Genomic DNA, 72089 nt, shown 5'->3' on the forward strand with positions numbered 1-72089 from the left:
AGCAGATCTATAGTTCAACACAATGTGAGCTTCCGGATCGACTATTTTCACCAATAATTACAATAATGAAGGAATGTTTTAGAACATAAAAGACAAACAAGGATGGAATGCTAAAACGGCTTGCCATACTAGTATAGCAAAGAGTATTTAATGCTAAAACGGCTTGCCATAGCGTCAGATACTTTTTAAGTTTTAATTGGCATGCACAATAAGCGGAAATGTCGTGCATTTTAAACGTCTGACGGACCACCCACTAACATTTTCGTCTATTCTCGTCTCGCCAACGAAAACTCACACACGTCTCGTCATGTTTTAGTCACCAACGAGCCATTTTTATCTCGTCATCGTCTCGTTATCGTCATGAAAAAAAGTGGCGTCAACAAAATGATTTCGTCATCGTCATCGTTGACGAAAACAACACTGTTTTTAAGTTGATTTACTCGCCCTCAAGCCATCCAAGGTGCATATGACTTTCTTCTTTCAGACGAATACAATTGGAGTTATATTAAAAAATGTCCTGGCTCTTCCAAGCTTTATAATGGCATTTTGAAATCTAATAAAGTGCATCCATCCATCATAAAAAGTGTTCCACATGGCTCCGGCCTTCTAAAGTGAATAGATGTTTGTGTAGGAAAAATATCCATATTTGAAACTTCATAAACCATAATCTCTAGCTTTTGCTAACTGCTATACGTGTGTTCACAAAAGAGAGTGGCATTTCAGCGGATGATGTAGGACGTAGGCATAGCATAAGCTCTGGTTTAAAAAAAAAAAAAGTACCTACTGGCCTTTTCCATATAAAGTTTGATCAAATTTGTAGTGACTAGAGTGCCATAAACCTCAAAACGGCAGTAAAAGTTATCATTTAAATAGCTTTTAAGTGCTTTTATAAAATCAAAAGCTTCACATTTCTGCTTTTAATCATGGGATGAGTTAAAAATATTTTTTAACTATATTTATATTATAACTTTATTTATATTATTTTAATCAGTGTTATGCCACAAATGCTTCACTTTTTTATTAAATTAATACTTTATTTAACAGTAACACATTAAATTAATCAAAAGTGACTGTAAAGACATGTATAATGTTAGAATCCTGGCAAAAGTGTGTCACAGTTTTCACAAAAAAATATTAAACATTGATAATAAGAAGAAATGTTTCTTCATCAGCAAATCAGAATATTATAATGATTTCTGAAGGCTCACTGATGACACTGAAGACTGGATTAATGATGCTGAAAATTCAGCTTCGCATCAGAAATAAATTACATTTTAAAATGTATTAAAACAAAACAAATTATAATATTTAATATATTATATATTACATTTTAATATGACTGTTTTTTTTTTTTTTTGTTCACATTAATGCACCTGTGAGCATAAAATGTTTTTCCAAAAAAAAAAAAAAAAAAAAATCTCTTTAACACCCAACTTTTCCACAGGACTAGGTTAGTTCACCCAAAAATGAAAATTAGCCCATGATTTACTCACCCTCAAGGCATCCTAGGGTGTATATGACTTTCTTCTTTCAGACGAATCCAATCAGACTTACATTAAAAATTATCCTGGCTCTTACAAGCTTTAGAATGGCAGTGAGCTGTTGTTTCTGTTCAACAGTCCAAAAGAAGTCCTAGAAAGTATATCTATCCATAATAAAAAGTGCTCCACACAGCTCCAGGGGGTGAGTAAAGGCCTTCTGTAACGAATGCCAGTGCACTTTTATGAGAAAAAAATCCATATTTAAACCGTAGTAATCACTTTTCTCTGTCGTACACGGAAGCCATAGGACTGAGAAGTGATGAACGCAGAAGCACAGAAGAAAGAGCAAAACAACGGTCACGAATTAGAAATACAAAAGGAGGATTTGTAAAGAAAAATGAAAGAGGATTTCGATATAAGGCCTAGAGGAGACTGGTTTTCCTTTGCTAAATTAAGGAAACTTTGCTTCCTTTTCTCCTGTAAACAAACGTTGGTTTTCGTGCGATCAGCGGCGATGTTCTGTCATGGCTTGTATGTATAACAGTTCGTGCAAACTAAAGAAAAGTGATTATTACGTTTTAAATATGGGTGTTTTTCTTACAAAAACGCATCGATTTGCTACAGGGGGCCTTTATTCACCCCCCGGAGTACTTTTTATTATGGATGGATGCACTTTTATTGACTTGTTGAACAGAAACACCCATTCACTTCCATTATAAAGCTTGGAAGAGCCAGGATAATTTTTAATGTAACTCCTTTTGGATTCGTCTGAAACAAGAAAGTCATATACACCTAGGATGCCTTGAGGGTGAGTAAATCATGGGCTAATTTTAATTTTTGCATGAGCTAACCCTTTAACAAACAATCAGATGTTAGGCAATAATGTTAATGCTTAGAGCTTGAACAGTTTCAGCCTATCATTTCACTCTCTTTTAGGGGTAGTTTAAAGTTACGGGAGGAGATTAGAACTTAAGCAAAATGTTAGACAGGAATGTTGTTCCAGCACCAACAAAAGTTGTTGATCCAGGACCATGTCCTATTTGGCAAAACCATAGTCACTGTGTGAAGACACTGTTTGATGTGATTCATTCGCCAGCCATTCGAAATGAGATTAAAGGCTCTGCAAATTGTCCCGTGAAACATTATCTCTCATTATCTCTCTCTCCAACTTATTTTTCTTCCTTTTTTCCCAGCATGACTGAACTGGAGAAAGACATTAACAGTCTGCGCACTGGCCTAAAAAGCGTGGAGACGGTAAGCGACGTCTTCTCATTTTGTCTACAATTACAACAAGCTCTACAGCTCATGAGGTCACCCAGCGTAGCAAATGCTTCTATTTATACAATAGTATCATTGGCTAAAGCATTATTTATGCTTACAACACTTGAAACTAGAAAGAACTTTGAGATTTGAAGTTTGAAGGCCTTGATTGGTTTCTAAGGTGGTTAGATTTTAGATGTATCAGCAAATTATATTCCTATTATTTAAATCAGTTTCTCTCTCCACAGGAGCTAGAGTATCAAAAGGGTCAGCCTCAGATCAACGGTGATAAGTTTGTGTCCGTTGTGAGCCAGTTCATCACTGTGGCTGGTTTCAGTTTCTCAGAAGTGGAAGACTCTCTTCAGGACGCCAAGGATTTGGTAAGTACGAAAGCGCACCACAGTTCACCAAGCCTGAAGAGCTAATAGATGTTAAAGGTTTATGAGAGGTTTGAACATAGCGAGGCCTGTCACTCTATCTGTTCACTAAAATATGAGAGCTCACATAAAGTTGCTCCGCTGCAGCTTTGAAGTCGCTGTTAAGTGTCTGAAATGGCAGATTTTTTTTTCCTAGCTCCATGCTGGCACTTGTAACTCAGACTTGTAGAAGTTAAATCACTGCTTTCGCTGGAGTTTATTGGGCTTCTGTCCATCTTTGTGAACCGCTACAAACATGGGCCATAATCTTTAACTGCAGTAGGGTGAAGATCAGTTTCAAAGGCAGGTTCTTCCAGTCTGATCCTGGTCATGAAGCTGCACATGGGATGGATTTGATGCTGCCGCAGTGGTTGAATATTATGTTGGGATCTAGCTGTTTTTTTAAAGGGTTGGCAAAGGTACCAATGAAGGTTTGATCTTAGTAAGATATTGAGGATTTGTGGTTTCCACCATATCTGGATACCTGTCTTATACACTACTGTTCAAAGGTTTGGGGTCAGTACATTTTTTATTAAGGAAATTAATACTTTTATTCAACAAGAATGCATTGAATTGATTAAAAGTGAGATTAAAGACATTTAAAATGTTACAAAAGTTTTATATTTCAAATAAATTCTGTTTTTTAAACTCTGTATTCATCAAAGCAGCTTGCATCGCAGTTCCCACAAAAATATTAAGAGGAAATTTCTTTGAAAGAAATAATTTGAATGTTTTCTGAAGCATTATGTGTTACTGAAGACTGGAGCAATGGCTGTTGAAAATTCAGCTTTTCATTACAGGAATAAATTACATTTGGAAATAAATTAAAATAGAAAAGTTATTTAAAATGGTAATTATTTCATAATATTGTTTTTACTGTATTTGTGAACAAATAAATGCAACATGAACATACTTTGTTCAAAACATGAAAAAAAGAAACCTTACTGACTCCAAGCTTTTAAATGGGTAGTGTATATGACAAGATTTTTTATTAAGGAAATTAATACTTTTATTCAACAAGGATGCATTAATTTGATTAAAAAGTGATATTAAAGACATTTATAATGTTACAAAAGTTGTATATTTCAAATAAATTCTGTTCTTTTGAACTCTGTATTCATCAAAGAATCTTTTATCGCAGTTTCCACATAAATATTAAGAAGAAGAACATAATAATAATAATAATAATAAATGTTTCTTGAGCAGCAAATCAGTATATGAAAAGGATTTCTGAAGCATTATGTGACACTGAAGACTGGATCAATGGCTGAAGAAAATTCAGTTTTGCATCACAGGAATAAATTATATTTTGAAATAAATTAAAATAGAAAACAGTTATTTAAAATTGTAATTATTTCATAATATTGTTTTTACTGTATTTGTGAACAAATAAATGCAACATAAACATACTTTGTTAAAAAAAAAACATGAAAAAAAGAAAGCTTACTGACTCCAAGCCTTTAAAAGGGTAGTGTATATGACAAGATGATCACTAGTTCATTCCAGCAGACTGGGGTATATTCTGACATTCAAAACATTTTTTTTAAATTTCTCACCAAGTTCAAGTATCAAAGAAATCCCTCATTAAATAATGATTACATGACATAAAGAACTGCCTTCCAAAATGTCCTTTTTTTTCATTCCACACAGTTTGATAAGTCTGTGAAGCACTTTGGTGAGGACGCCACACGCATGCAGCCCGATGAGTTCTTCGGCATCTTTGATCAGTTCCTACAGGGCTTCAGTGAAGCTAAACAGGACAATGAGAACATGCGACGACGCAAGGAGGAGGAAGAGCGCAGGGCCCGCATGGAAGCGCAGGTAATGTGTCAACAAGCACGCAGTGTGTCCATCTCAAACACATCCAAACATATCACTCTGCAAGATCCACTCTTAACTCCAAAACTTTTTTCCATATAGTGGACTTCAATTGTGCTCAACAGATTGAAGGTTAAAAATGCTGTTTCAGTGCCACTTCAAAGGGCTCTACACTATCCCAGCTGAGGCATAAGGGCCTTATCTAGCAAAACGATCAGTTATTTTCAGAAAAGAATTACAGTTTATATACTTTTTAACCTCAAATGCTCATCTTGTCTAGCTCTACAATGCGCATGTGTACTCTGTGCACTCTGGTTCAATAGTTAGGGTATGTTGAAAAACTCCAGCTTATTTTCTCCTCCAACTTCAAAATCGTCACACATTGTAAACACTGGGTCGGTACTTCTGACAAAGTAAACGCGTTTAAAGGCTGTATCAGCGATTTCAAGCCTGAAACATATAGTGTCACATTCAGCTTACCTTTCTTCACGATCCGCTCGCTGCCTGCCCCATAAATTGGCTGTAAAAAAAAACGTGTCTCTGTGGTCAGTCTAGGGTCTGAGATATGCCAAAAAAACAATCGGTGCTAGTGTTCCAACCAATCACCGTCAGGGGGTTGGTTTTGTGGACTTTCGCTCTGCCTCCCTCACATCCCTGCACCAGTACGAAAGTCCACAACACCAAACCCCCTGACGGTGATTGGTTGGAACTCTTCAGACCCTAGGCTGACCACAGAGACGCGTTTTTTTTTTTTTTTACAGCCAATTTATGGGGCAGGCAGCGAGCGGATCGTGAAGATAGGTCAGCTGAATGTGACACTTTATGTTTCAGGCTTGAAATCGCTGATACAGCCTTTAAGTAGACGCTCAAAGAAGGTCAGATGCCCTTTACAAAAAAAGGAAAAACAGCTGTCTTGAACCCGTGTGCAGAGTATGAGCGCACAAGACGAGCATTTGTGGTTAAAAAGTGTATATATGGTTTTTTTTTTTTTTTTAAATGACCAATCGTTTTGCTAGGTAAGACCCTTATTCTTCAGCTGGGATTATTTGGAGCCCTTTGAAGCTGCATTGAAACTGCAGTAATCCTTTAATTCCTCTACCTCATGTCATTCCAAACTTGTAAGACATTTGTTTATCTTCAGAACACAAATGAAGATATTTTGGATGAAATCTGAGAGCTTTCTGAGTCTGCATAGACAGCAAAGCAACTGACACGTTCAAGGCCCAGAAAGGTAGTAAAGACATCGATAATATAGTCCATGTGGCATCAGTAGCTCAATTGTAATGTTATGAAGCTACAAGAGAATACTTCTTGTGCACAAACAAAAAAAACAAAAAAAACTTTATTCATATTCTTGTAGCTTCATAAAATTACGGTTGAACCACTGTAGTCACATGGACTATTTTAGCAATATCCTTACTACTTTTCTCGGCCTTGAACATGTCAGTTGCGTTGCTGTCTATGCAGGCTTCGAAAGATCTCGGATTTCATAATATCTTAATTTGTGTTCGGAAAATTAATTAAGGTCTTACAGGTTTGGAATGACATGAGGTTGAGTAATTAATGACAGTATTTTCATTTTTGTGTAAACTATCCCTTTAAGATAAAAGTAAAACAGCCCTGATTAACTGAAAATATGTCTGTCAACAGCTCAAGGAACAGCGTGAGAAGGAAAGAAAAGCCCGGAAGGCCAAAGAGAACTGCGAGGAGGATGGAGAATTCGACGACCTGGTGTCCGCACTCCGATCCGGGGAGGTGTTCGACAAAGACCTGTCGAAAATGAAACACAACCGTAAACGTCCGGTCAAGCAGAGCGCCGAGAGCAGCAGAGAGAGGCCCATCACCAAACTCAACTTCTGAGGAAGCTGCGCGAGTGAGTGCTGCCTCCTGCTGGTAGAGCTGAGACATTACACTCGCGTGCAAAAGCTCTACCTCTGTTTAGAACTGGAGAGGATATCCAGGCCTCGTTTGTGCCGACTGCCAAAATACTTTATAAATCTTTTCTAAACATGTAAATCAGCTGTGACAGTGTTTGTGTTGAAGGTGACAGGAGTTTGTATGGTGCTTGTGCACCATAATTCACAGAAAGGGCTACAAACTGGTGCCGAAACACCAATTTTCGGTTTCGCTTGCCTGACAACCATAAATCCCATTTATTTCTGTCTACTCAGATACTGTGTATGTTTTATGTTGAGTTATATTGGGTGCACACTGTGCACTATCAAGAAAACAGGCCTTGTTTTGCAATACATGGTGTGGTAAACACTAAAAGTCAGTGTTTTGGAAGCAAAAGTGATTTTTGTTCAATTGTGGGATGGAAATAATAACCAGTGATGCTTGTATATCACTGGACGATGTGATTGGTTTGTTTGTAATGAGTATTTCCTTTGGCTACACTTGCAACTTAAGCACAAGCGATTGTTTGTTATAAACTGTCCATTCCACACCTTAAATCCAGAAAACAACCTCTTGTAAATGTTATTAAAATCAAAGTGTTTATTATAAAGATGCTACAGATGCCATGTCTTAAATGTACTGACAGGAATTCTATGCCGAGGTCAAACTTTGATTGCGAATATATTTTAGAGGATGACAGAAGGATGCAATATCCTATTTTTGCAGTTACCAAAAACCTGCATCATAAGCAAACCAAACTGTCTGCCGTGCATGTATATTCTTGTAATTTCTTTTTGTGTGTGTTTAAGGTTGTATATATGTACATATACCCATTGTTAACTCTTCTGACCAAGGCTTTTTCTAAGTCCTTGACACTACTATTTTGTGCTAATAATTTTTCCTGTTGATCAGATGCCATTAAATCTTTTTCACTAATAGTTCTTTGTAATATTGTATTACTTTGTAGTAGTTTCTTTTGTTGGTGGGATGTTTTGTTTTCTTTATTTAAGAATTCATTTGGATGTGAGATAAGTAATCAATAAATAAACCCTGAGGGTCATTGCATTGGTGTTTGACTGCTTTGTCTTCAGTTGCTTAAATTATCATCAGAGGCGGACAGTAGTGAGGTATTTTTACTTAAAGGAGTAGATCACTTTCAGAACAAAAATGTACAGATAATGTACTCACCCCCTTGTCAGCCAAGATGTTCATGTCTTTCTTTCTTCGGTCGTAAGGAAATGATGTATTTTGAGGAAAACATTTCAGGATTTCTCTCCATATAATGGACTTCTATGGTGCCCCCGAGTTTGAACTTCCAAAATGCAGCTTAAATGCAGCTTCAAAGGGCTGTAAATGATCCCACAATGTCAAATAGTGATTTGTGAATAGTAATCAAACAAAGTCAAAAGTGGATAAAACATATTCAAACTTTATTTCAGGCAAACTGCTTTCAAAGACAATGTATGGCAATGTTTATTTCGTAATAGCGTGCCTCGAATATGTTCCTTTGAATTGTAAAAAAATGAATCATTTGAGTTGAAAATGACAATACATCCCTTCTATACACCGTATTTTTTCCCGTAAGAGTGGGCGCGGCCATTTGTAAATTTTATATGTCTGGCTTCCGGTCTCATCCTCATCCAGCTATTTTTAGCTGTCACTGATTCTTGAAAATTTGGCAAAAACATGTCCCAACAAGAAAAGTGCTCATTCTGTTGGAAATGAAGAACATTTTCATAAATCAAAAGAATCAAGATTATAATCAGAGGGTCAGTTGCACATATGTAAGGTTCTTTTATAGTTTTCTTTTAATTTTGTATTAATTTAATTATCAAATCTGGCCCATTGCCTACAAAATCACTTGTCCTCAGATAGGAGATAATCATTTCAACTTGATTAAAAAAGCAAAAAGTAATCATTTAATTGAATAACAATTTTACTATATGAAAGAGTACATTGTAATATGTATCACAAATTACAAACACTGCGTTTGAATAATATTTACAATTATTTTTGGTTGCACAAAATGTGTCCCACATATGCGTCACCACCGTCAGATATTTATAAAAAAGCAATAAAATCAGGCAACTACAAGGTCAACTGCATTCCTGAGGACCACATTATCAAATCTTCAGCTGTACTGTATGCTTCAAGATCAGCCAAGCTCCTGTAAATTTGCTATTTTCTCTTAAAATTGTTCATATTTTTGGACACTGCTACTGTGGCAACCATAACATGTCAACACCGTCTCTTTTGTATAAATAATATTAGATTTGATTATGACATAAATGTATACTTTTTAAAAACAAGTCTGAAGTAGCTAGCAACAGAGTGAAAACAAGATGGCTAATGTGAACAACTAATGCATATCATGGGAAATAGTAGGTTTTTGTCACCACCGTCAGATGTCACCACCGTCAGGTTTTCTGTCTGACGATGTTGAAATATTTGAAAAATGTTTTATCAGAGTGCTCAGGATTGTTATTTGTTGGACCAAATAGTTAAATAAAGTTGTTAAACAAGAAGCCGTTGACTTGAGTGGTATACATTTTGGAATTTTATGTTGTAATGAGGCCACTGTCACCACCGTCAGATTAGTGTCACCACCGTCAGAGGGAGTTTTAATTTTTTTTAAATAAATATGCATAGGGGCCTACAATATATTTTGTCAGTGCTGCTGAGTTAATAAAGTAATAGTCTCTTTTAATACAAAAATACATTTGTTAAATAAAAAACATTTTTTGTTTGATTTAAGCAAAAAGTAAATGTTGTAAAACACTAAAAAGTAAAACGCCTATTTTATGAAAAAAATACAAAATGGGGAGGTGACACCAGTACATTGCTGAAAAGCTAAGACCTTGGTCTATAATAATATACATTCAGATGGTGTAATTAAACACTTTTTTTTTTTGGAAAATTAAAACCTGTTTTATCCAAATTCTCAAGAATCACTGCTGTACAAAACTAGTTTTTGCTTAAAATTGCTGTCTTACCATAATGTGTTATCTTAAACAGACTGGTTTGTAGTGCAAAGAGTTTTACCGTTTACAGCAGTTGTTATTCGTCTTCATTTAGGCTATATTCAAATTTACAAAATGGCCGCGCCCGCTCTTACGACTAAAATACGGTATAATAGCGGATAATGAACCGGAAGTTTCGTCCATAAGCTTACTTCGATCCACGTTGAAGAATAAGGTGGGTTACTGAAACCAACAAGGTAAGCTTGTATAAATAGTAAAACAAAAATAATATGACTATGCCTGCTTATACTGTCTTTATAATACATCTGTTTCAAGGAACGTTTTTCACGTATAAAAGACCCTGTGCTTTTGTTAGATTGGATTATCAACACAATATACCTTTTTAGATCTCTAAGGCTGGTCTTACATTGATATAAATACTGATGTGTGCAGAAAAAGTCTCAAAACATTTTCATAAAATATAAAAGACTAAAAAGCACTATCTAGAAACACGAATGACGGTTTAACCCTCACATCAAACAAATAAATGGCAGTCTGATGCTACAGTCATGTAAATTCATCATTTGATCAATTCTTGTCTTCAACGTAATTAAACACTGATATTAATGTTTCTGTATTGTGTAAACCAGGCTACATTCAACACTTAAGGCAGTTCATTGGTTGTAATTGTTTTTCAGAGAAAATATTCCGTTTTGTTTTTCTCTCAAAAATACGATCAATTATTTGACAGAATGTATGACAGATTAATAAAAGGAAATTATATCCCTCTCGTGTTTTCCCTTTGTAAATTTGGTGTGATTTTGAAGACTTATTATAGCTTAACAGGTGGTTCAAGTGTGAAGGGTGTAAACCTAAAAGCAAAGACATTCCACAATGAAAAGAAAACGTTATAGCCCTATTTCTTAAACGACCACATGTCATTATGACCGATTGTTCAATTAAATAGTTATAAAATCCTCTCACCTCTTGTAAGTTTCACTGTTAATATTCCAGGTCAGTGTTAACACCTCGGAGCAGAGGATGAACAGCATGAATATGGTTTTAGGATATGAGAGAGATTTCTGTAAACCCTTCGGTTCATTCACAGTGTTGTAAAGCATTTGCATTAGGCTCAAGAGTGACTTTCATCTTGGCACTTTGCACACACAGACACACGCGAGTCTACACACACTTTATGTGCTGATTCGTTACATTAATAAACTCATGCTTGGAGAGTTTGGTTTTAAATATAGATCGATGGTAATCAAAAGAATAAATGTAAAAGAACACTTTATAATGACTTATAAATTATTAATAGCGAATATAATGAATCCTTAATGCATGTACATTCAAACTTTGATAGGCCTATTTTTGATATTTAAAGCTGAAGAATGTAAGATTTTTACATTTTAACACTGCCGCTATGAAAACAGAAAAAAAAAATCCTGACTCAGCCAATGGCGTGAGTTGTGGGCGGGGTTTATGTTTCTTCGTAAAGCATGGCTTTTACACTTTGCTAGGTGGCGCTTGTGACATAGAAATTGGCATACGAACTTCAGCTTTATAAATACAGACAAAATAATGCTGTTTTAAACATAATGTTAATAGTTAATGTACAATCAAATATTTGGAACTGGCATGAAACTTTGATTGGTATTTCAGCTTATTTGAATGCACATGATATACTGAAATCTAAAGGGAGGTTCTACAGGTGAATCTTTACTTGCAGCCAATTGAAACTGCTGTAACATGGTTTACCCCGAATTAAATAATTGTTATAGAAAAAGTAAAAAATTATAACAAAAGACCCTACAAAAAATATCAACTGTTTATTTATGTGATTATCAACTTAATACTTGGTGATTGTCAGCTCATTTTGTCAAAAGCTTAATTTAAAAAAAAAAAAAATTATAAATACTTTTCATGTAAATAAACTTTTGTTTTTGCTCTTTTAAAATAAAATGGCCAGAGGAAAGAAAGATAAAAACAGTAAATATTACCAGCATAAATATCACTTAAAAAACAAAAAAAAAAAGATATTAAAGGTCTCTAATAAAATAGGCTATATGTGACCCTGGACCACAAAACCAGTTTCAAATAGCACGATTTGTAGCAATAGCCAAAAATACATTGGGTGAAATTATTGATTTTTTCTTTTATGCCAATAAATATCATTAGGATATTAAGTAGCCTAAATATTGTGTTCCATTAAGCTATTTTGTAAATTTCCTACCACAAATACATCAAAACTTAATTTTGGATTAGTGATATGCATTGCTAAGAACTTCATTTGGACTTTAAAGGCGATTTTCTCAATATTTAGAAAAGATTTTTTTTGCACCCTCATATTTCAGATATTCAAATAGTTGTTTCTCGACCAAATATTGTCCTATCATAACAAACCATACATCAGTGGAAAGCTTATTTATTCAGCAACGACTGGTTTTGTAGTGCAGGGTCACATAATGTGATATGAGCAAAATATCAAGAAGAAGCCTCTGATATGCAAACAATGGGAATGTCATCTAAAATCATAAAAAATAAATATATATTATGTCAAAATGAGTTGGGCATATGTTGCATGCTTTTGAAAGTAAAGGTAAAAAAGCCAAGTAATTTTGGGTGTCACAGTACACCTGTAGAACCTCCCGTCGTCATCATAAAGTGTAACCGCATTACAAACTGGTGTCAGCAGTCTCAACTTTGGGCACCGCCGGTTCAGTGATCGTATCCGGATGCGCATCTCTACAGAAGAACACCGCCGGGTTTTTACAGGCCCACATGGCCACATCTCCGCCGTTGGCCGGGCTGGAGGAAGACAGACGGCTGTTTGCGCCGTGCCGGCTCACGTACCGGTCCCGAATCCGGTCCGCCCGGTTCCGGACCGCGTCCCTGCGCTGCGTCTGTGTGGACAGGTACGCGGCGATGTTTCTAGTCCTGTATCCCTCCTCTCTGCTCCGACCCAGCAGCATGGATATATTCGGGTTCCTTATGGCATAAATCAACGGGTTGATGGCACCGTTAGCCCACGCCATCCAGATGGCCACGGTATCCATAGCAGGATTGAAAGAGTAGTTCCCGAGCGCGGTGATGATGCCCATCAGGCAGTAGGGTCCCCAGCAGAGGATGCTGAACACGATCATGATGAGCACGGTGGTGGCGGTGCGCATCTCGCTGTAGAAGCGTAACAGGTGCGCGTAAGTGGTCACCGGCCGCACCCTGATCTCTGACAGCCGGACGGTTTTGCAGATGTTGTAGTGACAGAAGCACATGAGGGCGAAGGGAAGCAGGTAGCACACGACTATTAAAGATACACTGTATGTAGTGCCCATCCTGGAGGTGCCAGAGTGGAACACGTACATGCAATGGTAAAACCCCTGTTTGTGCACCACCAAGCGCCCGGAGGTCTCCATAAGCAGGTACCAAGGAAACGAGAAGACCACCGCGGAGAACCAAACGGCCACTAAGAGCTGAATAGCTCTTCTCCGGCCGATTTTGGCTTGCGGCTGCCTGACGATGGCATAATAGCGGTCGAATGAGATGAGAGTCATGGTCAAGGTGGAGATGATGCCGAAGCAGGTGTTGAAGAAGCCGTTGGCGATGCAGAACGGCTCCCCGAACATCCACTTGCCATCCTTGCTAAAGAGCATCATGAAGGAGAAGGGTAAACAAAGAACAGCCGTGAGGAAATCCGACAGGGAGAGAGACATGATGAACGCGTTAGTGACTGTTCTCAGCTGTCTGTGTTTGATTATAACCACCACGACCGCTGAATTACCCAGACTGGACAGTAAGAAGATGGCCAGGAGTAGCAGCGCCTGCGCGGCCACCGCGATGCCCTGGAGAACCGAGTTCCCCTCCGAACTCCTCACCGGGGTGTTGCCGTGCATCTCGCCCCCGGCTGTATAGTTGCTGGCCTGAGTGCTCAGGCTGTTTACAACGGGTTTGATGGTCACAATCTCTAAAATGAAGCCCGAGCCCGACATGTTGTCCACGGTCGCATTGCTGATGCCGGGGAGATCCATTGGACACGGTTAGGGCGCATCCACGGGGTGCAAGAGAATTCATCCCTTGTCAGTATCTCCCGTGTCCGTATCACAGTAAAAACGAGTATGCGCTACGATGTCACAGATGCTCCCTATGTAGTCCTTTGATGCCATACACTATGCTTGGAGTAAAGAATGTTCCCCGTGCCCTCCCCTGTTACAGATGATTGAGCTGACAAAGCTGCTTGGTTACTGTTTATACGAGACGAAACGTTGTAATTCCTGTAGAGGGCGCTGGGAGGCCCACAAAGCCAATTCACCATTGAGACGCGTTTAGAATTCAGGAGGGTTTGTGCTTTGCTAGTGATAGTTTTGTGCTAATGTGTCTAATCTTTTTAAGTCTTATACTTTGGTAAATCAATATTGAAAATGAAAATGGAAATCGGCCACAGCTACGTTTATAAACTTTAGAATTTAACATGCCTAATCGAGTGCACACCAGCGACTGTGATTGGTCCAATCTGACAAGCGCTGAGAAAAGTAACAGGTCACTGCTGATAAGCAGCGTTTGCGTTAGTTCATACCTGAATGAGTCAAATTTTCTTAGCTGAATCAAAAAGTCAGTTCAGATGAATTGGGAAAAGCTTACTAGCATGCTACTCTATGACTACAGTTTCTGCCTTATAAACATACACTAAAAGTCTCTTCTGCTCACTAAGCCTGCATTTATTTGATTCAAAGTACAGCAAAAACAATACAATTTTGAAGTATTTTTACTATTTAAAATAAATGTTTTCTATTTGAATATATTTTAAAGTGTAATTTATTAATGGGATCAAAGCTGAATTTTTAGCATCATTACTCAGTGTCACATTATCCTTTTGAAATTATTCAAATGTACTGGTTTGCTGTTCAAGAAACATTTATTATTATTATTATTATTATCATTTTTATTAATAATATTTAAAACAGTTGAGTAGGCCTACATTTTTTTCAGGATTCTTTGATGAATCGAAAGATCCAAAGATCAACATTTATCTGAAATAAAAAGCTTTTGTAACATTATACACAGTACCATTCAAAAGCTTGGAGTCAGTATAATTTAGAAATTGATCAAAAGATGATGATAAAGACATTTATAATGTTACAAAAGATTTCCATTTCAGATAAATGTTGTTCTTCTGAACTTTCTATTCATCAAAGATTTCCCCCCCCCCCCCTCAAAGCAGCAAATCAGAATATTAGAATGATTTCTAAAAGGTGGCTGGAGTAATGAATAAATATATTCAAATATGTATTCAAATAGAAAACAGTTAAATATTTTAAAATTGTACTGCTTTTGCTGTTCTTTGGATGAAATAAATACAGGCTTGGTGAGCAGAAGAGACTTCTTTAAAAAAAACATTACGAATCTAACTGCTCAAAAACTGACTGGTAGCGTATGAACTATTTCTATTGATTGATCCACCCTAAACAGCTGTGAAGAGCAACATGTATCGCGTGACACAGCTGTCTGCTTCACTAGCGACCTAGAAAAATCTTCACACTTTAATTCTAACATGGTGAACCTTTGATAGCCAGTGAATTAAAAATGTGTTTCATTGTTTGTCAGCCCCTTGCATCTGACCAAAGTCCCGCCCATTTTTAGATCCCGTTTTATTGTAAACCGCCGCTCTAGGTGCTTATTTTATTTCTACAATACAGATGCAGGCCCCTGCACCTCCCCGTGACGTTGGAAGCCGTTGCCATGACACCGGACCCGATTTTTTCCAGCTGAATTACGCACTTTCTTATGAAGATTGGTTTCATTTATTGTGCTTTGTGCGCACACAGCCGCTGATGCAGACCTGCAAACGTTGCCATTAACGCACAATGCATGTTTTAGTTTATGCGATCTATCTATCTATCTATCTATCTATCTATCTATCTATCTATCTATCTATCTATCTATCTATCTATCTATCTATCTATCTATCTATCTATCTATCTATCTATCTATCTATCTATCTATCTATCTATCTATCTATCTATCTATCTATCTATCTAAGGCAGTGTGCCTTGGTGATTCAATGATATGCTGGTGCACTGAATGATTGTCATATTTTCGGTATTTACATACCAGAGACTGTAAATCTGACCACCGAGTGGCGCTGTGACACGATTCACTTTTAGTAACACGAAGATCACACATCACACGAAGAAGACGGAGGCGTTTACTCTTCCGGTGTCTGTTAAGTCGTTTTGATCGTTCATCTTAAAATCAACTAATCTAATACACTGCGATTGATTGATTGTAATGCTGCTTATGATATGGGTATGTTAAAACGACCAAGATTAAATACAGTCGTCTATTGACAATATTTCAGCTATAATTGATTTCTTGCTGTTGATAGAGTCGCTAGTTTACTGCCATGACGACAGAATTAAAGTGTTTTTAACTTAAATAAAATGATTGTATTATGTTTAATGATGTTTTTCTGGGTGTAACACAGCTGTAGCAATGAGCTCCACTTGTCCTGGGCTGTACTGTGGAAAGACCAACATAAATGACTCGTTTGGAGGAGAATGTGGGGTAAGTGTCTTATTTTACATTATTAGGTCCTAATAAACAAACACACAGATTGTTTAACAGCATAATTATAATGTGTACTAATTCAAGATGTCTTATGTATAACACCACGATTGTGTACATATGACCCTGGACCACAAAACGGTCATAAGGGTCAATTTTTTAAAATTGAGATTTATACACCATCTGAAAGCTGAATAAATAAGATTTCCATTGATGTATGGTTTGTTAGGACAGTAATTGGTAGAGATACAACTATTTGAAAATCTAGAATCTTGAGAAAATCACCTTTAAAGTTGTCCAAATTAAGTTAAAAAATAAAGGTGATATTGATATATTTACCGTAGGAAATTTACAAAATATCGTAATGGAACATGATCTTTACTTAATATCCTAATAATTTTTGGCATAAAAGAAAAATGGATAATTTTGAAATGCAATGTATTTGTGGCTATTGCTACATATATACCCGTGCTGCTTAAGACTGGTTTTGTGGTCCAGGGTCACATATATTTTTTAAATCACATGTTGAATTTTTTAATGTTAGTTAATTCACTGTAATAATTAATAATTATAACAATTGAACGTATTATAACAAATGAGACCTTTTTTCTACACGTATTTCTAAGAGAAATGCTGCAGTTACACACAAAAAAAATAGGTTCTTTATTGGCGTATGGTTCTGTGAAGAACCTTTCCACTGCAGAAAAGGTTCTTTATAGAGGGTTTGCGCTTACGTCAAGTTTTGGTCAGTTACCTGAATACTCGGATGTAAACAACAGCATCAATAGCACAGTTAATGTACTACTGAATATGTTGTTCTGCTAATTTATGCTGTCTAAACCGCAGAAAAAATGTGTGGAAGCTGTTAAATCATATAGAGAAGGAATAAGTAAGCAGGAAAGGGCGAAATATATTGACAAACTAAAGTTAATCGGTGGTAAAGATATGTACGAGCAGTATTAATTAAGATATTAGCCTAATATTTCATCTACCTGACTGGAAATTATAAGAACAAGTACGAATGTTGTCGAGATTCTTGCCCTGAAAATCCTGGTTCAGTTTGGCCAACCACAAATGTCTTTTGTTCCTCAGACAGTCTTTTTGCACTTTTCTCCTTAATCTGTTATAACTTTGGCACTCTATAGTACTCCAAATGTTTTTCCCAGCCCAAAACATGACAATAATTGATCATTTTTAGCAGCAATAATCAGCATAAAATGAAATCACTCTATAATGGTGTTTTTTTTTTTTTTTGCACTAAGAAAAAGATGGTTCTTTTATAAACAGGTCATTAATTGCTTGGTCATTTGAAAACAGTTCTACTGTTTTGTGGATTTAATTTGACTAAATTTTGTTATTTTATTTTTATTGTTAGTTATTTTGAGGCTTAATAACCTTTACCACTCTTATTGTCAAGGTTTGTCCTCGTGGCCAGAGAACTAACTATGAAAAGGTATGCGAGAAATGCACAGGATCTCCTGAGTTGTATGACTGGCTGTACCTGGGCTTCATGGCAATGCTGCCTCTGGTCCTGCACTGGTTCTTTATCGAGTGGTATTCTGGGAAGAAAAGGTATTTAGCAGAATTTCTTGTTCTAAACAATAGTATGATATATGTGGCAGTGTTATTGTGCAGATCTGATTAGTTTGCAATTACAGGCCTTGACATTAACTTTTTGAGGCACTTGTCCTTCGGACAAGTAAATTTATGTTTCACTTGTCCATGCACAAAAGTCACTTGTCCGGGTAAAGATTTATAATATCATTTTTTTTTTTTTTTTTTTTTGCTAATGCAGAATTCATTGAAAGCATCCAAACACTATCAATATTAATACCAGGGTTCATACACATTTTTACCAGTAAAATTCCATGACTTTTCCATGACTTTAAGTAAATATTCATGACTTAATGTTTCATTAAATGTATATGTATCAGGGCTCGAAATTAACTTTTTTACTTGGTAGCACTGGTGCTCCCAACTTAAAAAATTAGGAGCATTCAAAAAAATTTAGGAGCAACCAATTTCTTTTTAGTTATGCGCCATTCTTCATGGCGGATTAGCACACGTACATCTCGGAGATGTCTATTTGACGTCTGCATTTACATCTGCAAGACATCTACAAGACGTAGTTTTTTACGTAGTTTGCTCATCTGCAATATGTCTGTTGGACGTTTCCTATCAGATGTCAAATAGACCTCTATTAGATGTTTGTGATTCAGAATGTGTGTAAAACTGACATCTTACAGACGTCTGCCAGACGTTTGTACACAGCAGATGCTTTCCAGATCAAGAGATCTTTAACAGACATCTTGCAAACGTACGTGTGCTTTGTGCGTTGTACAGTATATTGACACGGAGGCGCCAGAATTGTATCTGACAGAATGTGCGCTGTAGCACGAAATATACTATATTTCTAAAACAAACAGATTGTGGAGAACTTTTAATTGTCCACAATAAAAAAATTGTGGCAGGTACTCATCAGATTTTGGGAGCCCAAAAATTAATTTAACTAGCCCAAATAAAAAATACCTTTTTTTTAATATAGAAAATCAGATAGGAGTTTAAATTTTAATCAAAAATGTTTATATAAAAAAAAGATATATTAATATATATATTAATATTAGCCTACTTAATTGTTTAGATTTTTAAAAGGCACATTCACTTTTTTTCCACATTTACACCTCTATGTGTCTGCTGCATGAAAACATGGATCGATAATTGCAATAATTTGACCATAAAAATTGCCTTTTTGAAGATTTGTCCAACCCTATCGCGATCGTCTTTCCGTCCCCAACTGTAAGACCTCTTAAAATTATAAATCAAGACTTTTCTTTTACTGTTTTAAATATAACTTTTTATGGCCTTACATTTGATACAAAACTGCGAGTCGCCGTTACCCCGCGCGACCAATCGTGACCGATCGTGCGCTCGTTAACTGGAATTTAAACAAAATTATCAGCAATATTCTAATATACAGAGATGGTGAAACAAATTTCCATGACTTTTCCAAAACTTTGTGGGTTAATTTAATTTTCCAAAACTTTTCCAGGCCTGGAAATTGCCATTTTAAAATTCCATGACTTTTCCAGGTTTTTCATGACCGTACAAACCCTGTAATACAATTCAGTTGAAACAGTAGAAAGGAACGTAGAAGTAGAAGTAGAAAGGAACAGTAGAAGGATCTCCAGACTCATAGTATAATACAAAGTAATACTTTGCACGCTGATGTGCACAGTGTATCACCAGATGTAGTGGTGACTCTTGGTGAAAAAAAATAAAACTATCCGACAGACGCCACAGAACATTTCTCCGTCTTCATAAATAACCCAGACGAATTCATCTTTCCATTTTGTTACAAATTTTCGTTCCCGTTTGAACTCATATGGTGCTGTTGGTGTAAGGCAGGGCTCGAAATTAACTTTTTTACTTGGTAGCACTGGTGCTCCCAACTTTAAAAAGTTAGGAGCATCCCAAAAAATGTAGGAGCACCCAATTACTTTTTAGTTATGCACCGATCTTGATTCTTCATGGCCGATTCTGATTAACTGACATCTGACAGACGCCTGCCAGATGTTTGTACACAGCAGATGCTTTCCAGATCAAGAGATCTTTATCAGACATCTTGCAGACGTACGTGTGCTATCTGAGCCGCGTTGTATAGTATATTGACACGGAGGCGGCAGAATTGTATCTGACAGAATGTGCGCTGTAGCACGAAATATACTATATTTCTTCAAAAGCAGATTGTGGAAACCTTTTAATTGTCCACAATAAAAATAAAATCGTCATTTCACACACCCCTAATTGCAGTTTGTGCAACGCCGGAACAGGGTTTGGTTGAGAGAGAGAGAGAGAGAGAGAGAAAAAAAAACGTCCGGTTCTAAGTTAAGCGGAGCGCAGTTTCAGTGACAGGGAATGATTGACGGCTCAGGGCTCGCAAAATGTCAAAATCTCTGGTAGCCCTTCGGGCAGGTACTCATCAGAATTTGATAGCCCAAAAATTAATTTAACTAGCCCAAATAAAAAAAAGACATATTTTAAAAATATAGAAAATCAGATAGGAGTCTAAATGTCAATCAAAAATGTTTTCAATACACAAATATAAACAAATATCAAGGAAAGAATTTTATTTCACCATTTAGTGTAGCTGCAGAATTTTAAAATATTAATTTAAGGCAATTTATGACCCTTTTTTTTAAGAGCTGCACAAGTTAAATGAACAGTATGAGTGGGGTTGGACAATGTACGGTAGAATATTAAGCCATAAAATTACATGATTTATAATTCAGATACAGACACAAAAAACTAAATATCTAATACAATGGCATTTCAACCTTTATACCATTAAAAGGGATAAATCAAGTATATAATTTCTTATATTTATATAAGATATATAACATTAGTATTACTTAATTGTTTAGATTTTTAAAAGGCAAATTAAATTATTTCACACTTACACATGGATCGATAATTCCAATAATTTGACCATAAACAGCTGAAAAAATGTATTGAAAATAAAAATTAATTTGTTTGTCACGAGGGGGCGCTTTAGGAGCGCTGAAATACTACGGTTTCCATAGTAACAGCTGTACACAAACCAGCACTAACGCCGTTTTATCAGACATGAAATGACAATGCAAACGACATGTTTCTGAGGACAGTCTGTTCCCGTCAGATACATTCATATGAAGACATCCGTGCAGCGTTTTGACTTTGAAACGTACAGCGTGCATATTTATTCAATGACATCATTGCCTTTTTGAAGATTTATCCAAACCTATCTCGATCGTCTTTCCGTCTCTTAAACTTATACGTTAATCAAGACTTTTAGTCTTGTACTGCTAGTCAGTAGTTAGGCTAGAGACAGTTTTGAAACCGAGTCGCACCACACTCATTTCTCTCACTCGCACAAATGTTTCCAAATATAATTTGAGGTCGCACAGATTAATTTATCGCAATTTCGAGAGAGAGAGAGAGAGCCGCGCGCGCGCACTCTCCCATGATCGAACATAGAATGCTGCTACGTCAGAGCGGCCAAAGCGTCAACAAGCTTCCTCGTACTTTTTGACGAGTTCTTGACGGGGCGGCCAGAGCTTCTTTGCAGCTCAAGTCGGCGGCGGTGTGAACGTACAGTAACTTCACGAGCAGGTCTTTTCCGTTCCGTGTGTGTGTGTGTGTGTGTGTGTGTCGGCGCGCTGCGCTCTCTGTTCAATATTCCGCTCGGTGTTTGCGCTTCACGTTCTGCTCTGTCTTTAACGGCATATAACGTTAATTAACATGGCATTTTATTTTGTTTGAAATTTAACTTGTCCAGTCGGACAACCAATTTTCTCTTCCACTTGTCCTACAAAAAAATCCACTTGTCCCGGACAAGCGGACAAGCCTTAATGTCGAGCCCTGTATTAGTTGTGATAGTTTACCAAAAAATGAAAACTGTCATCATTTACTCACCTTCATGTCATTCCACATCCACATCACGATTTCTGCAGGTTTTATGAAGGTACATTCAAGACATTTTAAGACCAAGAAAAGAAAATTTAAGTACGTAAACAGACACAGTACGTAAATATGGTCTGCAAGTTGGAAGATACGATCTCCATTACTTTTACTAAAAGTCTTGAGTAGCTCTGCTCCCAACCACTAGAATATGGAAATAACTTTTGGTGTATCTTCTGAACACGCTGCAAAAAAGTGATGTTCTTCATCAGTGTTTATTGTCTTGTTTTCCAGAGCAAATGTCTGAAGATCATTTACTTAAAGGGTTAGTTCACCCAAAAAGAATATTCAGTCATTAATTAGTCACCCTCATTTCGTTCCAAACATGTAAGACCTTTGTTCATCTTCAGAACACAAATTAAGATATTTTTGATGAAATCTGAGAGCTTTTTGACCCTGCATAGACAGCAAGGGTCCTACCACGGTCAAGGCACAAAAACATTGTAAGGACATTGTTAAAATGGTCCATGTGACATCAGTGGTTGAATCGTAATTTTATGATGCTACAAGAATATTTTTGTCTGAAAAAACAAAAATAATGACTCTCTGTAATTGTGACCGACTATCCCGGGGGAGAAGAAGTCATTGAATTAAGTTATTTTTTTTTCTTTGCGCACAAGTATTTTCATAGCCTTATAAAATTACGATTGAACCACTGATGTCACATGGACTATTTTGTCGATGTTCTTGGTACCTTTCTGGAACCTGAACATTGAACGTAGCTCTCAGATTTGATCATAAGTATCTTAATTTGTGTTCTAAAGTTAAGCAAAGGTCTTACAGGTTTGGAACGACATGATAATTAATGTAATTAATGACAGAATTTTCATTTTTTTGGGTGAACTATCACTTTAAGAAGCAAATAGATGAAATAAGATGACTTGTTTTCTGAGAAATTGATGAAAATGAAGTGAATTTGTGATTAAAAAAAATAAATGTCTGCCAATATGCTCAGAAAAATCATCTTAATTCACAGGTTAACAAGTTTTTACCCCCCACTGATAGATGTTTGTTCTTGTTTTATGCCATAAACTAACCTAATTTTGTTCAAAATTAGTACACAGTCATAGCCATAAATGCAATGGTACTAATAATTGGCATAATTCTTTCGGTGTTTCGGTTTTCGGCCTTGGTTTCCTCTTTTTCGGTTTTCGGTTTCGGCCAAGAATTTTCATTTCGGTGCATCCCTAGTAAAGACTTACATCGCTTCTCTTGTTGCCCTTTAACTGAAAATTACAACCAAGCTGCACAATGTGGCATCAAATCAGTATTTTATTTTCCAAATTGTGTATTCCGAGTTGTGCTGCGGTAAAAATAGCAAAAGGTAGTGCCAGTAGCTCACCGAGTGCAACCATTTGACACCCCCCCCCCATAGTCCAAAATATGTATAAAAAGATGTAGATGTTTTAAATAACACAAGTCTTTCATTGGTTTTCTGCTACATATTTCAGTAAGAGACATTATTTATATTATATTAAGCCATACAAGTCTTAATACAAGTCTTGGCAATCAAACAGTTTTGGTTCCCATTGACTTCCACTGCATTTTTTGTCCATACACTATTGAAGTTAACGGGAATCAAAACTGTATTTTTTTTTACCAACATTCTTCAAAATATCTTCTTTTATGTTCCACAGAAAAAAGTAAGTCATAGAGGTTTGGAATGACATTAGGGGAGAAGGCGATGCCAGAATTTCTTTCTTTTTTTTTTTTTTTGGTATACTGTTCGTTTAAACTTTGATAATGCATTTTTAAAACAAGCTTCCAACTAACATTTGCTCTTTTAATATCATCTCCAGTTCTAGTGCCCTTTTCCAGCATATTACCGCACTGTTTGAGTGCACAGCTGCTGCCATAGTGACTCTGCTTCTAAACGATCCTGTCGGCCAACTGTCTATTCGTTCCTGCAAGGTTAAGATGCTCTCTGACTGGTACACCATGTTGTATAACCCCAGTCCCGACTACGTCACCACTCTGCACTGCACGCAGGAGGCTGTGTTCCCTCTGTGAGTGGCCTTTTCAAAATGACATTTTATTTGATTTGAGACACCAGTTATTTCTGTTGGTTTCTGACGACCTGTTCTTTTAGGTACACCATCGTGCTGATCTACTACGCCTTCTGTCTGGTTTTTATGATGCTTCTGCGGCCGCTTCTGGTTAAAAAGATTGCATGCGGTTTAGGCAAGACCGATCGTTTTAAGAGCATCTACGCAGCGCTGTATTTCTTCCCAATCCTCACTGTCCTGCAGGCAGTTGGAGGAGGACTTCTTTGTGAGTGTTACTCTTTTCTAATTTTTAATGAACATTTGTGACCCTGGACAACAAAACCAGTTATAAGTGTCAATTTTTGGAAATTGAGATTTATACATCATCTGATGTATGGTTTGTTATGATAGGACAATATTTGGCTGAGATACAACTATTTGAAAATCTGGAATCTGACGGTGCAAGAAAATCGAAATATTGAGAAAATCGCCTTTAAAGCTGTCCAAATGAAGTTCTTAGCAATGCATATTACTAAATCAAGAATTAAGTTTTGATATATTTACAATAGGAAATTTACAAAATATCTTCATAGAACTTAATTTAACTTACTTAATATCCTAATGATTTGTGGCATAAAAGAAAATTCGATAATTTTGACCCATACAATGCATTTTCGGCTATTGCTACAAATATACCCATGCTACTGTCCAGGGTCACATTTGTTAATTTAGTATTAAAAAAAAAAAAGTTAATAGTTTAATAGTTTCGTTTTAAATTGGTCTATAGTTTTTAGTCATTTTTATTTCAGTTTAAGTTTTTTGATAGATCGAGTTGATTTATGTTGATATTCTGTTTTAATTTTTAGTTACAGTTTTAATGTTTTATTTTAATAATTTTTTAAATGTCTTTATAGTTTTTTTGTCATTTTATTGCTAGTTTTTAAAATTGCATTTCAGTTAAAGTTAGTCTTTTAAGTAACAAAGATTCAGTTTCAGTTATAGCTAATTCTAATAGACCTGATTGACACTTATGTTTTTGTATTTCCCTTTTTTATTATATCAGATTACGCATTTCCATATATTATTTTGGTCTTATCTTTGGTCACATTGGCAGTTTACATGTCAGCTTCGGAGATACAGGTAAATACATTTTGTACTGTTTTTTTTATGTCACAAAGCTTCGAAAATGTCATTTTCAAAGACATTTGTTTAAACTGTTTGTGATTTATCTCCCACAGTCTTTCAAAAATCTTGTGGCAAAGAAGAAACGCCTCGTGGTTCTCTTCAGCCATTGGCTCCTCCATGCATACGGTATTATTTCCATATCCCGACTGGATAAACTAGGACAGGATTTGCCGTTGTTGGCTCTGGTGCCAGGGCCCGCTCTCTTTTACCTGCTGACGGCCCGGTTCACAGAGCCAAACAGAATTCTGTCAGAGGGTGGGAATGGACACTGATGTCACTTCCTGTGTAGGAAAATCACCTCCCATGTTAGAGACTTTTAATTTAATTTATAGACACCTTTGGCACGGACACCAAAGAGCCATAAACACAACATTTAGTCATTGTTCATAATATAGTATGTTGCCATTAAGTCTTTTACGTCTATGAATATTATGTTTGCTTGTAGTGAACTGAGATCAAATACTTTGGGAAAAATGTTCTTTTCCTTACTGTGTTTCTTTGAATCCTAAAAACGAATTTTGGAAAGTAGTAGTTGATGTTTTTGTAAATTTATGGTAACTTGAGTCTATATTATTCATTCAGGTTGATACTTTTTGTGATTTGCATCTATTGTCAAGAATAGATACAAATCAACAATTTGTTGTGATGTACAGTGTATTTTTTGTGTGTTATATATGATACAGCTGGTCTGTGAGAATTTCCTGAGAGCCCTGAAGTAATGTTAACCAATTTCATATTCATATTTCATATGACAAACTTTCTTGTGCCAAATATAATTGTATGTACGCTGTGTTTTCATGCATGGTTAAATGATAAAAACTTAACACTAAAAGATATGTTGCGACAAAGTTGGCACTGTGGCATTACAGTATATGATTGTTTTGCTGCTGAATATGTAAATCTGCATACACATTGTATTGTGAGTATACTTATGTCATTTTTCAATGTTCTCAGACACTCATCTTTACAACATGACTAAAGATTTCTCCAATTAAGCATGTATATTTATAAGTTCCACAGTGATGTGTGGAATATAAACTGATTATAGATATAATGTTTTACAGTTTTATTCAACATGTAGTATGTGTTATACATGGTATTGATTTACATTCATGGCCATCAGATCTATAAAAATGAATGTTTGTCAACTGTGTTTGACTTGTTGAATAAACTGACAGATTTTTGCATAGATGTGATATAATTAAAGATTAATTCATGGACAATTTGAACTTACACAATTTTTAAAACCAGCCAGAAGTTGTTCTTAACGATTGAAATCTCTAAAATAGTTTTTAAATCTTAGAAGATATTGGAAACAGTGGAAATGCTGTTTAATGTCTTAAGTGTTTTTGTGGTTTGGCTTCTGTAACACGGAGCTCATGCCTACCAACTCTTTCTCCAGTCTGTTGTTGATGTCACTGATGTGATGTTTTCTTTCTTGAATCCTCACTATGAGATTGTATATGTTCTCCACAATCTTTTGGTCTTGATATGCTGATTCCTAATATGAAAGAGTCATGATGATTAGTTCATTTATTGTACAGCAACATCTGATGAAGTCCTTCAGCAAAGCATGAAGTTCATAAGTTTAAAGGAACATTCCAGCTTCATTGTGTTAATCTTGATGAATAATATCTGTTGCCAATTACTAGGGAAATAACTCTGGCATCCCCCAAGTTACAGGAGAAAAGCAGGAAGGAAGCTCTTCCATTAGACTCCCTTGAGGGACAAATCGAGTAATAATTGACAGCACTCTGTTGCTATGTCCGACAAGCCGTGGCACTCTCATGCTTCTCATGTTTTCAAGCAGTGAAAAATATATCATGGAGCAAAGAGAAAACGGACAATGCGGCGACAGACAAGACAGAGCAGGTTACTTTAGTTATGAAACAAAGTTTTAGCTTTTAAATTTTTGTAATTTTTTTAATTCAAACAATACATATTATGTGGCTCTTTATTGTGTCATGACAGATTGCTGTAGCACCATGAACCGATCATCTCTTCCTCTACTAGTTTCAACCGGCGAAAGACATCAATACACACTATTTCTCCAGTTCAAGTCCACCAAAGTTAATCTACTCTCCTGTCTGGTTTGTTTATCCGACAAAAATAGACAACGAATAAAGATTCTGTGTTATGATTGTACAACGGCATTTTAGTGCCAAGTTAAAAAAATCTAGATTGAAGTCGTAATATTTTGAGAATAAAGTCGAAATACTACGAGAATAAAGTTGTAATATTGCAAGAATACAGTTGCATTATTTTGAGAATAAAGTCAAAATACTACGAGAATAAAGTTGCATTATTTTGAGAATAAAGTCAAAATATTTCAAGAATAAAGTCGAAGTACTACGAGAATAAAGTGGCATTATTTCGAGAATAAAGTCAAAATACTACAAGAATAAAATCTAAATATTTTGAGAATGAAGTCGAAATACTACGAGAATAAAGTTGCATTATTTCGAGAATAAAGTCAAAATACTATGAAAATAAAGTCAAAATATTTTGAGAATAAAGTCGAAATACTACGAGAATAAAGTTGCATTATTTTGAGAATAAAGTCAAAATATTTCAAGAATAAAGTCGAAGTACTACGAGAATAAAGTGGCATTATTTCGAGAATAAAGTCAAAATACTACAAGAATAAAATCTAAATATTTTGAGAATGAAGTCGAAATACTACGAGAATAAAGTTGCATTATTTCGAGAATAAAGTCAAAATACTATGAAAATAAAGTCAAAATATTTTCAGAATAAAGTCGAAATACTACGAGAATAAAGTTGCATTATTTTGAGAATAAAGTCAAAATATTTCAAGAATAAAGTCGAAGTACTACGAGAATAAAGTGGCATTATTTCGAGAATAAAGTCAAAATACTACAAGAATAAAATCTAAATATTTTGAGAATGAAGTCGAAATACTACGAGAATAAAGTTGCATTATTTCGAGAATAAAGTCAAAATACTATGAAAATAAAGTCAAAATATTTTCAGAATAAAGTCGAAATACTACGAGAATAAAGTTGCATTATTTTGAGAATAAAGTCAAAATATTTCAAGAATAAAGTCGAAGTACTACGAGAATAAAGTGGCATTATTTCGAGAATAAAGTCAAAATACTACAAGAATAAAATCTAAATATTTTGAGAATGAAGTCGAAATACTACGAGAATAAAGTTGCATTATTTCGAGAATAAAGTCAAAATACTATGAAAATAAAGTCAAAATATTTTGAGAATAAAGTCGAAATACTACGAGAATAAAGTTGCATTATTTTGAGAATAAAGTCAAAATATTTCAAGAATAAAGTCGAAGTACTACGAGAATAAAGTGGCATTATTTCGAGAATAAAGTCAAAATACTACAAGAATAAAATCTAAATATTTTGAGAATGAAGTCGAAATACTACGAGAATAAAGTTGCATTATTTCGAGAATAAAGTCAAAATACTATGAAAATAAAGTCAAAATATTTTGAGAATAAAGTCGAAATACTACGAGAATAAAGTTGCATTATTTTGAGAATAAAGTCAAAATATTTCAAGAATAAAGTCGAAGTACTACGAGAATAAAGTGGCATTATTTCGAGAATAAAGTCAAAATACTACAAGAATAAAATCTAAATATTTTGAGAATGAAGTCGAAATACTACGAGAATAAAGTTGCATTATTTCGAGAATAAAGTCAAAATACTATGAAAATAAAGTCAAAATATTTTCAGAATAAAGTCGAAATACTACGAGAATAAAGTTGCATTATTTTGAGAATAAAGTCAAAATATTTCAAGAATAAAGTCGAAGTACTACGAGAATAAAGTGGCATTATTTCGAGAATAAAGTCAAAATACTACAAGAATAAAATCTAAATATTTTGAGAATGAAGTCGAAATACTACGAGAATAAAGTTGCATTATTTCGAGAATAAAGTCAAAATACTATGAAAATAAAGTCAAAATATTTTCAGAATAAAGTCGAAATACTACGAGAATAAAGTTGCATTATTTTGAGAATAAAGTCAAAATATTTCAAGAATAAAGTCGAAGTACTACGAGAATAAAGTGGCATTATTTCGAGAATAAAGTCAAAATACTACAAGAATAAAATCTAAATATTTTGAGAATGAAGTCGAAATACTACGAGAATAAAGTTGCATTATTTCGAGAATAAAGTCAAAATACTATGAAAATAAAGTCAAAATATTTTGAGAATAAAGTCGAAATACTACGAGAATAAAGTTGCATTATTTTGAGAATAAAGTCAAAATATTTCAAGAATAAAGTCGAAGTACTACGAGAATAAAGTGGCATTATTTCGAGAATAAAGTCAAAATACTACAAGAATAAAATCTAAATATTTTGAGAATGAAGTCGAAATACTACGAGAATAAAGTTGCATTATTTCGAGAATAAAGTCAAAATACTATGAAAATAAAGTCAAAATATTTTCAGAATAAAGTCGAAACTTTAATCTTGTAATCTTAGATTTTTCGGGCTGTACTAATCGGTTGGACCAGGAAATACATTTGGAGTACTAAAGACTGCCAAAAGTTAAAACAAAAGTCAAGGAGAACAGTGCAAAAAACTGTCTAAGGAGCAAAAGGCAATTGTGGTTGGAAAACTGAACCAGGACTTTCAAGGCATTTTGACAACATTAGTGTTTGATCATATCATTTCCAGTTAGGTAGGCCTAGGTGAAATATTAGGCTGTAACTTAATTAATACCGCTCGTACATATCTTTATCACCTATTACCTTTAGTTTGTCAAAATATTGGGCCCTTTCCTGCTTACTAAGTTCTTCTCTATATGATTTAGCAGCTTCCACACGTTTGTTCCGTGGTTTAGGCATAAATTAGCAGAACAACATATTCAGTAACCATGCAATCCATGCTGTGGTTTACATCTGAGTATTGGCAATATGGCAGTGCATCAAGGTAACTGACCAAATCGTGACGGAAGTGCAAATCTATTGAGATCATTTATATTGAACCAGGAATGTTCCTTAACTGCATTTTGACATTTTTCTTATACCTCAGTAAGCAACACATCCATATTCCAGGTGTCTGTTAGAGTTTCTAGGAATGAAAAAGAGACATTGTTCTGAATCATTATACCAAAAGGCAGAATACTTTAAAATGTTGAAGCGATTGTCAAAAGACTTACTGAAGAGGGACTGCACTTCTTCGTTCATCCACTTGGACTCTTGCGTATACTTTTCCTTGTCTTTCTTTGCATCCAATATTTCCTCCTTCATTTGTTCAATGCGCTGTTAAAAAAAAACACTGTTGAAAATCATATCAAACAGCATGCTAGCAATGTGTCTGTGGGCTGATTAGCATGAGTTTTCACCACATGCAGGCGACTGTTTTCCATTGTAACTTGCTCCAGCATGACCCTGTTCTCATAGATACTTTTTTCCACTGCACTGATCACTGCAGCGTTAGCAGTTAACATCTCCATATGCCTGGTCCTCAAAGTCATCAACTCTCTTTTCAGATCTTCCTGCAAACATACAAATGGACACTAAAGCGTTGAGCAAACTAGCACACAATTGGAAAACGCTCAGTAAATATTAACCTTTGGATGCAGGAGAGCAGTAGTTTGTTTTGTGACCTCCTCAATGGAGAGCTCAAGATGTTTTCTTTGGTTTTCCAGCTCTGGTAAAAAAGAAGAACACAAGATTCTTACAAAAACATTTAGAAGTTCAGTTATCCTACAGTTGACCCTTCGCAAATACCCTACTGCTGCTGTTGCTGTTCTCACATAGTGAAAAATACATTGCGGAACAAAGAGAAAACTCATAACGTGCTCACAGACAAGACAGAGCAGGTTACTTTAGGTATGAAACAAAATCTCAGCTTTAAAATTTTGAAAAAAATTACCATTTTGTGGCTATTAAATGTTGTGACAGATCGCTGTAGTGCCTTAGTTCAAGCAGCATGTGAATCGTTTGTCTCTTCCACTTTACTAGTTGTTATAGTATGAAATAAACATGAATGAACATTAAAAAGTATCTTGTTTCAACCGCTGAAAGACGTCAATACACCATTTTTCAAATTCAAGTCCACCAACGTTAATTTGCTCTTCTCTTATTTGTTGGACAAAAATAGCATATTCTGCGTTATGATTGGTCAGCTCACCTGTCAGTCAAACCCCCTGTGAAGGGCAATTGACCCTTCTTAAAGACCCACCCTCATTTAATAACTGTTGCTATATCCGACAAGCCATGGTGCTCATATATTGCGGAGCAAAAATTAAACTGGCAATGCGTCAACAGAGTAGCTACCAAGACGCCAAAAAGAGCAGGTTACTCGAGGTATGAAACAAAGATCTAGCTTTCAAATTTAGTCATTTTGTAAGAAATTCAAACAATAAATACCATTTGTGGCTGTTTAATGTGTCTAATTGTTGTAGTGCATCAGTTAAAGCGACATGAACCGATCATCTCTTCATCTCTACTAGTTATAGCATGAAGTAAACATAAGAAGGTATCTTGTTTTAACCACTAAAAGACAAAGTTCAAGTCCACCAAAGTTAATCTACTCCCCTGTCTGGCTTGTTTGTCGGACAAAAATGGCAGATTCAAATAGATCAATCGGCCAAAATAGTCAATTATTGTCATGTACTATAGACTGACAGATCGCTTTAGCGTTCATCTCTTGCTCTTTACTAGTGCAAAATAAACATGAATGAACATCTTAAGGCAGGGGTGCCCAACCCAGTTCCTGGAGATCTACCTACCTGCAGACTTTAGTTTTAGCCCTGCTCCAACATAGCTGCCTGTAATGATCAAGCGCTACCTAAGAGATGAATTAGCTGGTTCAGGTGTGTTTGATCAGGGTTGGAGCTGAACTTTGCAGGATGGTAGATCTCCAGGAACAGGGTTGGACACCCTTGTCTTAAGGTATCTTGTTTCAACCGCGGAAAGACGTCAGTACAGTTTTTCAAGTTCAAGCCCACCAATGTTAATTTACTCTCCTGTCTGGTTTGGCTGTTGGACAAAAATGGCATATTCAGCGCTATATAATTGGTCAGATCATCTGTCAATCAAACTCCTTGCGAAGTGTCAATTGCCATTGAATTTACCAATGGAAAACTGTCAAAAACATCCATTTAATTTGTTATATATTTTAAATCATGTCTTATAAGGAAGTTTGTGATTCCATAGTTCATGGTGCAGCGTTGTGCTATATGAGGAGAATAGAAATAAGTTTGTACCTGTTATTTGGTTCTTTAAAGTCTGATGTTTGAGGTGTTCAATGTCAAACTGAGACTCTACCATCTCTAAAATCGACTCCTGGTCCTTGAGCTCCTGCTCTTTCTCTTTATGAGCTTGAGTGATTGATTCTACATCGGTCTTTTGAAACACAAGACACATTTTTAGTTATCAGATGCACGCTTAGAAACTATATCCATCTTAAAATGCATGTCGAGTTTATAATAAGTGTATGAATATGGATTCTTTCTTACTGTAAGCTGTTGAATTTCAGCTTGGTAGTTCATTTCCATTAGTTTTGCCGCTTCCTCCGTGTTGGCCAGCTCTTCTGTAAGATCTTTTATCACTGAATTTAATAATATATGATCTTGGAGTTTCTCCTTCTACAAAAACAACAACATGACTTAGATACAGTGATGTCTGTTTGCATTTTCAACACTACAGACTACAACAGTAGTGTTTCTGTCAGACCTCCTCGAGCAGCTCTCCATATCTCTTCTCAGTTAGTTCAATGGCTGCATTGATCTCGCTTACATACTCCTTGTGTTCCTCTTTAAGTGTTTTGCGAGATTGACATATTTTCTCTCTCTCTGCTTCAACTGCTGCTCTGTGTAGACAAATGTTAATGTGATAATGATCATATTACCCATGATTTGAGGAGGACTGTTTCTTTGTTATGCCAATGTAATCTTTTTTTGCACAATTTGTTTGTCAGGTACATTTTGCAGTTTGGTCCCCAACAGAAGATATATCATAAAAGTAAGATTAAAATAAGATAGACCTGTTCATGTTCTGTTTGGCCAATTGATCTTCTAGTTCCCCCAGAGTTTTTGTGAAAATATCTGCATTGACTCTAAGAGACAACCACACAAATAAAAGTACAGAATGAAACCATTTAGTTGTAATGTAGTAAGACAAAGCCATAAAACAAAAGCCAGGATCATACATGTTAGCATCTTGAAGCTGTCTCATCTCTTCTTTCATGTTTTTCATTTCAAATTTGCACTTGGCAATGGATATAACGTCTTCATCGCGTCTCCGTTTATTCTCCTCTAACCTGTAACAAAGTAGCACAATGATTGCTTGAAATATAAACATTTCGAGTTAGTCATTGTGGTAAAGCAAAGAAGAAAGAGTACTAAAGCAAATACTGTACCGTTTGGACAGACTGTGTTGTTCAACAATCATGTCATCTTCCTTTTTCCTCTGAGTGCTGAAGATGTCTGACAGTTTAGCGAGGGGCTCTGATAGAGCACTTTTCACTTTCTGTTCTTCCTTTATCTCATTTTCAACCTGAGAAGAAATCACGGCTCCTTACAGTGTTAGGTAATGGTATCAGACCCAGATTAAATTTCACCCTGCTCTCTATAGGGACGGATTAGAAGGGCAATTCGAATCACACCAAAATCAGAAGAATTTAATATCTGTTATAATAAATATTATATCATAGATTAAAATAATAAATTAATATATTAAGCATTACGATATATTAAAAACATTTAAATATAAATTAAGATAACATATTTAAAATAATATTAAATACTTTTTTGCATGACAATTAAGCACCCTCCACAAATGTCAAAACTCCTGAAAATTGTTATTGTCATTACTAATCCAATATTGAAAACCAGCCTGTCCAGACTCCAGACTGTTTTATTAAAATAAGCATAAATTAAATTCAGTACAATCAATATCACCATGAAGTTTAAACAGACAGATCATTTTATATATATATATATATATATATATATATATATATATATATATAAACTAAAAAAACAACAACTGGAAAACACTATGGAAGCCAGTTTCGCCACTGAATAAAAAAATAAAAACAGTTAATTGCAACTTTTTACCTCACAATTCTGACTTTTTTTCTTGCAATTATTTATTTACATGATGCAAACTTACAATTCTGACTTTATTTTCTCACAATTGAGATATAAACTTGCAGTTGCGAGTTATAGTCATAATTTCAAGATATAAAGTGACAGTTCTGACTTCTTTCCTCAGAATTGCATAACGATTGCAAGCATATGTAATAAGTCACTATTACGTGATATAAATTCACAATTCTTTTTTTTTTTTTTTTTTTTTTTTTTTTTTTTATTGGAGAAATATCAGTAATACACAATTGTTAAAGATCAAAAGGTCCTCCATATTTTTTACATACAAGGTTAAACAAATATTATCTACATCTGCAAATATTAAGTATACACAGGTATATATTAACATGCAATACAGTGTTCTTGGTCTTACTATACAAGCATATACGACCTGAATACACATATAAAAGTGTCTATTTCAACATACAGAAAAGAAAACGAAAACAAAACAACCCTAACACCCCACCCACCCCTTCCGTCTGCTATATAAGCACCCCATGGGGAAAACTACTACAGTTAGTTGGGAATTGGCATTAGGTATCACTCGGAGTCAACATCTCCTTCCTCTGAGTCTCTTTTGTCTCCCCCCTCTAAATACCTAATGAATGGTTCCCATGTTTTGGCAAATTGATGTGTTTTATTTTGTAAGTGGAACCGTATACGTTCTAAGTGAAGTGTCTTTGAGAGTTCGTTGAGCCAAAGCTGGAAAGGTGGAGGCGATTTATTTTTCCAGAAAGTTAAAATAAGTTTTTTGGCCGTTAAAAGACCATAAGAAAGAAATTGTTTTTGTGACTTGGACAAACCGAGCTCATGTCTCGACACTCCAAACACAATTAAAAACTCATCAGGTTCAATAGATTGATTAGTGATTTCAGAGATAGCACTGAAAATCTTAGACCAAAAGTCTTGAAGACTAGGACATAATGCATAACTATGAAGCAGGGTTGCATCAGCTGTCTTGCATTTATCACATTTTGGGGAGACACCCTGAAATATTTTGGATAATTTTGTTTTAGAGTAATGTAATCTATGCAAGATTTTGAATTGAATGAGACAGTGTCTGGAGTTTATGGAACACCTGTTGATTTCTTCCAGACTATCTGCCCATATCTCATTCGAGATCTCTGAACCTAATTCTTCCTCCCATAAACCTTTGATTGTGGATGTCACAGGTATTTGAGAGGACTGAAGGGTATTGTATATGCAGGAAATCATTTTCTCCTTACCAAAATAGTCCTTAAGACAGATGTCAAGACAAGAAGGATTATTTATTGTGAACCTCTTTAAGTAGGATTGTGCATAGTTCCTGACTTGCAGGAACCTAAAAAAATTACTTCTATGAAGTTTATATTTTTCCTGTATTTTTTCAAAAGAGGCAAAATTACCATCTTGATAAAGATCACCTATTGTGTGAATTCCAACATCTCTCCATTGGTTAAAACCTTTATCTAGTGTGGAGGGTATAAAAGAGGGATTATCAGCTATGGGAATTGATAAAGGTAATGACTCCACCCCAAAATGAGTTCTAATTTGTTTCCAAGTAAGAATAGCACTGTTAATGACAGGGCTGCTTCTATAAATTTCTTTTTTACATTTTACTGGTGAAAGAATAACAGCACCAAGATCGTAAGGGGTACATTCATCCTGTTCTAATCTAAGCCAGTCCAGTTGTCCAGTTTTATCACTTAATATTGTTGATATAGTTCTAAGATTAACTGCCCAATAATAACAGCGAAAATTTGGAAAGGCAAGACCCCCCACATTTCTAGATTTGGAAAGATGTACTTGTTTAATTCTATGATTTTTATAATTCCAGATAAAGGGCAGGATAATTTTATCAAGTTGCTTAAAAAAGGACTTAGGAAGAAACAAGGGGATGTTCTGAAACAGATATAATAGCTGCGGGAGAAAAACCATCTTAATCGCATTTATTCGGCCAATTAACGAAACGGGAAGAGTCCTCCAGAATTGAATATTTCTCTTCAATTTTTCTAAAAGGGGAGCGTAATTTGCTTCTCTTAAGGCACTAAACTTCTTAGTTACCACAATCCCTAAATAAGTAAATCTATCTTTAGCTATTTTAAATCGCACTGGATAAATCTGTGAGAGATCTTTAAGGCCCACTGGCATGAGTTCACTTTTGTTTAAATTAATTTTATAGCCTGAAAATGAGCCAAATTGTTCAATGACGTTTAATATTACAGGAATACTAGTTGTCGGCTTAGTCACATATAACAGGACATCATCCGCGTATAAAGAAATTTTATTAACAGTGGTTTTAGTTCGAAGCCCATGAATTCTCTGATCAGAACGAATAGCTTCAGCTAGAGGCTCAATAGCCAAGGCAAAGAGAAGGGGAGAAAGCGGGCAACCTTGACGTGTACCCCTGAACAAAGCAAAGGAAGGTGACAAAATTCTATTTGTGAGTATCCGCGCCCTAGGGTTTTTGTATAAAGTTTTTAACCAAGAGATGAATCTCTTCCCTATGTTAAATTTCTGTAACATAGCAAAAAGGTAAGGCCACTCTACCTGGTCAAATGCCTTTTCGGCATCTAAAGACAAGATCACTAAGTCAGACCTATTCGTCTGGGAAGAATATAAGATATTAAAGAGACGACGAAGATTATTAAAAGAATTACGACCCGAAACAAAGCCAGTCTGGTCAGGTTTCACCAGTTTTCCTAACAACGTATTCACTCTGATGGCTAATGTTTTAGCTAAAATTTTTTGGTCTACGTTAATCAAAGAGATTGGCCTGTACCCCCCGACCTCCTCTGGATCCTTCCCTTTCTTGGGTATAACTGTGATTACTGCTTCATTAAATGACTGGGGTAATTGTCCCTCCTCCAAAGCCTGAGAGAACATATTAAGCATGTATGGCCCCAACAGATTGTTAAATGTTTTATATACCTCACAGGGAATTCCATCGGGGCCGGGGGATTTACCCACCTTAAGTGACTTTATGGTATTCTTTAGTTCATTTAATGTTAAGTCAGCTCCAAGAAATTCTCTATCTTCTTGATCTAGCGTTGGTAAGTTACAGCTGTTTAAGAAATTATCCATAGTAGAGGGATCCTCCTTTGTATTGCTAGCGTACAATGATTCATAATACTGCTTAAAATAATTGTTAATTTCTTTGGGAGATAATAAATAACTCCCAGATTCAGATTTAATCCGATTAATTGTACGGTCATTTTCAAGCTTTCGTAGCTGTCTAGATAACAGTTTGTGTGGCTTATCGCCAAACTCAAAATATTTTTGTTTCATGAATAATAAAGACCTTGAAAACTTTTCAGATGTTATCTTATTATATTGATATCTAAGTTTTAGTATTTGTTTGTGCAAATCTAAAGAGGGTGTTCTGGCATTTTCTTCGTCTAACTGACTAATTTGTCTTTCCAATGATTCTAAAGCAGCTTTATTTTTTTTGTTTTTTGCACCTTTAAAAGAGATAAAACAACCCCTTAAATATGCTTTAAAGGTGTCCCACAACAGTGAAGGCGAAATATTTGGTTGGTTGTTAGTTTCAAAAAATAATTCAAGCTGTGTACGCAAATACTCACAGAATTTTGCATCCTTTAATAGATAGGTGTCTGCCCGCCACAATGGTTGAGTTTTAACAATATCTGATAATTTTAAAGCGAATGTAATTGGACTGTGATCGGAGATCAGTATATTATGATATGTAACGTTAAAGATGAAGGGAATTAACTTTAAATCTACTAGAAAATAATCAATACGTGTATAAACGTTATGAACCTGTGAATGAAAAGAGTAATCTCTTCCCATTGGATTGGCTAACCTCCACACATCACTGACATTAGAATTTTTAATAAACATGTTAAGAAAGTCCCTAGACTTGGATGGTGGAGCAGGCTGAGCTGAGGATCTGTCTAAATATGGGTCTAAAACACAATTGAAGTCGCCCCCTATAATTAAATTTGTAGATGAAATATCAGGAATCCGGGAAAACACATTTTGAAAAAAGCATGGATCATCGAAATTTGGTCCGTAGATGTTAACCAAGGTTATAGGCGTTGAAAATATTTCTCCCATAACTATGATAAATCGTCCCTCCTTATCTGCAATTGTAGATCTTAATTTAAATGGAACCCCTTTCCTTATTAAAACAGCAGTACCCCTAGCCTTTGATGAGAAGGTAGAGAGAAAAGATTGACCTATCCACCTGGCTCTCAGCATATGATGAGAATCTTTTTTAAAGTGCGTCTCTTGTAGAAATATAATGTCGGTGTTCATAGATTTTAAATGAGACAACACTTTACCACGTTTAACAGGGTGGTTTAGGCCTTTAACGTTCCAGGAAGCACAAGTTAAAGTTCCCAACCCACCATCCAGGGTCTTACTCAGAGGAGCAGCCATACCAATTATTGCGTTTATTGCCCACCACATAGCGCACCCACAGACGGAACCCCATAGAACATCCCCTCCCACAGTCTCTTAACACTACAAAACAAAAGGGAAAACATAAAACAAGAACATACCTGAAAACACAGGCTTCGTTGAACATCAGGTCAGAATTCCCGAGATAACTTAACTGTACGAACAGCCCTACTGGCATTAGCTGACTATCAGGAGCTCAGTGAGCAGTTCCTATAAGGGTTCTGAAAATTTGTATGCACATGAACACAGCTCCGTCATGACAAATGCACAACGTGAGGTATATAGACATATATAACAAGTCACGTCATACTACCAGAAAGAAAAAAAAAAAAAAGGGTCCGATCAGCATTAATACTTTTATAACACTGTTTACACCGTATCAGTCTAGGGAGATTATGATGTCGATACGTTTCCCTCACCGAAGTGCTGCTCTGCATAGGCAATCGCTTTACCCGGGTCGGTGAAGTACAATTCTTCTCCACTGTGAGAGACCCGCAACTTCGCAGGGTATAAAAATCCGAAGCGGATTCCTGGTTGATCTCGCAATAGGTCTTTCGCTCGGTTGAACCGGGCGCGTTGCTTCAGTATGGCAGCTGGGAGATCAGGAAATATCAGAAGCTTCTCTCCGTTGTAGGTGATAGATTTGAGCTGTGCTGCTTTTCGGATGATGTCTTGCCAATCATGAAAGTAATGCATCTTGACAATGAAGGCCCGGGGATATGAGGTATTGTCGGAGCGTTTCCTCAAGGATCTGTGGGCGCGGTCAATCAAAGGTAACGTCTCCAAAGAGAGCGCATTCTTCAACAGGTGCGCAATGAATTCTGTAGCTTTGCGCCCAGTCTCCTCGCCCTCTTTAATATTCAGAATGCGCAAATTCTGCCTTCTACTGCGACTTTCCAGATCCGTACATTTCTCCGTGAGTTGGGAGACGCTGCTTGTTAACTTTTCTACCTCTTTTTGTAACTGGGAAACAGTGTCAGATGTAAAAGTTGCGCTACGTTCCAGCTCTGACACTGTTTTAGCTTGTTCGTCCATCGTGCTTTTCATGGTAGAGATTGTAACATCAGTCTCTTTTTTTAAAGCAGCTAGTTCTGCTTTGATGGAGATGGAGAATTGATCTAGTCTTTTGTCGATGACCTCAACTATCTCCGACTTAAATAGCAGAAAGTTTGATTGTAGAGCAGCTATTCCTTCTAGCACTGCCTTGTTAGCCTCGGTGTTAGCCTCGGTGCTAACCTCGCCGCAGCTGTGATCTTGAATCTCCCTCTGGGTTTCTGTCGTTTGTTCTGCGTTTCTTTTTGGTTTGTTTGGCATCTTAAGTGATAACACAAAACTCAATGACGTGACCGTAAAATATTATTTAGTTTAACTCACATATATCATTTAAAAATTACGGAGCCGTCTTAACGTGCGTCCTACTCTCACATCGCGTCTCCCGGAAGTATCATAAATTCACAATTCTGAGGAAGAAAGTCAGTATTGTGTGATATAAACTCACAATTCTGAGGAAGAAAGTCAGTATTGCATGATATAAACTCACAATTCTGATGAAGAAAGTCAGAATTGCATGACATAAACCCACAATTCTGAGGAAGAAAGTCAGAATTGCATGACATAAACCCACAATTCTGAGGAAGAAAGTCAGAATTGCATGATATAAACTCACAATTCTGAGGAAGAAAGGCAGTATTGCATGATATAAACTCACAATTCTGATGAAGAAAGTCAGAATTGCATGACATAAACCCACAATTCTGAGGAAGAAAGTCAGAATTGCATGATATAAACTCACAATTCTGAGGAAGAAAGTCAGAATTGCATGATATAAACCCACAATTCTGAGGAAGAAAGTCAGAATTGCATGATATAAACTCACAATTCTGAGGAAGAAAGTCAGAATTGCATGATATAAACTCACAATTCTGAAGAAGAAAGTCAGAATTGCATGACATAAACCCACAATTCTGAGGAAGAAAGTCAGAATTGCATGATATAAACTCACAATTCTGAGGAAGAAAGTCAGAATTGCATGACATAAACCCACAATTCTGAGGAAGAAAGTCAGAATTGCATGATATAAACCCACAATTCTGAAGAAGAAAGTCAGAATTGCATGATATAAACTCACAATTCTGAGGAAGAAAGTCAGAATTGCGTGATATAAACTAAATTCTGAGAAAGAAAGTTAGTGTTGCATGATATAAACTCACAATTCTGATAAATAAAGTCGTAATTCTAAAAAAATAAAGTCAGAATTGTGACAAACTCAGAGTTGTATCTTTTATTCTCAGAATTGCACGTTTAAATCTCACAATTTTGACTTTATAACACAAGTTATAAGAACACATCAGTCCTTTCCCCCCCTCAGAACTTTATAACTCGCAATTGCGAGTTTATATCTCACAATTCAGGGGGAAAAAACACAGAAGACTTGCTGCTATATTAAGACCATTTCATACTTATTTTACAAGGTGGTTAATCACGATTTTGTATAATTTATTTAGACCTCACACCTCATAAAATATATACGAATTGCCATGAGATCGGGTTGGAATTGCAAGAAAATAAGTCAGAATTGCGAGATATAAACTCAGAATTGCGGTTATTATTTGCTAGCCTAGACAGATAATTGGATAGATAGATGTTCATGTATCCAAACCAGGTGCACATCTATTGACTGCTTGAACTATCTAACATCTAAGGGCAGTCCAGCACTCAGCTGTATTAAAGGTCATCTATGCACATTGTGTCTTTGAAGGAAAGCATTTTAAAAGCTCAATGTGATGGCTGCTCAGCAGGACCGGCCAGAGGCAGGAAATCGATGCTTCAGATCTGACATCTAAAGACAGAGATTTGAAGGTTTTGATCCCGCCCCGAAAAGAGTGTATTAGAGAGCAGCCATTCGTTTAGTGTCAGGAGTTTCACAAAGATGTCTACCTCTACTTACCTCCACCATCTGCTTCTGAAGGGCTTGAACTTTCTGCTCAAATGCTTCTGCCAGTTCAAGAAGTTCACGCTCATAAGACTCCCTGTTGATTATAAATAACAAAAGTCGATTTCTGTTGACTAGAGGTGAGGGACACAGAACTGATTTATGTTAAAACCAGTTATTCGTTACTTTTGTCGATCAAGTTCCTCTTTCTGACTTGTTTCCACATGAAGCCATTCCTTGCACACCGTTTTAGATGCCGTCATTCTTGCAATGTTTTTCTCCAACTGAGAGATATGCTGAAACCAGATGAATAAATAAAGCAAGCCATACAAATACAAGTAATATTGTTTTGACACTATACACAATGTGTAGATGCTTACTTTTTCACACTGTGTGATTGTCTCCTCCTTGTCTTGGAGCTCTGATGTAATGATATCCAGCTCCTTGCGTGTTTCTGCATTGATTTTTCTTTGTTCTTTAATCTTAAGAACAATTTCCTCTATCTAAAAAGAGGAAATATAAATTGAACCACAACTTCTGAGTGAAAATATATCCTGTTTGAGAAAACAAGCTCAGGCTACCTCCTTGTCCACAGCATGTTTGCTTTCAGCAAATGTTTTACTCTTCTGCACCATGTTTTCTTTTAGGTCCTGTTGGGCTGTTTCCACCTGAACAATTTTGTCCTTCAGTGACTGGATCTCATTTTGTTTTTCTGTTAACAGCATCTGTATACTAGCTTTGTTTGAAAGCTGCAGATTCATCTGGTCAACAGCATCTTCATAGTTTCCTTTAATGTTTTCTCTCTCCACACTGAAAAAGTATTACAACAGGATACAAAAGATTGCTTTTAACAACTTTTAAATTTTAATATTTAATGAGCATGGTGGAAGTAAATGGCACAATTAGCAATGTGAACTACATTTTCCCATGATTCCCATCAGTCAACATGTTTGAATACTCACATCACAACAGCATTTTCTTGCTCAAGGAGTTGTTGCTTTTCCTCCATGGATTGTATGTCATCTACTACAGCTTTCAGCTCAGACTGAAGTCGATTTAACTCTGCAGCATTGCTTTCTCTAGCTGCAGTAACAAAAGCTTCAAAAACAACAGCAACAAACAACTTTAGGAGGTTACCTGAGCAGTTTCCCATCCCCCCATTATGCTGCAGGTGAGTTGTTGTTCCAGTCATTTTCGCAGGAACTCACCTAATATTTCACTCTTAATGTCATCTTGTAGGTTCCCTGTTCGATGTCGAAGCTTGCTTGTCTCAATAGTTTCAACCTCAAGTTTTTCACGTGCTACTTTTCTAGATGATTCCTAAGTGGACAAATGCATGGTTCATTCCTGTCATGGAGTATCATTTAAGTTCTGTAAACGTCTAACTTTAGCAGGATGGAAAGCGATATTGGTTGTGTTTATTGATTAAAACAATATTTCCAAGAAAGAAAGTTTAGCTTGAAGCATTTTGATTAGAGAAAAGAAGATAATATTGGCAGCACTGAATGTAAACAATGCCACTGAACTGAACAAAACTCTCATATTGTGCTAATCTTTCCTGCTGAAAATGGTCAATTATTGTCATGTTTTGGCCTGCACTAATTGGTCAGACTGGGAAAAAACATTTAGAGTACTACACACTGCCAAAAGTTATAACAAATCAAGGACAAGTGTGGAAAAAACTGTCTGAGGAACAAAAGGCGTTTGTAGTTGGCCAAACTGAACCAGGATTTCCAGGGCAAGAATCTTGACAACATTTGTGTTTGTTCTTATCACGTCCAATCAGGTAGATAAAATATTAGACTAATATCTTAATTATTACTGTTCATATGTATCTTTACCACCTGTTAACTTTAGTTTGCCAAAATATTGCGCCCTTTCCTGCTCACTGAGTCCTCTCTATATGATTTAGCAGCGTCCACCCATTTTTTCCAAGGATAAAACCGCATTAATTAGCAGAAAAACACATTCAGTAGTACACTAACCAAGCAATCCATGCTGTTGTTTACATCTGAGTATCACCAATATGGCCGCACATCTGGGTAACTGACCAAATTGTGACGCAAGTCCAAACCCAATAATTTTAACATTTTCTATGTTAGAAGATGGACTGCACTCAAAATGGCCTCATCCACTCAAACTGAAGTTGCAAAATTATTAAATTTCACCTCACTAGTCACAAAAGAAAACATTTGAAGAGTAATAATTCATACAATATGTTAACATACAGAACATGAAAATGTTGTACATTACGGTGACACATCAGATACTGAATATATTTATATTTGACCCTTTTTTGCAACCCACAGTGTATAAATGGATCAGTTTTTTTTACATGATGAAGAACATGATATATGTAAATACTAGTAAATACCAGCTCTTTAATAGCTTCAGCTGTCTCTCTCAAGTGGTGACTTGCTTCTTGACTAAAGGAAACCCCTTCTTCCCTCAGTCGTTTATCTGTAAGGTGTCAAAGAGTTTATCACTTCACAGATAGGCTAAATTAGAGGTCAATTTAAATAATTCATAGATATTGATATACAAGGCTTCGTAATGAAATCGGTGTTATTGGAGTATTTGCCACTAGTTGGCGTATGAATTCGTGCGTTCTAAAACTACAGTTTCTTACCTAACTCGCCCAAATGCTCTAAGGCAATCCTTACAGCTGGAAAATCCGGCACCAAGCAAGCCGCCATGTTATTAAATAGTTTTATTTTTAAAAGAGAAAAGGTTGACCTAACAAGCGATAGCCAGAAGTTAGCCTCCACGAGTTGTAAACACAGCAGTTCATCTGTGTACTAATCATGTTGGCATGACGACCGTCGACAGCAAGTAGCCTACATGAGAACCTAATTTTGGTATTCACGTTACAAAACTTTTTTTTTCACTTACTTAAGGCAGTGATAGACAACACTTGCAAATGGCAACCATAATTTCTACCAAAGTACTTCGTTGCGTTTGTAAAATCCATATATTGTTCTGTCCTTTTAACAACAAACATAGTCATTATTTATATGGCAGTGATATGGATGTGGGAGCTGGTCAGGCTATCAGGCGAGGTGCCATCATTGATATGATTGCTAATACCTTGTATTACAGCACTGAAGACAGGAAGTGCTTTGATGGATCACAGAAGCAGCTGAAGCAGTGCTTCTTCTGAGGGCCTGTTTGAACCCGATAGCCTTTTGTAATCTTCACAGACAAGTGAAAGGAGAGGAGGTAGTTGGATGTGGTTCACCAACTCTCGGAGAGGTTGTCCTTTTTAAAACGTCCATTAGAGAGCGCTGTTGGTCCTCGTAAAATGGACAGTAGCCCAACATCCCTGATTTGAAACGCAATTGCAGTGTTGCTATTGATTTCCTTACCACCGCATCTAGAAAATATTGTGTGGATTTTTTATTTCTTTTCACAATATATGGAATTTTTGTCTCCGTGTACGGCTGTGTATACTGCAATTTGAGTCTGTGAGTTCTTACGGTTAGGCCAGAATACTATCAGCTAAAGTCCTTTAAGCTTACAGCTGGCATTATAATTGATTTTTACAATAGAATGTTTGTATTAGAGTTGTTGTAACACTCCACAACCTGCTACCATAGTCTCTATAGCGAGAAAGAATCGTATTTCTCTTCTGAAACGTGCCAAATGCTTGAAATAATTTGTTTCTGAAAAGACGAGTGCTTTGTGATGATCTTCACCTTTCAAACCTAAAAAAGAAGAGACATCGATAATGCTGGTCTAGCTAAATGAGATAGAGCTCGTTTTCATCTTTCCCAGTCTGAACGTTGGAGCTCCCTGCCAATGCAGTTGAACTGGGAAGCGGTCCAAGCAGAGTGATTTTAATTGGACACCGGTTCGGTAGCCGACATACTAGCTGATGTGGGCAGCAGAGTGAAAGGAAAGGGCCGAGGCTCATAGTTTAGGTTCTGATGGGAGCTGCTAACTGTCTTCGCAGCTAGTAGCCTCTTAGGAGAACTTTAACAGGGATCACTGAGGTCTTGAGTAAAGCTCTTTAAAACACAGACTCGTAATAAAGCCTATCTGGTGGAACACATCAACTCTTCCTTTTTGATTCTGACCTCAGGGGCCACGAAAAGCCTCTAAAGGGCCCCAGCCTATCATTTCTGACAGCTGTAACTGTGTTCAAGCACATCAGCACTTCTCTCAAATTGCAGTTGTCCCTTCACATGCCTGTTCAGGTGTGTGTCCTTCCCTTCTGTCCTTGTAAACATCACTGGGGTGCCACATCCAGGCCAAAAGTGTTTGGTGTCACACATGGCTGTCTCCTGTGTTGTTTGCGGACAGGCCCATTATGGGGCTTGATTGTGCATAATGGAACAGGTAGCTGTTACGCTGTTAAAGTACTTGGCTTTGCTTCAGACCGGGGTTGCGGTACGGTTCACGTGCATAATTTATCTATAATTCAAGGTCAGGAGCTACTGCAGTGGTATGACATCTTACATACCACTTCGTGAATGGGTTTAATGTTTCCTATTCCGGAAGTAAGCGCTGAGGGTTGTTTTCGAAAATTGCTGCTCTTAATATTATTTTGTGTGAAATCAGCAGTTCCTGGTTGGAAGAGGAAATTAGGAAAAATAGATTACGGTGTAATGGTTGCATATAATGGGGCTTAATTCTCCGCCTGATAATGTAGCAGGAGGATTAACTCGATGGTACAGTACGCTGTATTAAAACACATGACTCATATTGCATAATCCTTTTATTCAGTATTGCATATTCTGTCTTTATAGAAGCATTTAGATATTCTTGAATCATCATGCAAATAGTCATCAGGCATCTCCTACTGAAGTGATTTATGAACCAGGGGTTCTGTAATTTCTGATTAGAATTTGTATATTTTGGAGTATTTTCAAAGTATGGTATTTTAAATTTTATATTTATTGTTTTTGTCTATATACATTTTAATGTTTAAGTGAAACATTTTAATGATGTATATTGTATGCACTACCAGTCAAAAGTTTTTGAACAGTAGGATTTTCACCATGCCTGCAGATCTAAAATACAGCAAAAGCAGTAATATTGTGAATTATGTTTACTATTTAAAATAACTCCTTTCTATTTGAATATATTTTAAAATGTAATTTATGTCTGTTATCAAATCTAAAATTTCAGCATTGTCACATGATCCTTCAAAAACATTGTAATATGCTGGTTTAAGAAACATGTTTTAATTATTATTATCAACATTTTTACCAGGATTTTTTAAAATATAAAGATCCAAAGATCAGCATTTGTCTGAAACTAAAAGTGTTTGTAACATTATACACTATGCCATTCAAAATCTTGGAGTCAGTATACTTTTTTGGGGAGGAAAGAAATTCTAGAAATTAATACTTTTATTTAGCAAGGATGCGTTAAATTGCTCAAAAGTGATGATAAAGACATTTATGATGTTACAAAAGATTTCTATTTCAGATAAATGCTGTTCTTCTGAATTTTATATTCATCAAAGAAACCTGAAAAAATCTACTTAGCTGTTTTCAACATAATAATAAAGGATTAATGCATAATTTTTTTTAAAACAGCAAATCAGAATATTAGAACGATTTCTGAGGGTTCATGTTACTAGAGTAATGATGCTAAAAATTCAGCTTTGAAATCATAGGAATAAATTACATTTTAAAATATACTCAAATAGAAAACAGTTACTTTAAATAGTAAAAATATTTCAAAATTGTACTGTTTTTGCTCTATTTCAGATCAAATAACTGCAGGCTTGGTGAAAATCGTACTGTTCAACAACATTTCACTGGTAGTATATATTTTTCTTTAAAAAGAAGTCTCTTACGCGACCAAAAATGTATTTGATCGAAAATACAGTAAAAACTGTAATATTTTAAAATACTGTTCCATTTAAAATAGCTGTTTTCTATTTGAATATATTTTAAAATGTAATTCATTCCTGATAAAAAAAACAGCACACTTTTGAATAGTGATGTGCATATACCAAATAAAATGATTAAATAATAACATTTTAAAATGAATAAATAACTTTTAAATAAATAACTGACATCTTTTGAGTTGCAATTCCCTCCTCTTCGTGTCATTACAATTCATATTCCAATTCCGACATCCAGTGGGGGATTCAATTCATATTCATATTCGCATGGATTGAAACAAAGCCAGTTTTTAAATTCTGAATTTTGCCCAGCCCTATTATGCTCAGTGTGCATTGGATTGTAGCTGACACTCTATTATTTGTGACTGATGTGAATAAAAGATTACAACACGACCACGTCTCTGATGCAGACAGTAGAAAGAGCTGAGACTGTGCAGGGATCTTGAGCTGTCATCGTTTCCCATCTGCTTTGCCAGGGCGCTGCAGGCAAATTAGAAAATCCTTACCTCTCTGTATATACTTTCTAATTAAATGAGATACTTAATGAGATTGTAGAGAAGGGTTGGCTGTTGAAATCAAACTCTGGGTGAAAGGATGTGTGGAGGGGTTATGTATGCTAATTACAAAATCATTACATTTGAAGCTATAGGATGTTTAACACACGTGGCTTGCAAAGATGTGTTGGGAACACAGAATTGTTTGCCAGTAATCTGTTTGCTTCAGTAATTCCTATTGCTCCACAGATGGGATCAAACAATTAGCATAAATGTCAGTGCAGCAGGTGAGCAGGTGTTTTCGTCACTGTGCTGTGTGTTTGAGACCTCCTATGGCTCTGTACAGCTCTCAGATGGCAGATTATTCTTAAGTGTTTTAAAAGCTGCTGTATGTTGTTGTTTTTAAAAACCATATTCGTTAGAGACTAAAAATAATTATTTTTATCAAGAACACACAGAACATTAATTCATGCGGCATATGTACTTGCCATATGTTTGAATGTTAATATTTTTATAGTGTCTATCTGACAGTGCAAGCTCCTTAATTAATTCTGCACCTGTATTCATTGTTATTTTTCATCAACAAAGCTAAAAAGGTTCAATAACATTCGAGAATGCTTTGCATCAGGTTGAAGCTAAATGGTTACTAGCATGTTTTGAGTTGTAGCTTACTAGTCTAATTCAATATTGTATCGACATTATGGTCTCTAGATATGGCACTCTCATCACCTTGTAAAGTTATAGCACAGCTCGTTGCTACAAAGCTGCAGGTATTATTCATATCTTTAGCACAAACAGTGTGAAACTGCAATAAAGTAACAAGCAATAAATGCTCTTCCATGTTAATCTGAGTTTTTGTCCCAACCAGTTATAACTGAGACAGGGCAGTTTATCGATCTGCCGGTTTCTTCTTCTTCTGTCCCATTGGTCCAAAATTGTGTTTTTGATAATTGTACTTTAAATAACTTCTGTGTGGCTACACTCTAAATAAATACTGGGTTAAAAACAACCCAACTTTTTGGCAACCAAGCGCTGGGTAAATATTGGACAGAACACATGCTGGGTTATTTTGACCTAGCTGGTTAGGTTTAATGTTTTTACCCAACATGCTGGGTTGTTTTATTTAAGTCAACTATTGTTTAAAAAAAGACTATTGCTTGCTTAAAATGGTCTGGAAATCAAAAATCGCTCACAGAATTATATAGGCAACAGAAATGATCACAAGATGTGCATTTATTATTAAACAAGAACACCCCTAGACAAAAATGTAGTACAAATGTAATTTTATACATTATACAAATAGTGCTAATTCTCTTGCCGGTGTGTTGCTGAAATCTAAGCCAGTGATAGGCTGCTGTTCGCAGGGGGAACTGTGAACCTCAGACCGCTGCCTCGTATTGCACTCGTAGCTGAAATAGGCCATGAGTAACTTCATAACCTGCCCCCCCCCCCCCCCCCCCAAAAAAAAAAACAGTACTGAAATTAGAGAACATATTTTAACATCAAATTAAATTAAATTCAGTATTATAACTAATAAAATCTATTTATGTTTGCAAGGCACAACGCGTTTCCATCATGCAAAATGAGCGCTGCTGACGCAGCTGACATCTCGTCTTTGTATGTTGCGTTGTGTAAAATAATATACTGTAATATACAGCACAGTAAAGACTTTAACTGAAGACTTTAACTTTAACTCTCAACTGAAATAAATTGAATACAAATCTTTATTTTGTTGAAGAAGTGCACCAATTTGGCGGTGCTGAAAACTGTTTTCTTCTGTAGAGGACGCAAAAAGCCAGATGGGTCTCTTCATCTGAAACAGGCTTAAGCCAGTAGTTGGGTAGAAATAAATAACCCAATATTTAATAACCTATTAAAAATAACCCAGCAACTTAGTTACAAAAAAACTACCCAGCACCTGGGTAAAAAAAATAAAAAATAACCCAGTAAAATTACCCAACAAGCTGAACCCAGCATTTGGGTTAAAAAAAATAATAATCCAGCATTTTTTAGAATGCAGAAAAACTACCTAGCACCTGGGTAAAAATATTAAAAACAACCAAATAAAATGACACAGCTGGCTGAACCCAGCATTTGGGTTAAAAAAAAAAATAACCCAGCATTTTTTTGAGTGCAGAAACACTACCCAGTACCTTGGTAAAAATATTAAAAACAACCAAATAAAATGACCCACTTGGCTGAACCCAGCATTTTGGTTAAAAAAATAATCCAGCATTTTTAGAGTGAAGAAAAACTACCCAGCTGGCTGAACCCAGCATTTGAGTTAAAAAATAATCCAGCATTTTTTAGAGTGCAGAAAAACTATTAAAAACTATTTTAAACAACCCAATAAAATGACCCAGCTGGCTGAACCCATCTTTTGGGTAAATAAAAATAACCCAGCATTTTTTGTGAGTGCAGTACCTTGGTAAAAATATTAAAAACAACCCAATAAAATGACCCATCATTTTTTTTGAGTGCAGAAACACTACCCAGTACCTTGGTAAAAATATTAAAAACAACCCAATAAAATGACCCAGTTGGCTGAACCCAGCATTTTGGTTAAAAAAAATAATCCAGCATTTTTAGAGTGAAAAAAAAAAAAAAAAAACTACCCAGCTGGCTGAACCCAGCATTTTTGTTTAAAAAAATAATCCAGCATTTTTTAGTGTGCAGAGAAACTGCCTAGCACCTGGGTAAAAATATTAAAAACAACCCAATAAAATGACCCAGCTGTCTGAACCCAGTATTTGGGTTAAAAAAAAATATAATCCAGCATTTTTAGAGTGAAGAAAAACTACCCAGCACCTGGGTAAAAATATTAAAACAACCCATCTTAAAAAAAAATAATCCAGCATTTTTTAGAGTGCAGAAAAACTATTAAAAACTATTTTAAACAACCCAATAAAATGACCCAGCGGGCTGAACCCAGTGTTTGGGTTAAAAATATAATTTAGCATTTTTTAGAGTGCAAAAAACTACCCAGCACCTGGGTACAAATATTAAAAACAACCCAATAAAATGACCCAGCTGTCTGAACCCAGCATTTGGGTTAAAAAAAAATATAATCCAGCATTTTTAGAGTGAAGAAAAACTACCCTGCACCTGGGTAAAAATATTAAAACAACCCATCTTAAAAAAAAATAATCCAGCATTTTTTAGAGTGCAGAAAAACTATTAAAAACTATTTTAAACAACCCAATAAAATGACCCAGCGGGCTGAACCCAGTGTTTGGGTTAAAAATATAATTTAGCATTTTTTAGAGTGCAAAAAACTACCCAGCACCTGGGTACAAATATTAAAAACAACCCAATAAAATGACCCAGCTGGCTGAACCCAGCATTTGGGTTAAAAAAAATATAATCCAGCATTTTTAGAGTGGAGAAAAACTACCCAGCACCTGGGTAAAAATATTAAAACAACCCATCTTTAAAAAAAATAATCCAGCATTTTTTAGAGTGCAGAAAAACTATTAAAAACTATTTTAAACAACCCAATAAAATGACCCAGCGGGCTGAACCCAGTGTTTGGGTTAAAAATATAATTTAGCATTTTTTAGAGTGGAAAAAACTACCCAGCACCTGGGTACAAATATTAAAAACCACCCAATAAAATGACCCAGCTGGCTGAACCCAGCATCTAAGTTAAAATAAAAATAAAGGTAAAATGCTGGGTTAAAATAACCCAGCATTTTTTAGAATGTGTAGAGGACGCAATCAGCCTGTACAGACTATAACAGACTGTAACTCAGCAGCTGGGTTGTTTAAAAAATCACCCACCGTTTTGTTGAGTGTATGATTGCTTGTTACTGGAAACAGGCCTTGGGTGCATTTCCCAAAAGCATCATTACCTAATTATGGTCGCAAGTTCCAAATTCGTCGGCATGAAAAGAAAATTCACTGTATGAATAAATTGAACATTATGCACATTTCATTTTAGCATATTTTTACCTTGTAATCCTTAATCAAACTGATACTTGATCTTCCTGTGAAATTGCATACTACTTCCTGGTGACATCCTGGATTTCTCTAGCCATCTACCTGTTCAATCAACAACTTCAGGATAGAACCTTATCCCCTCCCTACTTTTCCTATTTCTCAGTAATTAACTTCAGAACATGGAAGAAAAGATCTGTCGCTACTTCTGTTTCATTGTGAGTATGAGCAATAGTAATAAGTATCACTTGCAGCCATAGTAGAAAAAAAATGAGCGTTTTATGTGTCTCAGACAGTGTGTGGCATGCATCAGATAACATGTCAAATTGCTAATTTGTTTTTCATGATTGAGCTACTTCATGTGCAAACCATTGCACACGTTGCTTGAGGCTTGATCTTGATTAGCATTTTTCTATCAGGAGAAAGAAGTAACCCTTTTAGACTTGTTTATCTGCCTCCGCTTCAGATGCATGCCAAGTGCAAAATGTAATTCTGGGAAAGTTATACATACACAAGGGCGTCTTTATGACATCAGACACTACAATACTCACGAGTTCCGCTTTCCAAACCGCATTCACCGGGAACGGCTACGCAGGCCGTGCGTTATGCTATCAGATACGCTGTTCACTTGATACATTATTGAGCCTCTTTCTAGAAATGGGGCCTGCATAATGCATGATGTAGTAATAAATACCACACTTCACATAAACTACAGTTTCCTTGCTGAAGAGACACTCTAGACTGTGGGGAACGGAGAGTCATTTTGTCTGTTTGGTGAAAGGGAACGAGAGGCGACGATTGGGGGAAGGTGAGACAGCACGTGAATGAGTGGACAGATTGGGGAGTGAGGGATTGACACAAAGCTTTGTGTGCGTTTCAAAATGGCAGAAGCTTAAAAGGAAAAGCCCCCTGCTGGCGAGAGACGCTTCTAAATTGTAATTGGTGCTGGAGGGGGTGTTGGAAGTCTCTTTGAGCTCGCTGCCAGTGGAACCCAAGCACCAGAGGTAATACATCATCATGTCTCTCGCTTGGGTAGCAGAGCTTATGCGTGTAAGAGCCTTTCGTCCGACGTCCCTTTTGACCAGAGCTAGATCCGTCCCTTTGGCCAATCCTGCACTTACTTAAGTCCAGTTTCGCCCTCCCGGACATGATTGCAGAATTTTGACGTATACCAGAAAATCACAACTCAATTTCACTCTTAACGAGTTTGTTTGACGGAGCTTTTCGTCACGGTGCATGCTCGAGATTTATGAAATGGCTTGTGTAAGTATGGAAGTTGCTGACACTGAGGTTTTGTCTACTAGTGTTAGTACAGCAGCTAAATTAGACATGTTATAGGACTTTTTCTGTCAGGACACCCTGTCACCCAGAGGTGCAATAAATGACCCGCTTTGGAAAAGAAGGAACAAAGTTGTCTTCCTGTTTAAGTACCTTTTATGTGCTCACCTTACCTTGACCACATACTGCGCCGGTCTGATTTGCTGATGTTGGACTCAGATGCCCCAGATGCACATTCATCACGTTGCAGATGCTCTCCTGTGCCAGTGTGCAAACCTGTTCTGTTGTCCTTTAGACTTTCTGTACTGGAGATCTCTACAAATCAAGGGAGTCTTTATCCTTGTCTTGAGTTTATCTGCTTTGGGTTTTCTCCAGCCTTGTGATAGACAGCAAAATTCAGGTGGCACGTACATTTTTCTGGTGGGTAATGCTTTCTCTTTCTGGGAGGGAAGTGACAAAGTTGTCCTCCTGTTTAAAGGATTAGTTCACTTCAGGAATAAATAATTCTTGATAATTTACTCACCTCCTTGTTATGCAAGATGTTAATGTCTTTCTTTCTTCAGTTGCAAAGAAATTAAGGTTTTTGAGCAAAACACTCCAGGATTTTTTTCGTACAGTGAACCTTTAATGGATTGAAGGTTAAAATTGTAGTTTCAATGCAGCTTGAAAGAGCTACACGATTCCAGCCGAGGAATAAGGGTTTGTCAATTAGTTTGAAGAGAAAATTAAATGGAGTTTTTTCTCCTATGCCAGTGCGCAAACCTGTTCTGTTGTCCTTTAGACTTTCTGTGCTGGAGAACTCTACAAATCAAGGGAGTCTGTTTACCCACCACTTTCTCACTCCCAACTCAACTCATATTGATGCTTTGTCAAGACCCCTTTGGCGTCTCTTTTTGATGCTCAAGGTAGCCTTTAGCATAATTTTTTAATGCACAAGGTATCACTTTTCAATGTGCAAGGTCTGCTTTGGTTTTTCTCCAGCTTTGTGATAGACCGCAAAATACACCAAACTTCAAGAGGCACGTTAATTTTCCTTGTGGGTAATGCTATCTCTCTTTGGGATGGAAGGAAAAAAGTTGTTCTTCTGTTTAAGTGCCCTTTTTGAGCTCACCTTACCTTGACCACATACTGCGCTGGTCTGATTTGCTGATGTTGGACTCTTCAGTGGCCCCAGATGCACATTCATCACCTGGCAAATGCATTCCTGTTCCAGTGCACAAACCAACTCTTCTGTTGTCCTTAGACTTCCCATGCTGGAGAACTCTACAAATCAAGGCAGTCTTTATCCTCGACTTCTGTTTACCCAACACTTTCTCACTCTCAGCTCGTCACATGTTGACGCTTGGTTAGAACCCCTTACTGTTGCTTTTTGACGCTCAAGGTACCCCTTTACAGTAGCATAATTTTTTTAACGCACAAGGTATCGGTTTTCGATGTGCACGTTCCTCCATTGCTTTCAGCTGTTTGCCTTAATTTAATGGTTTGGATGCATTTGTAAAACTAAAAATGATTTTATATAAACTTATACTTGCATTGCAGCACCTAACCCCACCCCTACCCTAAACACACCCACTTCTAAACAATGTAAAACATGTAACAGGCAAATAAAAGTAGTCACAGGTATTCATTGCAAAAACTGACCGTAAAAAGCTGTATAAAAGTATTATATGTAAGTCGTCTTGCTTTCCAAGTCTTCTGAAGCCAAATGATATCTTTATGCGAAGAAGAGAGTAAAATATAAGGTTTTAATCACTGAAAATGATCCCGACAGTTAACATGCTCACATCTCATTCAAAAATATACAGTATTTCTGTACTCTAGCATGATGCAATCAGTCACGTGACACGAGCCAATGGCCTTTCACAACCAAAGCCTGAGGCTTCTTCTGGCAGCAGTTTTTGAATTTGCGTGAAAATTGCACACAGAATCTGAGTTTTACAGTGGATGAAGATGGTGATTGTGTGTATTTCTCTCACAAATCAATCGTTTTGCCTCGTAAGACGTGGAATATCAATATATATATTTTTTAATTATGACTGTAGTCGGTAGGTTTAGGGGAAGGGGTTGGGTTAAGTGCTCATAAATGTGTAAATAGTGTAAGTAAATAAAATTCTTGTAACTATTTGCATTGAAAAATCACACCCCAACATATATGCAATATAATAATGGCAATTTTATTACCCAATATATAATTTAATCATGACGATAAAATTCCCAATGCCTTTCGCATCAGCATAGTGCACCAAAGGTTTCTTGTTAAAGGATGACTCCACTTCCAAAATAAAAAGTTCATGATAATTTACTCAGCCCCATGCCATTCAAGATGTTCATGCCTTCTTTCTTCACTCGCAAAGAAATGAAGTTTTTTGAGGAAAACATTCTCAAAATGATTTCTCTCCATATAGTAGACTTCAATATTAATCAATGGTTTGAAGGTTAAAATGCAGTTTCAGTGCAGCTTCAAAGGACTGTACATGATCCCAGCCGAGGAATAAGGGTCTAGCGAAACGATCGATTATTTTCTAAAAAATATTTTACAATTTATATACTTTTTACCCTCAAATGCTCGCCTTGTCAATAGGTCGAAAAACTCCAGCTTCAACTTCAAAAGTTGTGTGCAAAGAAGGTCAAACACCCTTTATAATAAAAGGTAAAACAGCGAAGTCGGATGATTTTGAAGTTGGAGGAGAAAATGTTCTTTGAGAGTTTTTTTTTACCTTGTCTTGAACCGGAGTGCACAGAGTATGCATGCACATTGCAGAGTTAGACAAGCTGAGCATTTGTGATTAAAAAGTGTATATATTTTTTATTAAGAAAATTACTGGACAACAGCCTTATTCCTCAGCTGGGATCATGTAGAGCCCTTTGAAGCTGCATTTATAACCTTCAATCCATTGAGCACCATTAAAGTCCACTATATGGAGAAAATCTTTGTGACTGAAGAACATCTTGGATGACATGGCGGTGAATAAATTATCAGGAAATATTTATTCTAGATGTGGAGGATCCTTACTAAGTTGGAAGTGAGAATGTTCTGGTTTACCTGCTTTAGTTTTTCGCTGATCTAATTTGCTGATGTTGGACTCTTCAGTGGCCCCAGATGCACATTCATCACCTGTCTTGCGCCTGTTCACGAACTGTTTGCTCTGTTGTCCTTAGCCCTTCCGTGCTGGAAGCTCCACAAATCAAGGAAATCTTTAGTCTTGTGTTTATCTGCTTTGGTTTTTGTCCAGCCTTTTGATGGACAGCAAAGTACACCAAACTCCGAGCGGCATGTTAATGTCGGCTTGCAGGTAACGCAAAATCAGCCCCGATTGATTTTCTTTCCTTCTGATAGCAGAGCTTGAATACACCTGGTTGTCAGAGCTCAACTAATAACAGTCGAAAGACTGGAGAGACAGCGCATGGGCCATAATCGATGTCTTACACTTCTGTGCCTACACAACTGAAAGCCTGTTACAAGCAAACAATGACGCTCCGAGGGAAACGCTCGGGCCGTCAAAAGTGAACTGTCAAGCTAGTTGTCCTCAGGAGCGTAGCCATAACAGTTCTGCCAAGTCTAATCCTGTTTGTGTTTACCTGTTATACAGCCAAGTGTGCAGCTGCTGTCTGATTGCGCTAATAGCCTCGCAGAACGACTGCGTAGCCTGAGAGACCGAAGGAGAATGAGAGAGTGATTGTGTTCGAGGGAGAGCGAGAGGGTTTAGAGGGAGGAAGAGAAAGCAGATCAAATCCTGTTCGTTTAAAGCCTCCGCACACGTTCTTACTTTCAGTCCACCGTGTGCTGTTAAAAATCGATCGTCTACCTGATTCCAGCCCTACAAATCCGCCTAAAATGAATTTTTGTCATTCTCAGAGTTGCCATTTTGTGTTGAAAAGAGATGAAGAAAATAATTGTTCACATATAGGGGTTTTCTGTGGAAGCTTCAACCGTGATGTGCTTGAAACGAAAGGTTTAACAGAAACTAATGGCCTTGATATGCCTCCCCATCGTTTTATTACATTTGTCGCTGCGGTACGTGAAAAGTAACTGTATGGGCCCATTTTCAAAGGAAAAAGCATATTATTCTCCCCATGGTGGCTGGGTTGGTTAGGTGAGAAGATAATGCGTTGGCTTAAACTGTATTTTGTTGAGGAGTCAAAAATGTGTCATGTTTTTAAGATTTTTGGAATTGATCAATACTCTGCCACTAATGCATCTTTGCTGAGTAAATTCTTACTGACCTTAACTCTTTAGGTGGATCATGACCAGAATGAGCTTCAAATTTGACCAGACTTTATGCTGCAAGTCCAAAATCTTTTTTTTTGTTGCACTTTGTTACAATTTATCTAACGTCTTTGCAATTACACCAGTGTTGTTTTCGTCAACGATGACAATGACGAAATCATTTCGTTGACGCCACTTTTTTTCATGACGATAACGAGACGATGACGAGATAAAAATGGCTCGTTGATGACTAAAACATGACGAGACGTGTGTGAGTTTTCGTTGACGAGACGAGAATAGACGAAAATGTTAGTGGGTGGTCCGTCAGACGTTTAAAATGCATGACATTTCCGCTTATTGTGCATGCCAATTAAAACTTAAAAAGTATCTGACGCTATGGCAAGCCGTTTTAGCATTAAATACTCTTTGCTATACTAGTATGGCAAGCCGTTTTAGCATTCCATCCTTGTTTGTCTTTTATGTTCTAAAACATTCCTTCATTATTGTAATTATTGGTGAAAATAGTCAATCCGGAAGCTCACATTGTGTTGAACTATAGATCTGCTATTTTCAGAACTTATAAGTGACACTACCCAACAGCAAAATACTTACTGACCTACATTAATTTGTTAAAAGACTACTTTTTTCCATTTTTTTGACTAAAACTAGACTAAAACCTTTTTGACTTTTCGTCGACTAAAACTAGACTAAAACCTTTTTGACTTTTCGTCGACTAAAATTGGACTAAAACTATCACATATAGAAGTGACTAAAATTTGACTAAAACTAAGAAGCATTTTAGTCCAAAAGACTAAGACTAAGACTAAATCTAAGATGGTTGTCAAAAACAACACTGAATTACACAATCCAGATGTTTAATCAGATGGTTACTTGTAAAATCTCTACAGTTGCCCACCAGCTAAAATTGGCTGAGTAATGGAGATGAGTTTCCCTCTTCTAAGATTAATTATCCATCTTTTTATATCACAGCTGATCCAGTGGAAAAAATGAAATCAGAATTGCAGGTGTGCATGGGCACAAACGCAGAGCATCATCAGTTTTTATAGACCTCTGCTTTGATGTACTTAGAAATTGAATTTAGTTGCTATTTGCATGATGATCATCTGGTAGAAGTGTCTGTAAAAATCACCAGATCTTGCATAAAGTAATGTTTATTGTAATTGGGCCTATACATTTTCAGATAGTTATTCCTGAAACATTTCTCAAACCTGCCTAACTGAGTTTGTGTTGCCTGCTGTTTCCTCTCTTGGTTATGGAGCAGGGTTTTATTAGATTTTGCCCTCATAAGGTCCTCACCAGTGCAGCGTTAGATTTAAAACCTTTCTCTGAATTTCTCTAAAGACCAAACCGGAGGAGAATATGTTGATGGAAATGCTCAGTGCTGCCGCTGCACACGAAATAAAGGATGTTCTCTTACAGTCTTTTTGGCAGTGTATTCAAAGTCCCTCTGGCAGGTCAGTTCACTCTGTGGCTAGATTGGTAACACCTCCAGGCAACTATTTTTAATGTAGGTTTGGTCGTGCAAGTACAGCTCCTATATACTTGTATAGAGAAAAACTGAAATCTATAAAACAGCAGTGGTGGGACGTCAGGGCCAACAAAGCCTTCTCTGCTGGCTTTAGAATCACTGACTTCATTTTAATAATATTTATCCATGAATGTGTATTAAATTATTTCCAATATTCTCTTCATTTCATAGCTTTTCTCTTGGTTGCACTGCTTCCAGTAGTGTATGTTTATATTAGAGCTTTTATCCAATCACATTTCAGCAATCATGTTGCCAGGGTCAAAGACACCTTGAGGCCTTCAGAATCAACAGTGCAGGTGTCTGTAGCTTAAAATATATGGCAATGAAACTATTGCTTTAACCAATTCGATTTTGAGTTGGCAACACCGGGGCCATCTAGAAGTATTATTACGGTTTCTCAGAAATCTTACTAGTAGTCAGAGCTAGCAAACAGTTCTTTTCACAAAACTATTACTGTTGAATTGTGTTAATTTGGGTTTCTTCCTTTAATATATCATAGTATTCAAAATAGCATTTATTCTCGCTACATGAGATACCTGTATGTGATGCAGTGCATCATTATGATGGTATTAAGAGGTGGATTAATTCATGCAGGATGCAATCCAGGAATTTTTTTTTAAATTTGTAAATAAAACAATGATTTGGAAGAAAATAGTTGAAAATTGTCATAAAGACGAAAAATTACCCCATGATTTACTCACCCTCAAGCCATCCTAGGTGTATTTAACGTTCTTCTTTCAGACTAATACAATCAGAGTTATATTAAAAAATAACTCGTCCAAGCTTTATTATGGCAGTGAATGGCTGTTGAGATTTTGAAGTCCAATAAAGTGCATCCATCCATCATAAAAATAACTCCACATGGCTCTGGGTGGTTAATAAAGGCCTACTGAGGCAAAGAAACGAAGCAAAGAAAATGAAGCAGATGACGTAGGACACAGGCGTAGCATAAGCTACAGTGAAAAGTGATAAACGTGGAAGCACAGAGGAGAGAGCAAAACAAAACACTGGTCACGAATTAGAAGTACAAATCAAGGATTTGTAAAAAAAAAAAAATGTCGGAGGATTTTGATATAAGCCAAAAGGAGACTGCTTTTCTTTTACTCTAAGCAAACTTGTTTCTCGTGAGACTAGCATATTCTCACCGAAATTTACGCTACGCCTACATTCTGCATTCACTATAATGTACTGAATGCGCGTACGTCAGTTAGCAGAAGCTAGAGATTACAGTTTATCAAGTTATAAATATGGATATTTTTCTTGCACAAAAATGATCTTTTTTTTATTAACTCCCTGGAGCTGCGTGGAGTACTTTTTATGATGGATGGTTGCACTTTATTGGACTTCAAAATCTTCACTGGCATTATAAAGTTTGGAAGAGCCAGGACATTTTTTAACGTCAATCCGATTACATTCGTCTGAAAGATGAAAGTTATATACATCCAGGATGGCTTGAGGGTGAGTAAATCATGGGGTAATTTTCCTTTTTGGGTGAACTACCCATTTAATTAAGTGTGTTTCTTTCTGTTTCTTTGTAATTGTTTTTGAAATTGCTAGCAATTTCTAAGTAAAACATTGTTTCTATATCAAATTTTGAGCTTTTTGAGCGAATAAGCGAATCAATACCTTAAACATGTGGAGCTCTGTGGGCCATTGAATCTGAGGTGGGGTTTATATCCCGTAAGAGAAAATAAATTATTAGAACCTTTAATTTATGTAGCACATTTTTGTTTTTCGCTTTTGTCCAACCATGCTGGGTTAAATCATCCTTCTCCCAGCAAGAACCCAGTCTTGCACTCCACGGAGATCTGGTTAACCTGCAGAAACACTAGCCTCTCTGTTTACCTATAACAATTCTATTTACAAAGGTGCCCAGGGTAACAGTGAGCCGGGGCACAGGTCCTCCATTGGATTTAAAGCATCTCGGCTGTTTGACCAAGACCGAAGCTATTGGACTTTGTCTTTCCAAAAATAGCTTTGACTATGGTAATGCTATGAATGTTTGGTGCTTGGTAGTTGCATGGTAGTCTTTTGATGCTTTTAATAATGTGGTAATCATTCAGTATCATGCATATTTAAAAATACCTGTGTGTGTGCGCGTGTGTTTTTTTTCAGATGCTGACAGACAAAATTAGCTATTACTCAAGTTAAATATTTATTGATGGATACATATGAAAGCATATTCATCACTGCCAGTGCAGTCTGTAACGACCCTCATCCATTAAGTTCTTCAGGGTGTAGTTTCCTGCATTGATTTAGAATACTGTTATTCATATGTAATGTGAGCTGACTCCGTTTAGAAGTAATTCTACCACATGGGGGCAGAAGAACATTAATTAATAGTTTGTGTATGCGTGTGATGATGGCAGAAAGCTTTAAGAGTGTTTTTTTTTCTCTCTTTTTTTTTCTGGAGATAAAGAAGGGAAATCTCCATGTTTATCTGCAGCACAGTATCATACAATGACCATCATTAATTGCAGAAAATATAAGCAATTTCGCATAGTTAACTTAGCAGGAAAGACTTTTTACAATATATTAGCCTTGAATGTTCCAGTTTATTAAAAGTTACATTGCCACTTTGTTTATTTATGAGTGTGAATCTAGACTATGCAAATATTATTTAATCAGGGCTGTGCCCTGCATATTTTGTATATTTCATGAATCAGTTCATTTACAGTTAATCAGTTAATTTATCCTTTTTATCTATCTTTTGCATAATAAACAGTTTATATATGCTCAAGAGCAAATAACAATGCATGCAGAATTAATCTAGCAGTATCTGTTGTGGTGCTTCAGGAGGTACTATATAACAATCTAAAAAGTTGTGATTTTTGCCAGTGGCGTTTTTTGTACATAAACAAAACATCTGACAGGCAGCGTTAGCATCTGCTAAGAAGATGTTTGTCTGTGTGTGAGGTCGACAGCAGCTACAATTTTTGCTCATGTCTTGTTGTCACGCACGATATGTGTTTTACACGTATAAAGTGACGTGGTACCATTTATAAGAATTGCTGACAGGAAGATCCATCAGGCCGTGTGACATGATGGAAGCAGAAAGGTGTCACGGTCCATTTACGGAGTGTGAGTCAGGGATGTAAAGACTGTCGGTGTTCTTGAATGAGAATCTGGTATAGCCAGTACAAGCTAATCATGTTGTCTTCCAATGATTTTTATAGCAGGGCTGTTAAAGGGATAGTTCACCCAAAAATGAAAATTCTGTCATTAATTACTCACCCTCATGTCGTTCAAAATGTAAGACATTTGGTCATCTTCAAAACATAAATTAAGATATTTTTGATGAAATCCGAGAGCTTTCCGATCCTGCGAAGAAGACAACACAACTGACACGTTCAAGGCCCAAAAAGGTAGTAAGGACATCGTTAAAAGAGAAGCTATGAGAATACTTTTTCTGTGCAAAGAAAACAAAAATAACGACTTCAACAATTTCTTTTCTTCTGTGTCAGTCTCACAGTTCGGTATCGTTCATCCTTGCAGTATCGTTGTTATTGCACAAACAGTGCTATAGTTCAGATCTTGGTGTCCTCATGAATTTTTTGTCTTTTACTTTGTGTTAAATGGCTTTGATGCTGCTCTGTGCTGATGTTCTTGCTGTACTGATGCTGAGGTGACTCCAGTAGCTGACTTTTCGTGTCAGCTAAGTCCCTGAGCTTCATCTTGGCCTCCAGCTGTGCTGACGGGAGCCTGTGGTTAAAAGCCTGGCCTGCCAGCACTGAATAATGAATAGGTAATACGCTGAGCTTCCTGTCAGCGAACACCTGTGTTGAGCCTGGGTGATACCACCCTGTCACTCTGAGGAAGATGTCTGCTGGCCGGTATGATTTACACTTACAATGGCTGTGGGAAGTGGCTATGTGTATTTGTGTGTGAGGAGGACACAGACTTTTGACCATAACTGCCAGCCTCCCACTGGTTGAACATGTGGCGAATGGTTCACATCTCATCACATGTCTATATAGTAAGTTTATTTTACATCAGATCAGATTCCATTTTCTACAAGTTGGTATGATTCTTTAGGGTCTTTGTGAAATGTCTGCAACATATGGTAGTGAAAAACACAACCCAGGCTCAAGAAAATACCGGCCTCTATATACATTTCTGCAACCTTCTGCAACCTAATTTGATCCCCTGCTGATTTTGTACGTTTGCCCACTGACAAAGAAAAAATCAGTCTATAATTTTAATGGTAGGTTTATTTGAACAGTGAGAGACAAAATAACAACAACAACAACAAAATCCAGGAAAAACACATTTAAAAAAAGTTATGAATTGATTTGCATTAAGCATTTGACCCCTTTGCAAAACATGACTTAGTACTTGGTGGCAAAATCATCCAGCCACTCCAGGTCTTTAATGTGCTTCTTGAGCCACTCCTTTGTTGCCTTGGCCATGTGTTTTGGGTCATGTCTGGAATACCATCAATGACACATTTTCAATGCCTTGTGTAACGGAGGCCAGCTAGTAGGTGCTGTGCAGGTAAACCTCACTCCCCGATCTCAAGAGACGCACTAGCGACTGACGCTAGAGGTTGCAGCCTTTAGCCTCCTTGTTAGTGCGTCCGCCTCCCGTGCCGGAGACCCGGGTTCGAGACCAGCTCAGAGCGGGTGCGGTAGGACCCGGGTGTGAGGGGTTAAACTTGGCTGAGGGAAGGAGGTTCTCACCCAAGGTGCAGTTGTCCTGTCTCCTTAGCAGAAATACACCACCAAAGCATAATGTTTCCACCTCCATGTTTGACAGTGGGGGTGGTATTCTTGGGGTCATAGGCAGCATTCCTCCTCCTCCAAACACAGCAAGTTGAGTTGATGCCAAAAAGCTTAATTTTGGTCTCACTGGACCACAACACGTTCACCCAGTTCTCCTCTGAATCATTCGGATGTTCAATGGCAAACTTCAGATGGGCCTGTACATGTGCTTTCTTGAGCAGGGGGACCTTGTGGGCACTGCAGGATTTCAGTCCTTCATGGCATAGTGTGTTACCAAATGTTTTCCTGGTGACTATGGTCCCAGCTGCCTTGAGATCATTGACAAGATCCTTCTGTGTCGTTCTGGGCTGATTCCTCACCGTTCTCATGATCATTGAAACTCTACGAGGAGAGATCTTGCATGGAGCCCCAGACCGAGGGAGATTATTAAACAGTTATTTTGTGTTTCTTCCATTTGCGATTAAGTGCAACAACTGTTGTCACATTCTCACCAAGCTGCTTGGCGATGGTCTTGTAGCCCATTCCAGCCTTGTGAAGGTCTACAATCTTGTCCCTGTCATCCTTAGACAGCTCTTTGGTCTTGGCCATGGTGGAGAGTTTGAAATCTGATTGATTGATTGCTTCTGTGGACTCGCCTTAAGAGAGTGCTCCTAATCTCAGACCGTTACCTGTATAAAAGACACCTGGGAGCCAAAATCTTGCTGATTCGTAGTGGATCAAATACTTATTTCACTCAAATCAATTTGTAACTTTTTAGAAATGCATTTTTCTGGATTTTTTTCATTGTTCTCTCACGGTTCAAATAAACCTTCCATTAAAATTATAGACTGATCATTTCTTTGGCAGTGGACAAAAATACAAAATCAGCAGGGGATCAAATAATTTTTTCCCTCTTTGTACCTTCCTACACGTTTCGCAGCAGTTTCAAAGTGAAATGTTTAGAGAGTGGTGCGTAAACACCCATTCAATACGTGACAAGGCATGTTTTTATTATGTTGGTACAGGCACGTATTACTGTGTTTTTATTACGCTGCTTGAGGTATGTATAAATCCACCCAGTGGTATTTTTTTAATCTTTAATAGTAATATTCTCTTTTTAAAATCAGGTCATTCTTAGCTTCTTGTCGGTGTGACGACACACTGACAGAGGCCACTCCCACGATAGTTGATTGACATGAGCGCCTTACCTTAGACCCGCCCTCACCGAGCTGAAACACCATTGTGTCGACTCAGGTGTGGGGGAAGACAAGAATGTTTCTGATTGAGCAGTTGAGGTGTTCTTTTGTTGGATGTAATAATGAACATAGCAGTCATCATTTACTCCCAACATCTGAGCCGCTGAAAATGCAGATGATTAATGTTACTTTCATTTTTGAAAGGAAAGTACCGATCCCGATCTACATATGCATCTATCATTTGTGATGCAGCTTCACCCACAGCAGAAGTGAGTATAAGGGTTTTTTTATGTATCTTTGCAAATGGCCTTTCTTAATAATGTGTTGGTTAGCAAGTTTCACAGCTAAACGCGCATAAATGTGGCTAAAGTAAACATTACGGCTCGTCATCCCATGGCAGAGAGGGGCAGGGCGAGCAGAGCTAATTAGCATTTAAAGGAACATGCAACAGAATAGCTCGCTTTAAAAGGGCTGAATTTGACAAGGTAAAAATAGTGTTTTTTACACTACCATTGAGAAATTTTAACCAAAGTATGTTATAGACTTCTCATTAGGACCCTAAAGAATCATATCAACTTGTGGAAAATGGGCATCTGATGACCCCTTTAAATGATAATGAGCTACTTCCATTGTCTGTGTATTCAGTGGCAAGTTACCATCAAAAACAAAACTAATCAACTGCGTACTCAGTAGCTCTGATGTCAGGAGAAAATAAAGACTCTTATGTTCACTTTTACAGCCAACTACAAAACACCTACATTGCTTATGAGACATTGTTGTCAATACAACTGCTCAAGCATGAGCCTTACTTGATACAGAAACGTGTCGAAGTGCATTAAATTTGTCTTTATGAGATTGTCTGATTGATTTTGCAATATTTTCCAAAGCTAGATTTTAACACTCTATTTTAGCTTATGATATCATATTCCTTTTAATAGTTTTTGTTCTGTGTCTTGATCAGTAAACTCTGTGTTGTGTTGACTACAATGGTTCACAGCCTCCCTCTTGCATTTGGATTCCTATTGATGTTTGTTTGTACGGCTCAGCTTGTGTAAGAGCGTAATGGTGTTGAGAAGCTATTTAGCCACAAATAAGGGTAAATACACAACCAATAGTGGAAATGTTTGCCAAATGAGGCCACTGCTCTCATGTGAGAGGACATGTATATTTGTCAGGACTTCAATTGTTTATACAAAACCTGTTATGGCCTTTCAATCATGCCTCATGCAGAAGAACACCGCTTTGAAGCTCTCAGGGTTCAGGGACAGAAAAATCGAAATCCACAGGCAGTATGACACATTACAGGAGAAGACGTAAAGCCTAGCAGATCCAAAGCAAAAGTTTGTGACTTCCATTTGATTTGTCAAGCCTCCTGTGAGGAAAAAGCAGCCTACGTGATCTGTAGTCATCTATTTATCCATTTGTGGGAAGTGAGAGGTAGACTCATTAAATCCTACACTGCAGGATGTTCTAATTCCGTTCTCTCATTTACGTCGATGACTCAAATTTTTGGACGGACTTCAAAAAAATGTATCTGTAAATGTGGCAGTTGGGAGGCCATTAGTTGTACATCAGTAACAATCCCTTGCAAAACAATAACAGTTTTACAAGAAGCACAAACATTAAAGCTTAATACTCATTTCAATGCATGTTCACAATACCCATTAATATAAAAAAATTACTGCTGTATACAAATGACTCATCTTGGATTGTGTTAAATGTATTTCAGGTGCGGTATATTGTGCTGCTCGCATTGTGCAATTATTCTAATCTTTGTTCAGGTTGGATAGGCGTATCAGTGGGTGCATGTTGCAAACTGTTCTGTTCCTAAACAGATATTTTTAAAGAAAAGCTGGACAAGGATGCTAAACTTCCATAAAAACAAGATAAATCTACCAAAAAGGTATTAAGACTTTAGAAAATGTGTCTTCTGAATTATATTTAAAATCTCTCTCATTTTCATGAATCTTGAGCAGCAAATCAGCATATCAGAATGATTTCTAAAGGATCATGTGACACTGAAGACTGAAGTAATGATGCTAAAAATTCTGCATTGCATTACAGGAATACATTAAATTTTAAAACATATTCAACTAGAAATAAGTTATTTTAAATTGTAATAATATTTCACATTATTATAGTTTTTACTATATAAAATACTATATTTTTGATCAAATATACAGTTGAAGTCAAAAGTTTTCAGTCTTGCAGAATCTGCAAAATGTTAATTATTTTACCAAAATTAGAGGGATCATACAAAATGCATGTCATTTTTTATTTAGTACTGACCTGAATAAGATATTTCACACAAAAGACGTTTATGTATAGTCATCATCACTTCTTACAAAAACAAACTTTTTTTTTTTTTTGCTGTGCACAAGGTGGATATAACATGCTTAGAAATGAGGCCAACCGCAAAGAGACACATTAAGAACTCACAGCTAGTACAACCTGTACCATGCGCATGAGAAATGACCATTCCCAAATATGACATGAAACCCTTGTGCATTTATTCTGACATATTGATTGCTGAAGTGTACAGTGCTAAAACTGCTCATAATAGTCTCCGAAGGATTACTGACTCCAAATATTTCCCTTTGTGTTTGTAACTCTATTAATGAAAAATATCCCCAGTATTGTTGAGTGATATGAACTGTGTCCTCCTCTTAATGTAATAATGAGCTCTCCTGAGATCCAGGAGTCTCTGCCCTACTCGTTGGCTTTGTGTCTGAGGAACAATGCAGAGCAGCTCTTGGCCGTACAGTCATTGAGAACCCTATCTGATCCCCTCTTGATGAATGACTTTCTCTAGCAAAATCCTCAGGGGAGTTGAGAACACAACGTAGGCACTGGATAGTCCATGTATCGCACTGTAGCTCATTGCTGCCGGACTGAGCCAGTCTTTTGTCATTCTGAGAAAATGCAAATACGTAAAAAAAGGTTAACCGTCATGTTGTGTTCAGGTCATTTTGACCCAGAGAGGATTGTTAATGCTTGTTAATGTTATTGCATTAGACTTAAACTTACTGACTTTGCTTATATAGCTTTTGGGGGATTTTTTTCCCCTGCCTTGTTATACAGTACTTGTGTATCTGGTCAAAAATGACCGGCCTACAAAAATTGCTTATACATTTCTTCCATTATGGAATATTATTACTAAGTATTGGATTTGATCTTTGTGTCAGCTTCATTTCTTTCAGTTAGGATCATTTTTGGATCTGCTTGATCATAGGCCTCATTGGTCTAGAGTTTATGCATAGTTTTTGAGTGAAGACTGTCAAAATTATCAATATAAGTAATGTTTTTTTTTAATTCAAAAATTGAGGTGCGTAAGCTCAAATCAGTGAGGTCTGCGAATATTCAGTTCCAAAAAGAAATGCAAAACCTGTGCTACTTGAAAACAAGTTGACAAAAAGATTGAATACAAGATGTGGTGGTGATATAACATTTTTAAAGGTTACAACCTATTTTTAAAAGTACTAAAGGTTTAAAGGGAATGTAATTTTTTGATAATTTACTGATCCTTATATTCTTACAAACATTTTAGACTTTGCTTCTTCTGTGGAATGCAAAAGGAGAATTTGTAGATAACATTTATAATATATATAATTTATAAAAAAGATTTATTTTTTCCCAAACTACATTTTATTTATTTTTTCCAATTTTCGTTGTTTTCTCTGTTAATTTTTCTGGATTCCATTTTTTTTTTCATTTAAATTTTTCTAGAATCTGTTTTAACGGTTAAATTAAAAAAGCATGTATTGTATTTTTTTTCAATTATTTAAAATCATGAAACGTTTTAACAAAAATTACATTTTTAAGCCCTTGTGAAATACATTTGACTTTTTTTCTCTCAAATTTAGTTTTTTTAATTATGTGTTTTTTTCATAAATTTTTGGGATTCCATTTTAAATATTTCATTTACTTTTAATAATCAAAAACATCTCTAATTAATTGATTTTGTTAAGAAAATGATTGATTATTTTATGTTTTTCTTTCTTTCTTTCTTTCTTTCTTTCTTTCTTTCTTTTTTTTTTTTTTTTTTTAGAAATACTGTGTTGTGTATTTACATTTTTCTAATTAAAAAATCTGGTAAATAATTTTTCTGCTAAATATTCCTTAAAAATAATGTTTATTTTTTGATCATTTACTGATCTTCATATTCTTGCAAACATTTTAGACTTTGCTTCTTCTGTGGAATGCAAAAGGAGAATTTGTAGATAATATTTATAATATATATAATTTATAAAAATATTTATTTTTTTCCCAAATTAAATTAAAAAAATTTTTCCCCAAAATTTTGTTGTTTTTTTTGTTTAAATTTTTCTGGATTAAATTTTTTTAATTTTAATTTTTCTAGAATCTGTTTTAACGGTTAAATTAAAAAAGCATGTATTGTATTTTTTTTTTCAATTATTTAAAATCATGAAACGTTTTAACAAAAATGACATTTTTAAGGCCTTGTGAAATACATTTGCCTTTTTTTTTCTCACAAATTTAGTTAATTTTTTTTATTATGTGTTTTTGGATTCTATTTTAAATATTTCATTTAATTTTAATAATCAAAAACATCTTTAATTAATTGATTTTGTAAAGAAAAGGATTGATTATTTGATGTATTTCTTTCTTTTTTTTTTTTTTTAGAAATACTGTGTTGTGTATTTTTTGTAATTAAAAAATCTGGTAAATAACTTTTCTGGTAAATATTCCTTAAAAATAATGTTCAATAATAATTTCATTTATTAATAGTAGTACTATTCTTATCCTAAGTTATATATTTCTGTCACAATTTCTTCAAGTTAAACCATTAAACAAGTAATTTTGACGGGTTGCTGTGAAGACCTTTAAGTTTCTGTATTTTATATTATGTGACAATAGTTTTTCTCAAACTAAACGGTAAAATGCTCATAAAGCGACTCTCAGTGCAGTTCTAGAGACTATGTTTACACACAGAACATGCAGGATTTATATTTAAATAGGCTTTCTGTGGCATTATACAGACATATCCCATTTTGATCTAAGTGTACTGACCTAATTTTTACTTATTTTTTCAAAATCTAGCAAATTCCATGACATTCTGCATTATAAAGTCTGGATTCTGCGATTCTGTCTACATTTTCATAGAGCCATATCAGTTGAGATATTTGTATTAGTGAGTTGAATTTGAGAATCAGATTAGTCTGAATGAGTCATTCATAAATGGTTCATTAAACCAAATCAACTGTTAATTTAAAAGATCTGACTTAAATTTTTGCCTATAGCTTGACATCCATTGTTCTCTTTCTCTTCCATTATAATAAAACAAGTAGGATATTTTAGAAAAAAAATCAGCTTTTATGTTCCACAGAAGAAGGCAAGTCGTTTTTTTGGTCTCAAGTCCCTTTGTTTTATCTTTAAAATGTTAATTTGGTAATTATGGAAGGCACAGGGGTTAATGAATAAAGTGAATCACAAATTCTGTGTAATTAAGGTTAAATGTGTCTTTGTCTCTTTAAAATGAATGACTAACATTTTATGGGCCAGGCACAGATGTGTGCTCGTTAAAGATAGCATTCTATGAGTGATTCATTTTATGATTCACACTGTTTTAATGCAAGTTGTGATCCGCCCACACATCGCATTGCAGGTTTAGATCCTCACACCTAAAGCTAGCAAAGACTCACACACCCATCATCACAGGGAAATTACAAATCAGAGACTGTTTTCTTACTTTAGTTTAGATGCAAGGAGTGCAAGGAGTGGGCATACTTATCAAAATGTGATATCAAAGTATGAGTCATTTTTTATCTTGGTAATGTTACATATCAGTAGAGTTATTTTTTTCTTCTGGAAATTTAAGTTTTAGATAATCATACTAATATAGACAGTTTTTGGACAATGCCTTGAATTCGATTGATTGTTGATCAATGGTGTACCACAATTATTCGAAGCCCCGCCCGCAAATATTGATGTCAGGCAGAAGTGTTCAGTAAACTTGCTTGGTTCTTATTGGAAGCCATTTTTATGCACTGGATAAACGACATTTATGTTAACAAATATATTTTGTTATTTCTTTGTAATCAAACCCATGGCATTGGTGTTGCTATTGCGTCTGAGCCTTTAAAAAAAGTCTAGACGGCATTGATTAGGCAATTTTAAACATAATTGTATTGTATTCTTGCTGTAAATCCTCTAATAACTCAAAGTTAGTCTGGCAACATGGATTTTATTTTGTAGGTGAGGGTCATTTGAATAATAATAGCATCAGTGTTCACAGCGTTGGCTGGAAGGAAATTGTCATTGCTGTTCAATACATAAACTGGACAGCACTGCTAATTACGTCCTTATCTTTTCTCGGTTATAGATCTTATGACTTCGATTTGTGACCATATTGATTTTATCATTTTCCTCTGCCGCAGTCCCCACAAAGTGTACTTTATGAATGTGATTACATGATACTGTTACTGTAATATTGCAGACAGTCAGTGCACTAGTTGGCAAAAGCTGTTTTACACCTCTGTGAATTTTCCCATGAGCCTCCAAACAATAGAGGATGAGTAGGAGGGACAAACAGTATAATGACGATGGTGCTAATCTAATTGTGCTAGCTGGCAGGAATTGCTGCTGGAGACACTATAAGAAACTGGCTCATTTTTCACAGTGTTTTCCCAGACAATGTCTGGAGTGGCTGTAGTAAACAAATCTATGACTATGACACATTTAGAGATTAGAACAGAAGCTGCAGTCTTTCCTTTCAGGGTATTGCCAAAAGTCTTCATTTATAGACCTATAAGAGAGCTTTAAGAATTAAGGAGGTCTGGAATAACTCATTGGTTTCATAGATCCCTCAAAAGTATATAGTGTGACTGTCATCTTTGCTCTTGAGCACTCAGTTCTGGGCACATTTTGACTTTCTCTAGCAAAAACCATACTGCACATACGCATTTAGAGTTCACGTTTTCATTGAGGGATTTAGTCTATTGAAATACATTTAGAATTCTCCAAAATTTCAAGATGAGGCCCCTGTATGACTTTTGCATGTCTTTTATATTTATATTATTAGATATAGTTAATATCACACAAAGAGTACAGTTTTTCTCCAAATATCAGTATGATTGCAGATGTGATACTGATATTATAAAACAGTCACATAAACAAGAAGTTAAAGGGATAGTTCACCAAAAAATGAAAATGTGATGTTTATCTGCTTACCCCTAGGGCATCCAAGATGTAGGTGACTTTGTTTCTTCAGTAGAACACAAGCAAAGCTTTTTAACTCAAACCGTTGCAGTCTGTCAGTCATATAATGGCAGTTAGTGGGCTCCACGGTTTTGAGAGTCAAAAAAAAACATACACAGACAAATTAAACCCTACAGCTTGTGACGATACATTGAGGTCTTAACACAAG

The 72089-nt window shown here is 36.2% G+C and overlaps 4 protein-coding genes across 7 annotated transcripts in view; 2 read left to right on the forward strand and 2 right to left on the reverse strand.

Annotated features, from left to right (window-relative positions):
- The window catches only part of daam1a (dishevelled associated activator of morphogenesis 1a), a 72079-nt gene extending 64143 nt beyond the window's left edge, over positions 1–7936 (forward strand). For all 3 annotated transcript variants that reach the window (XM_073826900.1, XM_073826902.1, XM_073826901.1), the window contains 4 exons: positions 2675–2735; positions 2990–3121; positions 4808–4978; positions 6626–7936. In XM_073826900.1, coding sequence (XP_073683001.1) covers positions 2675–2735; positions 2990–3121; positions 4808–4978; positions 6626–6835 — 574 coding nt within the window. In that variant the 3' untranslated portion in view covers positions 6836–7936. The remainder of the gene's footprint in view (positions 1–2674; positions 2736–2989; positions 3122–4807; positions 4979–6625) is intronic.
- Positions 7937–12182: 4246 nt separating this feature from the next.
- On the reverse strand, positions 12183–14127 carry gpr135 (G protein-coupled receptor 135). Its single transcript, XM_073827564.1, has one exon. It carries the CDS (start codon positions 13854–13856, stop codon positions 12507–12509), a length of 1350 nt encoding a protein of 449 aa, XP_073683665.1. The 5' UTR covers positions 13857–14127; the 3' UTR covers positions 12183–12506.
- A 1866-nt stretch (positions 14128–15993) lies between these two features.
- On the forward strand, positions 15994–26246 carry jkamp (jnk1/mapk8 associated membrane protein). Of its 2 annotated transcripts, none has more exons than XM_073827185.1 (7): positions 15994–16047; positions 16310–16389; positions 17807–17961; positions 23685–23891; positions 23975–24156; positions 24934–25010; positions 25109–26246. In XM_073827185.1, the coding sequence occupies exons 2-7, from the start codon at positions 16318–16320 to the stop codon at positions 25325–25327; spliced, it is 912 nt and encodes a 303-aa protein (XP_073683286.1). In that variant the 5' UTR covers positions 15994–16047; positions 16310–16317; the 3' UTR covers positions 25328–26246. The 2 variants fall into 2 exon arrangements, with proteins under 2 accessions (XP_073683286.1, XP_073683285.1); XM_073827184.1 differs by having other exon boundaries at positions 16011–16131.
- Positions 26247–26360: 114 nt separating this feature from the next.
- On the reverse strand, positions 26361–44181 carry ccdc175 (coiled-coil domain containing 175). Its single transcript, XM_073827183.1, has 19 exons — positions 44115–44181; positions 43860–43945; positions 42694–42805; positions 42448–42583; positions 42067–42295; positions 41866–41988; positions 41672–41781; positions 41501–41582; positions 33423–33559; positions 33213–33323; positions 33048–33119; positions 32738–32873; positions 32521–32649; positions 32269–32407; positions 30628–30707; positions 30400–30552; positions 30214–30316; positions 30082–30125; positions 26361–26556 (listed from the first exon to the last, which is right to left on the reverse strand). Exons 1-19 carry the CDS (start codon positions 44179–44181, stop codon positions 26395–26397), a joined length of 2211 nt encoding a protein of 736 aa, XP_073683284.1. The 3' UTR covers positions 26361–26394.
- Between the last annotated feature and the right edge of the window lie 27908 nt (positions 44182–72089).

This window comes from Garra rufa, chromosome 21, assembly GCF_049309525.1.
Source record: "Garra rufa chromosome 21, GarRuf1.0, whole genome shotgun sequence".
Lineage (NCBI taxonomy): Eukaryota > Metazoa > Chordata > Actinopteri > Cypriniformes > Cyprinidae > Garra > Garra rufa.

Coding starts and splice junctions, on each gene's coding strand:
- ccdc175 (XM_073827183.1), bottom strand. CDS start 44,181: ATGGCGGCTTGCTTGGTGCCGGATTTTCCAGCTGTAAGGATTGCCTTA. Junction 43,946..44,114: donor AGAGCATTTGGGCGAGTTAG/GTAAGAAACTGT, acceptor GACACCTTACAG/ATAAACGACTGAGGGAAGAA. Junction 30,317..30,399: donor AAAACAGTCGCCTGCATGTG/GTGAAAACTCAT, acceptor TTTTTTTAACAG/CGCATTGAACAAATGAAGGA.
- jkamp (XM_073827184.1), top strand. Junction 23,892..23,974: donor CAGGAGGCTGTGTTCCCTCT/GTGAGTGGCCTT, acceptor CTGTTCTTTTAG/GTACACCATCGTGCTGATCT. Junction 25,011..25,108: donor TGTCAGCTTCGGAGATACAG/GTAAATACATTT, acceptor TATCTCCCACAG/TCTTTCAAAAATCTTGTGGC.
- gpr135 (XM_073827564.1), bottom strand. CDS start 13,856: ATGGATCTCCCCGGCATCAGCAATGCGACCGTGGACAACATGTCGGGC.